Source organism: Micromys minutus (genome assembly GCF_963924665.1).
Source record: "Micromys minutus genome assembly, chromosome: 24".
In the NCBI taxonomy this organism is placed as follows: domain Eukaryota; kingdom Metazoa; phylum Chordata; class Mammalia; order Rodentia; family Muridae; genus Micromys; species Micromys minutus.
In genome coordinates, this window is record NC_137959.1 from 48,091,059 (window position 1) to 48,162,924 (window position 71,866).

General features: G+C 47.1%; 2 protein-coding genes across 3 annotated transcripts; one reads left to right on the forward strand and one right to left on the reverse strand.

The window, feature by feature from the left end:
• The first annotated feature begins 5,829 nt into the window (after window positions 1-5,829).
• Window positions 5,830-7,732, forward strand: COA6 (cytochrome c oxidase assembly factor 6). The gene is made up of 2 exons (XM_080936980.1): window positions 5,830-6,144; window positions 7,380-7,732. Exons 1-2 carry the CDS (start codon window positions 6,001-6,003, stop codon window positions 7,473-7,475), a joined length of 240 nt encoding a protein of 79 aa, XP_080793106.1. The 5' UTR covers window positions 5,830-6,000; the 3' UTR covers window positions 7,476-7,732.
• A 191-nt stretch (window positions 7,733-7,923) lies between these two features.
• Window positions 7,924-56,032, reverse strand: TARBP1 (tRNA guanosine 2 -O-methyltransferase TARBP1; the record flags this gene model as incomplete). Of its 2 annotated transcripts, XM_080936978.1 has the most annotated exons (30): window positions 7,924-9,501; window positions 9,794-9,930; window positions 10,235-10,359; window positions 10,482-10,673; window positions 12,032-12,203; window positions 13,929-14,010; window positions 17,538-17,734; window positions 18,505-18,591; window positions 19,998-20,147; window positions 21,767-21,877; window positions 23,569-23,689; window positions 26,580-26,651; window positions 26,784-26,974; window positions 29,480-29,668; window positions 29,755-30,016; window positions 30,590-30,804; window positions 32,747-32,908; window positions 34,297-34,394; window positions 34,823-34,995; window positions 35,821-35,917; window positions 38,232-38,367; window positions 38,653-38,742; window positions 40,190-40,286; window positions 41,113-41,248; window positions 43,641-43,738; window positions 45,315-45,367; window positions 47,527-47,675; window positions 50,064-50,133; window positions 51,216-51,313; window positions 55,222-56,032. In XM_080936978.1, 30 exons carry the CDS (start codon window positions 56,030-56,032, stop codon window positions 9,333-9,335), a joined length of 4,740 nt encoding a protein of 1,579 aa, XP_080793104.1. In that variant the 3' UTR covers window positions 7,924-9,332. The 2 variants fall into 2 exon arrangements, with proteins under 2 accessions (XP_080793104.1, XP_080793105.1); XM_080936979.1 differs by lacking the exons at window positions 7,924-9,501; window positions 9,794-9,930; window positions 10,235-10,359; window positions 10,482-10,673; window positions 12,032-12,203 and adding an exon at window positions 13,645-13,739.
• Between the last annotated feature and the right edge of the window lie 15,834 nt (window positions 56,033-71,866).

Consider the following 71,866-nt stretch of genomic DNA (forward strand, 5'->3'; position numbering starts at 1 on the left):
TTGTCAAAATAGAAGACAGGATACACTGTGTCTCAGCATGACTCCTAACTTCTACATATAAGCTGTAAGCAACATGAACTCTTAGAACTCCTGCTGGAAACCTACCAGAACCAGCTAGATGCTGGGATAATTCTAAACATTTCCAGACTCAATGAAAACAAGATAGGTCACAGTCACCACAAAGAACAGGGACCCAGGCTGAATATGCACAGGCACATCTGTGATCCTCACACTTAGAAAGTGGAGGCAGGAGAATCAGGGGTTTGAGACCAGCCTGCTACATACGCCAGTGTGGGCTGTACACAAGACTGTCAAAAAATAAGATCAAACAAAAAAGGTCAGGAACCCTCATGTAAGAGTTTTGAAGGCACTGAACTCTCTTTAAGAGCTAAAACTAAAACCGAATGACCCAAACTGAGGAAAATAAAGGGCTGAGGAAGAAGTCAGCAAGGAAATGCTCCAGAAGGTGGTTGAGTGGATGCCAAGAGCTTCCAAGTTAGTGAGATTCAAGCCCAGGAATATGCATGAGGAAGGAAGCTACCCGCTAAAACACAACACTGTTTAAACGCCCAATGAGCTAGATGTGAGCTGTTAGGACTGCACCTGTCTATTTTCCATTGTTGTAACAAAATACAGTGTGATTCGTAAAGATAGCCATTTATTTAGCTGACAGTGTGAGAGACGGAAAGTCCGGTGTGTCAGATGTGTGCCCTGCACCATGGCAGAGAGAAAGGAAAGATCACAGGTGAGAAATGGTGCCAGGCAGGGAGGGGTCCGGCTTTCTCTCTTACAGTAGTTCACTCATGAGAGCTACCTTCATCTCTCAAGAGAACAATGTACCTACCAAGTGACCTGATGGCATTCTGTCTGTCTGTCTGTCTGTCTGTTGAGTCTGTCAAGGCTCCAGGGAATTGGACCTGACTGGGGCAGTGAGAGAATGAAGAAATGACAGAAATACAGACACACAGACAGGGTGCTGGACTGGGTTCTCAAAAGGAGAAAACTCAGTGTGTTTGTTATTGTGGCTTACAGAGAGGCAAGGTCATCACTCAGCGAGCAACTGGACCAAATGAAGAGGTTTAGAGAGGAAGAGTCTCTGAGGGTTTCAGTCTTTTAAACTGTAAATACATGGGTGAGGAGCTGTGGTGAACATTTCCTACACACACTGTCCACACTTGCACAGAGATCAAGAGGGAATGTTTTGACATTCCTTCATGGGTCGGAGGCTCTGTCGTCCTTGACTTGGTCACGCCCCCAACAGCACACATTGACTTCACCTGCTCAGGGATTCCTCCCCTGCCCCCCAGCATTCCACCAGGCTCCACATCTTAATTGTTACACCACCTCCTAACACCACCATACAAGAGAGCAATCAATCAACACATGGACCTTAAAGGGGCACATTCATACCGTATCCAAACCATAGCAGCAAGTGCTAGAAATAAATATGAAAAATAGTAAAGCACAGGCAGGTGGTCTGCTGCAATCAGCTGTAATGGTTTGTATATGCTTGGCCTGGGGAGTGGCACTGTTTGGAGGTGTGGCCTTGTTGGAGTAGGTGTGCCACTGTGGGTGTGGGCTATAGGACACTCATCCTAGCTGCCTGGGAGTCAGTATTCTTCTAGCAGCCTTCAGATGAAGATGTAGAACTCTCAGCTCCTCCTGCACCATGCCTGCCTGGATGCTGCCATGTTCCCACCTTGATGATAATGGACTGAACCTCTGAACCTGTAAGCCAGTCCTAATTAAATGTTGTCCTTATAAGAGTTGCCTTGGTCATGGTGTCTCTTCACAGCAGTAAAACCCTGACTAAGACATTTGTTCCTCTCAGTATCAACAGAGAATGTCAGCCCGCCAACATTTGTGGGGTTGAGTAAACAGCACAATGTAAGCTATACATATGACTAGATGAATGAATGGGTAAAAACTTACACATAATAAAATGTACCTGCATGCATAATTAATACCCAGCTAGATACACAGAGACAAAAGTAGCAACAGCAACAACAGATGCTAGATATACACAAATAATAGGGAGGGAGAGAGAGTCAATGGACGATTTAATAATAGGGGATAAATGATAGATGAAGACAGGAGATGAATAGACAGGCCCAGCATGGACATTTCAAAAACAATCAGTGGAGGTGTCCCCTGGGGACCTGAAAAAGGAATGTTTATTTTAAGGCCCAAACCTGGTCTTGCCTTGCCTTTCTAACAGAAATAGTATCCAAAGCTGTGAGGCTAGATCAACTCACCAAGGAAAATAAGAGGGGGAGAGGGGAAAGAGGGGTGAGGGGGAATCTTGCAGCACATCTCCAGTCAACAAGAGGAAAACAGCAGGACAGATGGACCCAGCGTTCAGAAGGGTGTGTAGCAACACTGGAGCAAAGGAATCTGCCCCATTTGTGTTCTGAGTAGGTGTCTCTGATAACTGCTTTGAAAAACAGAGTATAAATAAAAGTCTGTGGGCAGCAACAGAAAGACAACACCCTTGTTTTCAGTACGACTGAGTCTGCCCTGCCCTGCCCACCAGGAGTTTGGGGATCCACTCAGTTCTCACTGGGTGACTTGCACAATTTCTTGTGGCTGAAGCTGCCAGCACAGCCTGCCTTCCACCTTCCCCTGACCTCTCTTCACTGGCTCTCCATTTCACACCAGGCTGGGAGACAGCACACCTGACACTTGCTTGTGTCCCTTTTTACCAGTCCTGTTGTCTGCAACATTTTGGTAATGTAAACATGGACTTTGCCACTGTCCACTCGGATCACTAGATTCCTGTCTGGTAGCCAAGTCTCCTGGGGGAAAGGGCAGGAACCTGACTGAGTTCCCTCACTTTGGCAGTATGTCTCTCTCAGCCTCAGCCCTACCACAGAAGAACAAGGAAGAACTGTGTGGCTGCTTGAGTGATATTTAGCACCAGTTACTAGACTTTTGGCCAGAAAGAACAGATAAGATGATAAACACATTAAAATTCAATTATCAGATTTTATATGATGGTTGTAATTATCTTCCTGTAGATTGAGCCAAACAATGATAATAACCCCTCTTGGGCCTATAGTTTCAGCCAGGACTCTCCTGGGCTGACTTTTGGGTAGAAAGAACAGATAAGAAGGTAAACGCGTTAATATTTAGTAATTTTGCTCTCTATAACAGCTGTTATTATCTTTCTGTAACTCAGTTCCAACAATGATCACCTCTCTTGGGACAATTATTCGTTCTGTTAAAAACTGGGCATACACCCCCCACCCCCAAAAACACCAAACAAACAAAACATGCACATGGTTAAAAGAGTGCCTAGAAAGCTAATGTCCAGGTCCAGGAGCAGAACCCAAAGGCTTGCATTCAGTCTCTGTGCATCCTTCCTGATCAAATCTCTCCTTGCCCTAGAAATAGTCATGATCATCTTTGCTGTCCTTTATGGTATTACTACTTATATATTTATCCTTAATACTGTAGTTTACAGAAAGTCCAAGAACTCACAAAATCACCCAGCACTCATGAGGCAGAAGCAGGTGGATGTCTGTGAGTTCACAGCCAGCTGGGTCAACATAGTGAGTTCCATCTCTTCAGCACTAAGATTAAAGACATATTCCCACCACCACCATGCCTTGAGTGTGTGTGTGTGTGTGTGTGTGTGTGTGTGTGTGTGTGTGTGTAGTTCTGGATACTGAACTCAAGTCATTGTTGTCAGACTTTTAAAGTGGTGCTTGTTCTGTCTGGTGCCTAATGGTGCTGCACTGTGATCCTCAGATTCAGGATCAGTGAGGACATTGGTATCTGCATCTATTGCTGTGATTACAGTGAGAATGTATTTGCATATATTGCTATGGTTACAATGAGGACATCAGTATCTGCATATGTTGCTGTGGTTACAGTGAAGATGTGAATATCTGCATATATTGCTATGGTTACAGTGAGGATATCGGTATCTGCATATATTGCTATGGTTACTGTGAAGATGTATCCACATATATTGCTATGTTTACTGTGAAGATGTATCCACATATATTGCTGTGGTTATAGTGAGGATGTATCTGCATGTATTGCTATGGTTACAGTGAGGATATCAGTATCTGCATATATTGGTATGGTTACAGTGAGGATATCAGTATCTGAATATATTGCTATGTTTACAGTGAGGATGTATCCACATATATTGCTGTGGTTATAGTGAGGATGTATCTGCATGTATTGCTATGGTTACAGTGAGGATGTATCTGCATGTATTGCTATGGTTACAGTGAGGATGTATCCACATATATTGCTATGGTTACAGTGAGGATGTATCTGCATGTATTGCTATGGTTACTGTGAAGATGTATCCACATATATTGCTATGGTTACAGTGAGAATGTATCTGTATGTACTGCCCATTTTCTCAGCAGTGCTGCATCTGTCTTCTGCACCTTAAAAAGGGACAAGTTTTCTATTTCATATGGTTTGTAGGTATATTAAATATCTGCATTATAACTTGTCTTTTCTATCCATTTTATGATGCTGTTTGGTTTTGCATAGATAAATTTGTGTCTAAAAACATCTTCTCAAGGCTGCATGTATGTTGTACACCCATGTGTACAAAATAATACATTTTTAAAAATTACTTTTCAACCCTAAAAACATACTTTCTTATACAGGTCCACTTTTTTTTTTTTTTTTTTTGGATATTGTGAAGGCACTGAGGAACATACAATGTATAATGTATAGCATCCTCAACAAAGACTCAAATGGCACCCATAATCATGTACATAAATCCTCCTACAGCAAAACCTTTTAGTTAAGTGATAATATAGTTATCACACTATTTAGCTCTCTTTCTCCCCTCCCTTCTCCCCCACCTCTTTTAAATCAATGAATTCCAAAGAGTTTGATATTTCAGAGTTTGAGAGATCCTGTAACTAGTACAAATTAACAAAAGCAAGAACACACATAGAATTGAATTAGTAGGAGTCCAGAGAAACGTCCTGACAGAACTATCTGGAATTTGTCCGTAGAAAGACTTTCAGTGCAGATTTAATGTCTTACTAGCACCACTGTTCATCTCTCTGGAAATCTGTGCACTGTGCTAACCTGTACCTGCGCTCAGTCGTTTAGAAGATCCTCCGACTTTATCATCTACAGAGCTAAGCTTCACTACTGAAACTGCTACTGCTATTAATTTCTCTTACCAGATGTCTGTTGGTTTTATTTATTTATTTAAAAAAACGTAACTTGGCTTTCCTGTCCTCGTGCTCGATTCAGTTGTGTGTTAGTAAACTGGCTCCAGACTTGACTGGCCTGCTTTTTGCACAGTGAGTGTTGCATGGTGGTCAGTTTCCAGCTACCAATGAAGTCTTGATCATGGAGTCAGGAAGGGATATGCAGACAGCTGTGACTGGTTGTGAACAACACTGCTTTTATTTCCCATTTTATTCATGCCTGCTTTTGATGAGCCTATATGTGGTACACATTCATAATTGCAGCCATATCGATAAAATAAATCTTTAAAATGCATTTGCATTCTCAACTTAGCTCATCTAAGGCTCTTTCATCCCTTTTTATAGCCATCAGCCATATTGACGTAATGCTCTACCTTTTTATAAACTGACATTGATAAAGTAAAGCCATCCCTGTTAGTCTTTAGACCTCTGAGTTATGTGTCCCATATATGGGTGTGCTATCTCCTCACCACACTCTGAGCAAGAAGTGCCAGCTCGGTCCCGCCCACTCCAGGTCCCTCCTCAGCCAATCTGGTCCGCTGCAGTTACAAATCATTCTTCCTCCCTAGGACCGGAAATTACCCGCCAGGGAAAGGGCCCAGTCGGAAGTCCCGCCCTCCCACTTGCAGACGGTGGCCGGGACAGGTCCAGCCGCAGTGGACACTTTTGCAGTGAGTTTCCCTGTGCGGTGAGTGGACCCGCAGGGCGACTCTGCAGCTCGGGACCCGCAGTCCGCACCGCGCTCCCACGTGGGCTGTTACCCTGGGTCGCATGTCACGTGGTTCCCCGCGTGACCCCTGCAGGAATGGCAGCACCGTCCATGAAGGAAAGGCAGGCGTGCTGGGGCGCGCGCGACCTGTACTGGCGCTGCCTTGACGACAACGCGGAGGACGCCGCCCGGTGCCAGAAGCTGAGGAGCTCGTTTGAGGCCAGCTGTCCCCAGCAGTGGGTAAGTCCCGCGGGGCTGCAACACGTCCCTGCGTGCACCCTCACCTCAGGGTAGGTTTGGAGGGACAAGGTCACGCGCTGGAAGTCGCCAGTTAGTTGGTATTACTGGAGAAAAATAACAGCGCACTACCAGACTCTGGAGGAGGACGTGGTAGGACAGTGCTGTGACTTCTGCAGGTGCCCATAGTCTCACAGCCCCACCCCTCAAGCCCCTGCATATTAAGCAGTCTGGCTCATTCGGTATCAGTTTGCTCTTTTCACCTTGTCTTTCAACTCCAAGGAAGACGAGAGGTGTTCTGACTTCAAGAGTTAGTCTGTTTTGTAGCCAAATGTGAGTGACTGGCTCAGGAACAGACTGAGGTTTTCCCCAAATACCTTATGGCAGAAGTTTCATGCAGTCTTAAAGAACCTAACAGAGGGTGGATATATCAGGTTTGTTTGTTACAGCAAAGGAAGAAAGTCTCTGCTGTGTGGTGATATTCTTAGCCTTCTGGCTGATGAAAGCTAGTGGTCTGTTTAAAACATTACAAAAGTTTCACCTGTTACCCCGGGGCATTGCCAACCACAGAGGAGGGCAAGAGATTAAGAGGGATAAAAACAGACCTGGCAGCTATGCCGGAGAGTAGGGTTTCTCGGTGAACAAGGAAGTAGTATCAGGCAGGGGGTCCATCAAGACATGCACTGGAAGCTTTAACAAGAGCAGCATTTTCTATTCTGACAATGCACATGTGAGGTGTCCTGCATTTGTCCCGTCTGCAGGAATGAGGTAGTTTCGTGCCCCATGAAGAGGAGGCTGTGAATAAACCAAGTCTTCATATGTGTGACTAGTCAGTCATTTGTCTTTCTCCCCAGATGTGTGAGATTCTAGATAAAACAGAGTTGACAAAAATGCCAGGGCTGACAGCTTATCCAATACACTGAACCTATCATCTGTAAAACTGAAAGGTTCCTGGGCCAAAGGCTGCCACTACGCTCCAGTGTGCATTAAAGTGTTCATAAAATTCCCAGGGTGTCTGGACACTAACCAGGGACACTAGCCATGAGGGATACACTCACGGTTCTTCAGGCTTTTCAGAAGCTCACTAGATCCCTGACTCAGGATTCCAGAATCCAAACTACAATTCTGCTGACCAGCCATTGATACTGGGTAACATGTTACATTTAAACCTGTGCTTTTGCTTGCCGAAGCTGTGTAATTTGCTCTAATGTCAGGCCTTTTTTTTTTTATCTCAATAGATAAAGTATTTTGACAAAAGAAGAGATTACTTAAAATTCAAGGAAAAATTTGAAACAGGAGGATTCCAGTCTTCACAGTCAACTGAAAATTCCTAACAAGTGGAATTTTTTTCCTCTGGACTTTCAGAAATGATTCCAGGACAAACAAAGCTTGAATCACAGTGCACATCAGCTCTTGTTCTCTGGTCAGATAACAGAAGATCTCATCATTCAAACTATGAAGGACTGCTTTTATTTAGTGAGGGGTCTATTTTCAGAAAAAAACAAGATTATTATATAAAAAGTTTATTACAAAAATACATTGTTTATCTTCCTTCCCCCCTTTGGAATAGAAGCTGAACAGTAGGCAAATATAGTTGTACATAAAATAAATTTTTAAAACTACGGTTATTTTACGTGTGCTTCTGGCAGTTAGCATTTAAATACAGAAACTACACAGTAAAGTTGGGAGAAGTCTTAACTTAATCGATGGGTTACATTAAAACATTTGTCCAAATGTCCCTGGTGATCAGACAATACCTGGGTTGCTACCGAGTTCAGTAAGAACAAGAAGAAATAAACATGTAGCTCAGGAAGGGAAAACTGGGTCTGTTCCAAGATGAATAAGAAAATGCCTAAGGATGGGCTCCCAAAAGTGCAACAGTAACTCACAAATTTAGAGACAACACTCACAAATCACTTATTTCTTAAAGAACTTGAATCCATAATTTTAAAAAAATCTTATGATTCTTAATAAGAATCCTGTATAAGAAGTGGGCAAATTGTGATATGTATTTCTCAAAAGAAAATTCGACAGAAGACAAATACCTAAAACGAGCCTCCTTGTCACTGAGTGATGGAAATTAATGCCATACTGATAGGTCACTAGATACCTGTTGGAAAGCTCTCTGCAGAGGTTTTCAGTCAAACGTCCTGACCTTTGACCCACCAGCCCCACTCCTAGGTACCTCACCAAATGCACTGGAAGCAAAACCTGCAGCATCACTCAGCCACTTAAAACCTGCGTGGCAGGAGATGAAGAATACCCCCAACACAGGCAAACACCTGCACAAGCTGGGAACGCACTAGGCTACCTGACAGAAGCCAGTCTGATGATGTGGGTTATCTCAGATCACAGGAGCGGCATCTGGATGAAGTGGGGTGGAGATGTGGTGGTCTGTGTTTGAAACACTGTTGCTGATCAAAACTTCAGGAGAAAATGAACAGGCAGTGGGCTCTGGAATCTGAGTATTACTTGAAGGGTTCCAGGGAGAGCAGGTTCCTTGCTGGATGACGATGATTACCATTAAATAATGCAGTTATCTGAACAGGAAGCACTCCTGGGTTTTGTTCTTGGTTTTGGTAGGGATTCACAAGAGTGGCTCAAAGGCACAGGGGTGATGATTATAGTCCTCGGAGACAGATTTCCAACCACCATCAGAGCAGAGTCTTACAAGGCAAATCTCATTTAAGCCTGACATGAGCAATGAGGGCTCAACTCGTGGCTTTGGAAACGAAGCCTAGGACCTGAGGATAAAGAACTTCATTGGAACTGATTCACATCTTGCCACCTGCAGTCCTTAGCAGGAATACACAGGTGGCTAAGAACAGGGAGAGGCTGCTGCCTCTTAAAACCTTCCCTCTGCCTCAGCTGCTGCTTCAAAACAGAAGGGCACAGGTGCTCATAAATAACTTTAGTTCTGCCAGCCTGACAATACCGGGTTCTAGGAAGAACATATCTTAAAAATTTATTTTAGAAAATTTCATAAATGCTTAAAATATTTAAGAAGGTTAGCTAAAAAGGGGACAATATATAGTGATATATTTTAAGGCACATGAAAAGTTTTTGGCATTGAGGTGCAAGGCTAAGAGACATGAAGATAATCCCAGGACATCTCAGGATTTTTTGTTTGTCCGGAAGATTATAAGTCACCATCCACAGCACCATGAGAGGTGGCAAGTAAGGCCCAGCCTTCAGGATGGTGGCCCTGCACACCCAAGCAACTGCTGTCTGGTGTACTCCCAGATCAGCAGAGCCCCGCTCACATGCACGTTTAGTGAGCGGATGATGCCCTGCTGAGGAATCTCCACACACACATCCAGTTGTTGGATCAGGTTGACTGGGATTCCTTCCCGCTCATTTCTGCAGAAGAAAAATAGAGCAAGACATGTTAGTTTCCCTGAGATACAGGGGAGTACCTTTTACTATTATTTTTTAGGAGTCCTGAATGTTACTATTGGAGACAGATAAACAAATGAAGCCAACCTGGGTTCCAGTAAAGGCATTACAAAGACAGACCAACTTCCTGTTTACTAGTAAACAGCCAGGTGAGAAAAGGAAAACCAGGGGGTCCCATAAATGCTATAAGCTCACAGAAGCTGTGTAAGTCATAAAAGAGCCTAGAGAAGAGACATGGGCCAGGGAATTGGCTCACCCCAACAGCAGCAGCGACTTCTCAGGGAAGCGGTACTGGGCCAGGTCTGAGCTTTGCGCTGTCTGCTCCACGCCAATGACAGTGTAGCCTTCCGCCTTTTTCTGCTGCAGATAATCCATCAGCTGGGATGGCCTCACCTTAGTGGAAGTTTTAAAAGAGCGGACGATGAAATCACTCCATTGTGAAGTGAGAAAGCACTGAAACTCAAACTGTCAAAAGGACTTTGAAGGGAACACAGGACACCAGACAGCATCAGGAAGATTCCTTCCCACCTCACGGACTGCTGAGTGGTGGCCTAGGAGACTGCCACAGGACTGCAGGTCACAGACTAAACCTCATGGAACTCAGTACTGAAGGATCACACTGAGAAACTGACAAAGACACCATGCCAAACACCTTCACAAATACAGAATCTAATAAGCAGCCTCACCTCACACCTACCTCCACCAGAGGAAGCCACTGCTCTGCAGAGACACTGAGGTGCTGGAACTGCCTGTCGCTGACACACTGAAGACTGCCAACAGCAAGCACTGCAGCCCCGAACACCTCACAGGTCCTGCACAGCCCTGCAGAGAATGGCCGGTTACCAAGACTGTCTCTAGCGTGTCACAGGGTTCACGGCAGCCCAGCCTTCCCTCTGAAGCCTGCCTGTGTGGAACAGACGGCCACAAAGGGTAGACAACTTTACCTCCCAGGTTGGTTGGCTTGTCGATGAGTGAGGCCACAACGATCAGCCTGCTAATGGACTTTCCGAGCTTGGCGGCCCGGTCCTGCAATGCAAGCTCCAGGTCTGGCTCCAGAGCACTGTGTCCCCATGGGATGATTTTTTTCTGGACATCAGCCCACTCTGATTGGCTGTCTGCTTCACCCAGAGTAGAACCTGAGAAGAAATAATAGTGCCTGTGTGTAACAGCCCAAGTCAATTCTCTTTGCATCTTCAGATGTATTTTAAAATACTCTTTTCTTGTTGCTAACACATGTACACAGCCTGATTGTATGTCTATGCACCATAAGCACACAGGTGCCCAGGAAGGCCAGAAGAGGGCACTGAATACCCTGGAGCTGGGGTTACAGGTGGTTGTGAGTCACCTCGTGAGTGCTGAGAATGCGACCAGCAGTGTGGTCTGTACTCAGCATCACGCTCTCACAGTGTCTCTCAGCCCTTGGCTCACTCTCCACTGGGCTGCACTTCCTGGGGTTTTGCTGCCACGGTATGGCCTGTCTGTGTGCAGCTGTCTGCTGTTGCACACAGGAAACCAGTGGGAATCCCCGTGGGATGGGTGAGAAGATACAAGGTGCTCTGTTTAAACCCTAACACTGAACCATTTCCGCCTTTCACAGGACTCTATCCCGACACAAAACCATGAGGTGGGACTGGAGTCTGCAGCTTTAAATAAATTACACATACTGTTTAGGAGGTGAGGGGACGTGCTTATCATGGTGTGCATATGGAAATCAAGTGACATGTGGAAATTAGTTGTCTTCCCTACCATGTGGGTCAAACTCAGGTAGTCAGGCTGGGCAGCAAGTATCCACTGAGCCATCTCACCAGCACTGGAGGCTGCGTTTTTACTAAGCTAAGAGCTGCCTGGAGGGCCTAGGCAGCAATCGTAGGGGCTGGCAGGGAGAGGCTGGAGGGCTGGGAAGAAAAACAGCAGCAGGAGAGCAGCAGAGGAAACTTATAGACAGGGCAGGGGTGGATAGGGGGAAGCCCCGACTTATACTTTAGGAACTCTGGCTTTGGGGAAGCAGTCAGGGTAGTGGGTACAGTTAGGGAGAATGGGGGGTGGGCAACCTGAGGGAGGAGCCAGCAGAATGAGGCTGCCCTGAACACATCAAGCCAGTGTCTTTTCAGGGAAGGCTTTGGAAAAAGTGCAGAAAGCTAACCAGACCTAGAAGGAGCAGGATCCAGAGCTCTGCTCTGTCGTAAGGAGGCAAGAAGGTAACCTCACGTCTAGCTGGATGGACTGATAGAATGCTTACCTTTCTAGAGGAAACCAGACAATGAATTCTAAAATTCCTACTTAAAAAGGAAGCCACCATTGTTACAGAAGGATGACCCATTTGGAAAGCGAGCATCCAGCTAAAAGTCCTGGTCAGAGCTGAGCCACACACGCGCCTGTCTTCTCTAAATAGAGGCAGAGGCCCAGGTCAATGAAACAAAATCATCAAGATCTGTTTTAGAACAGCAGTCAGGAACCCTCACCAATGAACCATGGTAAAATGAAGCTCCCTTACCTTGGTCCTGCTGGGACCAGTCTCCTGGACTCAGCTCACCAAGTGCAGTCCCAGACAGGTACCACTGCGACCCTGCACTGGAAGGGATGTCTGTGAAGTTAGCAAATTTATCCAGGGCGATCCACTCTTCTTCAGTGACACCTGAGAGCCGTGGGAGCGTGTAAAATATGGTCTGAAAAAACAGTTGTAAATTCTATTATTTTCCTTAAAAAACGGAGGGAGAATAAAAGCAAAACCAAACCAGGTGTCATTAATGCTTTTCTCAAGCCACCCTCGCTCGACTTGCAGGCTCTCAGCCTGCGGTACCTCTGTACATATGCCTCACTCTGCCCTAGGAAGTTCAGAGAGTCACTGAGGGGCCTCTCCTCCAGCACTAACTACATGTGACTACTATGTTCTTATCAAGAGCACAGCGTGACTCAAAGGATTATCACTAAAGAGAAACATACGTAAAGGCAGCGTCCCGGCCACCGTTCATCCCACACTCAGTTCCAGTGCAGACATCCAAAACCTGCATCCTGGCTCATCAGCATAACTCACAGTGTGACGTGGGGTGAGCCGTGAGGGCTTCGTCAGCTTCAGTGCCTCATATGTAAGGAGGTGGGTAAATAAATGGAGCCTATGAGGCCACCTTTCTGTTCCTCCTCTTGAAGAACTCTCAACCACAGAAAGGCATGTAAGGAAGAAAACCCCCAAGTAACAGGCAACTTAAAAGCAAGATGACACCCAGTATACACGTCTTCAAGTGTTGTTTTAAGGTTTGCTTCAGGGTAGTTCTAAGGAAAATATGGTTTGCTCCACGCTACCTACATCTGTGCATATTTAAACTGGTGTCATGGCGGAGTTGGGCCCCCTAAGCCCAGCTCCACACACCAAGGCCCAGTGACAGAGTCAGGCGGACCATGAGCTCCCCACCACAAGGTCTACACACACAACTCCCACTGTTCTCACAGCTCTGCCTGGTATTGCTGAGAACAAGATAACAGCAGAAAGCAAGGCTGGCAGGGGGTGGAAAAAGGAGAAAAGACTCAGAGCTTGGGGGCTGCCTGGGAAAAGGTAGATGCTAGAGAACCCTTAGGGAGGTGTCAGCAGAGGGCTGTGGAGCTGAGGGGCACTGACAAAGTGTGCAATAGTGAAAAATCCTGGTATGCCTTCTCATGAGAGGAACAATATGGTAGTGTGACAGAAAACATTCATTCATGTGTGTGTGTGTGTGTGTGTGTATGCATGCATGTGTGTATGTGTGTGTGTATGTGTGTGGGTGTATGTTGCTAGGCTCCCAATATAGACCTCCAGAGGAAAAGTCGCCAGGGTCCGTGCTGTTACTTCAGAGCAGGGTAGTCAGCACAGCGCTGTATCTGAAGTTGAAAAGGGTTTAACAATGCCCGGAGTTCTATGCAAACGTTACGAATTTACACTCTGGTGTCATTCTGTTTAACTGCAATATGTATCCTGACAGTTTTATAGTTATATAAGCACTCTGCTACTTTCAACAAAGCGGAGCACCATTTGCCATACCTTTCATCACCTAGAACCTAAAAGGATTAACTGCCATTAACAAGAGATCTTTTGTTCTTGCATTGGTAACAGGCTTCAGTACAAGAGAGTCTCACCTGCACACATGTTCTCTCACTCACTTCCTTTCAGAAATCTGCTCTGATTCCTGCTTAGAGTTAAATATTCCCTTCCAAGGTTTACAAGCCAGACACTGCCAGAGAAATAGAAAGTGAGAATGACTAGCCAGTTGTCACTGCTGAGGGACGAACCGCGAGCACATTCACAACTTCACAGGACCAAGGGGACAGAGGATGAACCTCACAGCCTCCAGCAGCGGGGGCAGGAAAGAGCATCAGGACTACGGACAGCAGACAGCTGACAGGCTGCACTCTCAGCTTACCTCCAGACAGTAGTCCTTCAGGGGGTGAAAGGTGGAGAAGAAGAAATGGTCCTGGATGCGCTGCCAGTTCTTGCTGGCGTTCCTGGGGGAGAGGATGGGGAGGAAACAGCTCTGGAGGGGAAGCCAGGATGGTACCTTAAAGACTTCTCTATCCCAGGCTCATATTCCAGACTCTCCAACAGTAATGTTTATATGCTCTAGTTCTGTCTCTGAGGTTGTGTTTGAATGAGAAATGTCCCCCTCGTTCATGTATTTGAACACTTGGTCCCCAGTAGGTGCTGCTGTTTGGGGAGGTTTAAGAGGTTTATGTATCACTGAGGGGCGGGCTTTGAAAGTTCACAACCCCACCCTACTTCCAGCTCTGTTCCCTCTTGTGAACTTTCAGCTTCCTGCTCTTGCTGACAGGTGTCTTCAGCATAGTGAACACATCCTCCCAGAGCCACAAGCCAAGACAAAGGTTTCCTTCTGTAACTGTGTATGGCTGTATTAATCAGTCACTAACAAGGGGCTACTGGGGACTCATCCTTGAGACCTCCTGTATGTCCCTGAGCTCTGTCCCCAGCATGCAGTGTGCATTTTAAACTGCCACAGAGAAATGTTCTCACTTTGGTTGTGGTTTATAAGATAGAGTCTCAGGCTCACGAGGGCAGCCCTGAACTTAGATATCTGAAGACAATCCTGAGCGTCTCTACCTCCAAGTGCTGGGATCACAAATATGCGCAACCATGCCTAGATTTTTTTCTCTTCTGCCTTTGAACTGGGCACCATAGTGCTCACCTACAGTTCCGACACGCAGCAGACAGGCAGGACGGTTGCCAGGAGAGTAAAGCCAAAGAAAAACACAAAGTTTTGTCTTGTTCTTTGCAGAACTGCGGCTTGAACCCAGGACTCATGCCCTCTAGAACCTGCTCTACCACTCAGCTAGCCCAAGAGTTTGATATTTTAAAATGGAACTCAAGGATCAACAGAGAAACTGAGTAATGCTTTCAAAATCATAAACAAACAAACAAAAAACAAAACAAGGAAGGGAATAAAACCCAGGTCTCTGAGTGTCAAACACAGGCATTGTCCAGTAGAACATAAAGAATGTGGAGAACACACATCCACTGTGTAGCCCAGGTTAGCCTCAAACTCAGTCACATAACAGACCCAAAACACCAATCACCTCTGGGGCTGGGGTTCCCTGTGTCTCTGCCTGGCAGTGGACCCTTCTGTCCTAGAATTTTACATAGGCTGTAGTTTTCACTCTGAAGGCACACAACACAGCTAAACAAGTATTCATCCACAAAACCCAAATGCACCAACCATGAGCAAGGCAAACCCAGCTACCAGGTTTGAAAGGCAAAAGAAGCAAGCAAAAGTCATGTGACAGGACAAGACTGGGACCATCAGCGGGAACTGTGCAGCACTTTCAGGCTATAAGACTTTCTATAATTTGTTCTTTAAAGAATTCTCTGGGGCTGGAGAGAATGGCCCAGCTGTTAAAGGCTAGGCTCACAACCAAAAATGTAAAGATTCTCTGCGTAAGTTTGTTGTACCTCACCTTCCTCACTGCCTATGTTTTCGGGGGGAAAAAAAAGAATGATAAGAGGTACTTTAAACATTCCAAGCATCTAACCACAGACACAGGGAAGTCCAGACAACCTGCTGCAGAGAGGTAACAGGTGTCTGCTAAACCCATTGCTATCCAGGTTCCCTTCCCATCCACACCACAGTGCTCAGCACACTGCCTCAGGTTCCAGCCAAGCTCACACTGCCACTGCAACCGCAGCTGTGCTGGTACACTGAGCCCGTCTCCTCTCACTCTCCTCCCCATGTTCGTTTATCCCCTCACCAGCCTCAGATCTGAGTAAGCAGCTTCTCTCACTATGCCGGCTGCCTTGGAGATGCTTCTCACCCAAAGCCAAGGCCTACAGGTATTGTTCACTGTAAGCCTAACTCTAACTCTTTTCAGTTCTCTGAATACCTAGATACTTGCCCCATGTCCCCAGGACTGGCTTCCTCCAGTGTCCCACCTACCACCAATTTCCAATTTCCAAAGCCGCTTCTCCTGCCCAGAAGTCTCTTTTCATTTGCCAATTTCTGCTCTTTTGGAAGTCACAGATGACGTTGGTTAAAGGATTTCTCTAAACCACATGTATTTGCCATGGTGCCTTCTGCATTCTTTTCTCTTTTAAGATTATTTATCTATTTATTTATTATAATTACACCGTAGCTGTCTTCAAACACACCAGAAGAGGATATCCAATCTCATTACAGATCGTTTTTTGAGCCACCATATAGTTGCTGGGATTTGAACTCAGGACCTTTGGAAGAGCAGTTGTGGATTGATGTTAAGGTGATACATGATTGGACAGTGGAGAAAAAGGGAAATGGAAGGAAGCAGAGATTGGAGGAGAAGCAAGACTCGAGAAGGATGAGTTGGCTCCAAGTGGGCTTAATTGGGATTGGGTAGATGTGAATATTTTAAGGGATTCTATAGGTCTCTTATCTTATATAGAAGGGTAGTTTGTATCTTTGACTATAGAATATAATCTTATTGTGTAGAGGGTTTGTGGATTGAGAATTTATTACATAAAACAACCATGAAAAGCTATTGGGCTTCAGAGTCATGTTCGTGCCAGGCAGTAGAACAAAGAAAGTGCCCGGGCATATCCACCCGGGACAAAAGTAACAGGGCAGGCTAGAGAACCGCCTGGGAAGGGAATCTTGCGGAGTGTGGCTTGCAGACCCTGTGACAGAGTCTGTACGCTCGGCTCCACACTAGAGCTGCATCCTCGGAGTGAGACTGCGGGGCTGTTAAAGGGATAAGTTCTACAATTTAATATTTACAGCAGCAAGCAGTCAATGAGCCACTGAGACACACAGAGATAGGATCTATCTGGCCTGCTGAGGTATGTGCCTGTCACAGAGGTCTCAAAGAAGGGTGTGCACTTAGAGAACAGAGAAAGAAAACATAAAGCTCAGGATGCCTGATTCTCACTGACTGTGTCCCTATTTGGGACCAGGAATTTTAGCGATTTATAGTAATAATAAAACATGGGATCTGAGCCAACAGTTTTTAGGGACCAAGAACCTTAATCTAGGATCCACGGGCAGAGAAAAAAACTCAGTGCCCAATAGTCAGCCATGACCTCACCACAGAAAGAAATGCTCAGCTGGAAGTGGGTGGCGGAGGGGGTGAGGGGCCACTCAGAGGTCGGTCTGACATCCTCCAAGCTGCCTGCCCGCCGTGCAGGAGACAACTCAAGAATTTGCAAGGCTCAAATAAAGAATGAGCATAAAACTCCAATCTGTCTCAATGTTGGCAGCTCATGCCTTTATTTCCAGCACTTAGGAGACAGAGACAGGCAGGCTAAAGCCAACCTGAGCTACAGAGCAAATTTCAGGACAACCAAGACTACAGAGCTCTGTCTCAGAAAACAAAACAACTAAAAAACCAAAACCCCAATTCAGATTCATCATCAGTCTATAATATCTCAACATCATCTGCTGCATGGGGCTGACCCAAGCCCTTCTGTGCCCCAGCACAGAGGGACAGTGACATAAAAGAAGGCAATGAGGCTCCTCCAGGCTCTGCCGGAAAGAACAGCCATGAGGGGTCCTTACCCTGCTCCGTGCATGCTTTCTGCTTGGCTGAGGCTGCACTCGATGACCGCGGTCCAGGCACCACACTCTTCAAACTGCAGGGCTTTACACAGATGCCAGGCCTTCTTGAGGGCTACCAGAGCATAGAGCCGAACGCTGAAGTTGTGGCTCAGACACCACTGCAGGGCCACGGTGAGGGCTTGCTTCAGAACCAGCTTCTGCAAAGACAGAAGAAACAGCTTGAGGACGAGGAGGTGGCAGCATGAGCGAGGGTGGCCTAAGGAACGGAGGACTGAGAGGTGACCAGCTCTGGCAAGCCTTTCACTAGCCTGCTGTGGGGCTGCAGCTTCCTCCCAGGAGAATGAGCTCAACAGCACTCACAACAGTCTCAAGGAAAATGGTTTCAAGGACAACGATCTCAGGGAAAACAACGGTTTCAGGTGTCCCCATTCTTCTAATGGCTACAATATGTCCCCCTCTCCTACAACCTAAGTTGACATCAATCTTCATGCCCGTGTGACACGGCCATTATGTTCTAGAAGTGTGACCCTACCTTATTCCATGACCTAGGCTGGAAAGTGTCCTATAGGAGTCCCACTTTTGGAAAGCCTGAGGTACCCACCATCCTCCATCAAGTGCTGAGCACCTGAACTCCCTAACAGCCATCTTGAGCCACTCAGAGGCAAGAGTAAGAAGCAGGCGTGGGGTACTTGAGAGACGGCAGCAGAGCAGTTAGAGGTTTGGGGTCACTCTGGGCTAAACCCACAAGGACACTCGAGAGTTTAAGATCAGGTAGGGAAGAGGACGGGTCTGGGAGTTGGGGAGGGGTGGATATGATCAAGCACCGTGTAAGAAATTCTTAAATATCTAATAAAATGAGGAAGAAACACGTCTTAAAGATAACTAATCATGCAAATAGATTCTTGTTTTTTTTTTTTTTAACATCAGAATGTCAAGTTCATAAATTCTTGCAAATAATTCACCTCACCTTTTCTGGAATATTCTGAACAATGACGTCCAAATGCGATAAAACAGATAAAAATGTACAAATGCTTGTTTTAATTTTTTCTTCACCCTGATAGGAGATGAGATAGAAGAATCGTCACTTGGGGCTTAACTGTTAGAAGAGGCTGCGGGACCCTGGGCAGGCAGGGGTAGGAGGCAGCCTCTGCCCTCTTCCCTGAAGCAGCATGGGCTTGTGTAGGGCACAGACTGAAAACCAGAGAGGAGGGGCACTCCCTGCAGCCCAGTGCATTCTCACAGCACCGAGTAGCCTCACACGTACCAAGTCCCTGGGCCAGGCCTACAGGACAGGAGTGGGGACCAGGGTCACGGCACAGAGGAGCAAGATAAATAAAGACGCAGGGCAGAGGAGGTGAGAGTCTCACTGGCCCTTGGGACAGTACCCTGCTGTTACAGACAAGGTGACAGCCATGGGTAAGGAATGCCATCTGGAGCCCTAGCAGATACATATGGGTATCAAGACTCTCAGGGTGCAGAGCCACCAAGAACAGATGCTGTTTACATGGATAGGTGGGTGCTGAGCAACCTAGCAGCCCAATCCTGCGTGATCTGGGTGTCTATGCTCAAGCATAGTCACAGGGGTGGGATCCAGGAGGGCAAAGCGCCCACTATGGCCACCAACACTCATATCAAATGTGATTGTCACACAGCACGAGAACAAGGTGAGGTTAATACTGTCAACTGGTTTCAGTCATAGAAGGGACAAGCCTCTGGGCACCCCAGTGCGGGATGAGTTAGACTAGGCTAACAGAGATGGAGAGAAAGTGAGCTGAGCCTCACCATCTCTTCTGCTTCCTGACTGTAATGTGACCTCACACTCCTGCTGCCATGCCTTCCCCACCATGATGGTCTGCACCCTCAAACTGTGAGCCGGTGAACCCCTCCTTCCTCAAGTTGTCGGGAATTTTATCAGATCTATAAGAACTAGTACACGTGAGAAGGGGTAAGGTAAGGTAGTGACAGCCCACATGAGATAGAACGGTTACGAGCTGTCACTTGTCTGTATCTGGGTGGCAAGTGTTTCCCTCTATACCCTCTGTGGTCATTTGGACATGCTTGTCCCAAGGAGTGGCACTATTAGGAGGTGTGGCCTTGTTGGAGGAGGAAGTGTTACTGTGGGCATGGGCTTTAATACTCTCATCCAGGCTGGGCTGGAATTTCTGATTTCCCTGCCTTAGACTCCTGGGACTACAGGTGTGCAACCCCATGCCCAGCCTCCCTTACACCTTTATAACAAAAGCCTCTCCCATCTTTATTTTGTCAACATTAGAATAAATCACTACACACTCAGGGCAAACGTGGGGAATTTCTGTCGCCCAGTAGCACTCGGGATGCACAAATACAAACACCAGCGTCAACATTACAGTCACTGAGGGACAGAAACAGGCACTGAAGTGAGGGATACCTCCACTCACACCCTCTCCTAGTTCCGAACATAGGAAGAAAATCCTTACTTACGTAAGAAAAACATGCCCAGAACTTCGGGAGAAACTCAGGAAATTTATGAAGAATCAATATAATAAGCCACTCAATAAAATATTTTATGGACGCTTGATTGTTGGTGAAGCCAGCATGGAAAACCTTATCAATAATCCCATGTAAGAAGTTCTGAGGGAGAAAACAAACATTAAGTTGTTAACACACTATAACTTTTCAATTAAAAAAAACCCTTCCCAACTGAGGCTGGAGAGGTGACTCCGCAGTTTTCTTACCAAATTTACCAAAAAATTCTTACCAAAAGATTCTACAAAAATCTTCTTTAATTTTCCTCTTTAAAATAATAATAATAATTTTAAAAAACAGGCGTTATTTTTAAACATGCCTCCGAGGTTGGACTCAGCAGCTTCAAGTTGCTCTTGCTGAAGACCTGGGCGCACTCCCCAGAGCCCAGACTTACTACGCCAGATCCGGGGATCTGGAACCTCTTCTGGCCTCTATACATGCACAGTACACAGACATCCATGCAGGAAAACACTCATATACATGATAAAACATAAGACTGACTTTGTGCTAGAGCATTTCTAGTCAGCACCTCACTGTTCACTCAGGCATCACTTTATGATGGTTTTGACGGGGAAAGACACACAAGTCTAATACTTTCTCTAAGTTATAAACTTACTTCATTTCTGTGGGTGGTGCCTATACATGTAAATGCTCATATATGCATGGACTCATGTGCAGGTATGTGTGCACATACATATGGAGGCAGTCCAGAGGTTATCAGTGGCAGGTGTTTTCCTCAGTCACCCTCCACCTTATTTTTTGAGGCAGGGTCTCTTCAATTTGGACAGACTGGCTGACCAGCAAGCCATAAGGCTCCTCCCATCTCCACTTGCTAAGCAACGGGATGCTGGTGTGCTACTAAGCTTGGATCTTTGTGTGGGTACTGGGGAATGACCTCAAGTCCTCCCACTGAGCCATCACCCTGGGGAAGCACCCATGTGCAGCTTATTTCACTCTTGGACCCAGCAGCTCAGAAACACTTGGATGAGGAGCAAAGCTCCTGACAGTAACACATGGAGAGGTCAGGACAACATTTGGGAGTCAGTGTTCTCCTTCCACAGTGTAGGTCCCAAGGACTGAACTCAAACTAGCAGACTCAGCAGCTTCTCTCTGTGTATCTGGGACAGAATGGGCACCTCAGTAGCTTCTGAGGCTGGTACACTGCTATCACCACAGCTGCTCTAGCAAACCTGGTTCCCTTAGCTGCTGCCACATTACGCAGAGCTAGTGATCGAGTGTGCATTGTGTCTGTCTCTCTCTCAATCTCCTTTCTCCTCCCCCCACTTCTCTCTGCCTCTCTCATACACAGATTTTTTTTAATGAAAAGGATTTTACAACTTGACGCTAGCTGGAGTCATCAGAGAGAAAGGAGCCTCAGTTGAGGAAATAGCTCCATGATATCCACTTATAGGACATTTTCTCAATTAGTGATCAATGGGGGAGCCCAGCCCATTGTGGGTGGAGCCATCCCTAGGTTGGCGGTCCTGGCTCTATAAGAAAGCAGGCTGAGCAAGCCAGGGGAAGCAAGCCAGTAAGTAGCATCCCTCCATGACCTCCATCAGTTCCTGCCTCCTGATTCCTGCCCTGTTAGAGTTTCTGTCCTGCTTTCCTTTGGTGATAAAGAGCCCGATAAGCCATTTCCTCCCCCACTTGCTTTTGGTCATGGTGTTTCTTCACAGCAATAGAACCCCTGACTAAAACATAGAACATGAGAACTATCACACCTGGTCAAATGCAGGGAAGAGGACAAGAAGAGTCTGCCACACACGGTTCTTCACCCGGTGCTGGAGGGAGTTCTCATGGTATCGGGTTCTAGACCTGGCTGCTGACTCATCCTGGAGAGACAGGGTGGGGGTCAGTCAGGGTAAACCTCCAACCACACCTGGGACTGAGAGCAGTATCAGAGACAACTTCAGACCTGAAAGGTGTTACAGAGCAACCCTCCACACACCTTTGTTTCTGCCCCTTCGTCCTAGTTCAATTTGAATCTACAGTTCATTTCCAGTGTCACTGAGGGTAACCACCTCCAGACACAAGGTGGCAGCACTGTGTCCTGCAACACAGAGCTTTTCTTTCTGGCTTTCAGCAAAATCAGCCAAGCAGCCCACCTTTGCAGGGTGTGAGCCCAGGAACTCCTCTACCAACAAGCTATGGCCTCAACTCCTCGAGGGTGACTTTAGTCATCACCAAGTCACTGCTGAGCTAAGAAGCCATTGAAGAATGTTATACACACTGTCAGATTCCTTTAAGATGAAAAGGCAGTCAAGCATCTCTAGGCCCATTTTCAAAGGTGGGTGTGTCTACACTTCAAGTCTCAGAGACCTTTCTAGATAACATTCTCCTCTACTTTCAAGTCTACTGAGCCTTGAGGTAGCCAATGAAACACCATTTCCTTTGAGACAGAACCCACATCAGCTCCCACAAGGTAGGACCGGACATTTTATTTATTTATTTTGTGAAAAATACTTCCTAGGTCTTATACACCAGAGCTGACCTTCTCCGTTCAGAGAATGAAGTTTGTTAACATAAGTAAGACACGGGACTAAGTGGGTTCCATAGTCACTCGGGCATTAGCAAGGTCAGAGTGCAGGGCAGAGCTCTGTCCATTTAAGGAATAAAAGAACCAGGACACAGCTCAGTGGTAGAACAATCGCCTACTACACTCAAGGCCCCAGGTTCGACTACACTCAATACCATCCTTTCTATTTCCTCCCAGGTTTAGGAAACCATCCTTCAGACACGGTACAGGTGACTGGGCAGGTGATATGGCAAGCTCAGAAAAGCTGGTCATTTTTATCCTCTGAGTAAGAAATTTCCATCAGTCCTAGAGATATCAGGAGCCAAGTCTGAACCTGACAGCAGTGAGTCTTAAGACAGGTAACTGTTGGCTAACACTGCAGCTGGACACCACGTAGAGTCACTGAAAAGAGAAGATGCTGAGCAGGTCTGTGAGAGGCTTTAGGTTAGGTTGAGGTGGGAAGAACGGCTCTAAATGCGGGCTGTGTGATCTGATGAACAGAGGAGCCAGTGAGCAGAACTCCAACGTTCACCTCTCTCTGCCTCCCTGACCGAGGACTCATTACGGCTGCCTCAGCATTCCTGGAAATGGTGGACTGTACTTTGCAAACCAGGAGCCAGCATAAACCCTTTCCTTCCTTAAGGTGTGTTTGTCCTGTCTTTTTTCATGACAAAAAGTAAACAAAAGGACACAGCAGTGTTTGAGGGACTCTGGGGTCCTCTCGGGGTGCCCCTTCCTGAAGAGCTGCTGGTTTTATACAGACAGTGTGTGCGTGCAGCACAGGAAACACAAGTCTGGACAGGCTACGGGGCCAAGGGAACGGAGCCTGAGCTCAGGTAGACAGGTACTAATGAAAACCACAGGGCGTCATCTCCAGGGGTTTCTCGGTAAAAAGTGTTTAGAGATACTCCATGTCTCCACATGTGCCGGTCAAATAAAGGGCAAGTTCCAGATCACGGCCTGCTGAAAGCGGAGTTCATTTGACACAGGATAAAGGCTCCGCCTTACCTTTTCCAAGAGCTTGATGGCAAGATCTTCTAAAAACAATTTGTGGGACACATCGGAGCAATCTAGCAGACACAAAAATTTGATGGCACAGATTCTCGAGTAATAATCTTCTCTCCTGGTGCTTAAAATATAAAATGATAAACTATGTTAATGTGTTTGAGAAATGAAAAAAATACATCCACATTTTGAACCAAATGTCATCATAAGTACCAACCGTCCCCTGAAACATGCTTGGCATTATGTAAGTCTATGTTTAGTGAATATCCTTTTGAATTGGGAGTCAGCAGACAAGTACTCCACAGAAAAGAACCGGCACAGATCCACCCAGAACTCAAGGATCTACACACACACACGTACACACACACACACACACACACACACATACACACACACATACACACACACATACACGAGCACACATACAAACACACATGCATGCACACACACACACACACATACACACACACACACACACACACACACACACGCACGCACACACATATATACACACACCTGTCCCCAGACCCTGCCTCCTACTATACAGTAGTTCCCTTGTGCTTTAAATGTCTGGTTGGTATTTCCGAATCTCAGGTAAACTATTCCAGAGTTAATAGGTATCACTTTATTGTAACAATAAGCACTTGGCAAGACCCACTTGAAAGTGACACTGACTACTATGTTAAACCAGCCCAGCAAATAAACAAACAAAATAATACATTAAAAACAATGAACTGGGCTGGAGAGATGTACTAGCATCTACAGGACTGAGTTCAGTTCCCAGCACCTACATCAAGAAGCTCACAACCTCCTAGAACTCAACCCCAGGGATTCTACACCCCCTTCTAGGCTCTTTAGGTGTCTGTACTCACATGCACATACACAAATGCACACAGATACACATAAGTAAAAGTCTCTGAAAATAATTATAACTGCTCACATTTAAGGAATCATGGCAGATAACTTAAAATATAGCTAGTCTTGGAGTGAACACTTGTTATAAATATTCACAGCAATCACCTGTTGGTCCTGACTCTAAAATCACAATAAATGATTTCACAATCTTTTCATATTTCAAACACACATGTGGGCTTATGAAAGAAGATGAGAAAATAAGGCTTGAATAAAAGGCATTTGATGAGCTCCAAAAATTTCAATTTAGGGCTGGTAAGACAGCTCATGGGGAAAAGGCTTTTGACAAGCAAGCCGGGCCGCCCAAGTTCCACACTCAAAACTCACATAAAGGTGGGGGAGAGAGCTGTACAGAGTCATCCTCTGACCTCTCTATGTGCGCCATGGCACAAGCCCTACCCCCTTCAACACATAATAATAAATCCATTTAAGCTCAATTAGATAAAAACCATCATCCTAGAAATACACCTTCATGGTTATCCCACACTCATCAGCTACACACATTGACTAGGTATGAACTTTTCTATGTTAATTATTCAATGAAAGGGCTTCAGTACAGCCCCAAAAACAAAGCAAAACAAAACACCTCAGAGCCTTTCATTTGCTCTATTTTTATATATAGTGTATTTACTTGTTAAAATGGTAATAATGAATTCTATAAATTTTACAACCAAGTAAAGGCTTAAAGAATAAAGTGTACATGGTTACCTCTTCCCCTTCACCCGAGCCCTCCCGTGCGGAGCGGCCTGTACGATCTGAAGGTCGGCCTTACTTGAACTAATCTACATTTTTGAACACTTATTAACTTAGTGAGTAGTGAAGATATAAATAAAATATATGAGCAAAAAATTTTATTTTTAACTTGGTTTTAATTTTTTAATTTTTATTTCCTGTGCATTGGTATTTTGCCTGCATACATGTCTGTGTGAGGTTGTCGGAGCCCCTGGAACTGGAGTGACAGGCAGCTGTGAGCTGCCATGTGGGTTCTGGGAACTGGACCCCGGATCCTCTGGAAGAATGGCCGTGCTCTTAACCACTAAACTCTCTCTCCAGCACCAACTTTTATATTTTAAAGATTTATTTATTTATGTATATAAGTGCTCTATCTGCATGTACACCCACATGCCTGAAAAGGGCATCAGATCCCATTACAGATGGTTGTGAGCCACCATGTAGTTGCTGGGAATTGAACTCGGGACCTCTGGAAGAGCAGACAGTGCTTCTAACCACTGAGCTATCTTTTCTCTTAACACATTTTTGAAGGCCTGTGTTATGGTTTGGATGGGAAATTCCCTCTCAGGTTCATATGTTGAAGCTATGTTTGCAAGGGGTGGCCCGTTATGACAGTTTTTTGGAACCTTGGGAGGTGGGGCCTAGCTGGAGGAAAGGAGTCACTGGGAGTCACTGGGACTGGGGAAGGGCCAGAAGGCTGACAGCCCTGCTTCTCTTCCCATTTCTGTTTGCTACCCAGCTCTGGATGCCAGGGCCATAAGCCAATCCTGAAGTCCTGATGGGCTGCATTTCCCCAAACTCGAGGTGCTTGTCAAACATTTAGCCAAAGTATAGTAGTAATAGTTAGTAGTAGTAGTAGGTAGTAGTAGCTGGTAGTAGTTAGTAGTAGTAGTTGGTAGAAGTAATGGTAATAGTAGTTGGTAGTAGTAGTAGTCATCGTAGTAGTTAGTAGAAATAGTAGTAGTAGTAGTTAGTAGTAGTAGTAGTAGTAGTAAATAGTAATACAGCTAATTTATTAAACAAGATATAATGAGAGAACTTTCATAACCCTTATGAATAAGAGAACTACAGAGATGGCTCAGCAGTTAAGAGCACTAGCTACACTTGCAGAGGACCCAGGTTCTATTTCCAGGAATCACATGGTGGGCCACAACCTTCTTTAACTCCACTTCCAGGGATCTGACACCCTCTTCCAAGCTCTGAGGGCACCAGGTATGTATGCGGTGCCCTGATATCCATGCAGGCAAAACACACGTGTAAATTCAAAATAAATGAGTCTTTTTTAAACTTTATGAGTAAAGACCGCCACAGATGTAAAGTCAAGTGGAAAGTCTGGCTTGCATCAAGACACAAAAACAAGCTGTACTTACTTCTCTATGACCATGTTTGCTGCACAGTCTTGTCCTAGGTTTCCTATGAAGGTTTGGACATCCTGAATGAGTCTTAAAAATGTGGGGAGAAAAAGAAAACAAGCTCAGCAAATTAAATAGCCTAAGTTAATACTACAGCCTGGTTGAATGCTCAACACGGATGTAACCCACCCATATGTGACGAGCTGACCGTGGGATTTTTACCTCTGATCACGCCTAAACACTGTTCCAAACACACAAGCCTCCAGGACAAGTTCACTGTAGTCCTTAGCACTGGAGAATGACCCCCGGGACACACCGGAAGCAGCTGCTAGCCAAGACTGGCAGCAGTGACGTATCAGAATATTGAAGACACCTGATTTTATGGAGGACATTTCAATTATCCTGGACACAATCTGAAAGGAGACACAGCACTCAGGTTCACCATTGGCCAGGTCAGTTGTGAAGGAAATTAGCAATATGATAATCATTAAAATCAGCAGCATAACAGTTTTGGTAAAAGGTATGACGAGCTTTCAGATGAGGTTCCTAGAGAAAGGAACCTTCCCAAGCCTGGGATGATCAATCTATAGTCAGCTTGAGTAATGAGAAAGGTGTCTCTAAGTGTCTAAGTGCCTTCAGGGTGTTTCCCGACATCCGCTCTGCATGTGGTGGCGCATGCTTCAGCCCGGGGCCTGCAGTGAATGAGGTAAGCTGAGCACCAGCGTCCAACCCCGTTTCTGGACTGTGGATGTGCTGTGACAGCTGCTTCGTGCTCCTGTTGTTGTGTCTTCCCCACCATGGACTGTGTCCCCACACCATGAGCCCCAAACCCCTTTCCTTCCGTCTCATAGGAATGAGAAGAGTAACTCACAGCCTGGCCCCGAACCCTATATATCAAATTCAAACTACAGACAGCTTTTGATGCCAACTTACAAAGGGTCTTTATGAAAAGCACAACCCGCAGGGCCTGCTAAAATTTACTTTCTTCCTTTGTGTAGCATATGCTTTTGCTGAACTGGGGAACGTAAGGTGTGTGATAAAATTATCAAAACAAAAAACAAAGAAACAAAAAAACCAATGAAGCTCCCCTAGAATGTTTTCAGATGAACCAGGGTCACAGAATGCTAATTCCTTGTGTTTCCAGAGTGTGTGCCCGGTCCAGTATCATGGTCGAGTCACCCATCCAGAACTTCCCAGGAGAGACATCTGCCAAAGATGCAGGAGGAGGAGGTAAGTCCTCCCTGCCAAATAGGACTTGAGTGCTCTGGAGGTCAAAACCAGTGTCCTGATGTCCCCCACAGTGGGCAGAAGGGTGAGAGGAGCAGCATCAACCATGAACAGGAACCGGCAGGAACCGGAAACTGCAGGAGGACAGAAGCCATTGGGCCATCCTCCCTGCTGAGGAAAGGGCTACAGATATACGAGTGGCCATCTCTCATAGCCCTGGGGACATCTCTAGAATGTCCCTGGAGAGCAATATCTACAGAGGCTTCAAGCCCTGTTCATGTAAGACAATGTGGAGGCTGCATCGCACCTCCATACAGGAACATCATGGCTACTTTAGATCAGATGTGCAACCTGGGCTCACGGCTACAGCTGACCCAGGACAGCCGCAAATGTCCCATGTCTATAGACAATGATATCATGTTGCAGTACCCAAGGGCTGACAGCCTGCCCCTCATAACCTCTGGATTGCTGACAATATCTAATACAGTAAAAATACTTGTTATTTTTTTTTTATAAGTAAAGAGGCTGTATTTGTTCAGCACTGATACAAACTTTTTAAAAAATGTTATCTAAAAACCTTCACATCCATTTGTTTGGTGAGGAACATACAAATGGCACAGCACACACGGGCACAGAGGGTAACGCTTGGGAGTTGCTCTAGACGTCACCACGTGAGCAGAATCCAACTCTGGTTTTTCAGGCTTTGTGGCAAGTGTCTTTACCCACTAAACCATCTCTCTGGCCATCAAATATTCCTGCTTATTGGCTGAGTCTGTAAATGATAAAGTGTGAAGCCTCAAATTCAGAGGGCTGTCCATATGCCAGAAAACAGAGCGTTTAAAATCCTGTGTGTCTCCACAGAAGATTTGAAAAAATGATAGTTCAAGGACAAAAGGTGCCTGCCATGTGCCTTCCGTCTCTGTCAGTGTCAAAGCAAATCTTCTCAGCTCAGCAAAAACTCATGCCACCATGCAGGAGGGACAGGATTTCCAGGCCACCCAACGGTTAGAGAGGGAAGAGCGAGGCCTCCTTGATGAACATGAGTCAGGGGTTTTGTTTTGATTTGACTGTTGTTTTGAGACAAGGTCTCACTATGTGGCTCTGACTGGCCTCGAACTATGTGGACAAGGCTGACCTTGAACTCAATGATGGTGGACTGTGTCTCAAATTCAGAGATCACAGCTTCTGTCTGAGTGTTAAGATTAAAGGCGTGCCCCTTCACACCTGTCTGTGCCTAAAGATCTTAAATGCTGTTTGAACATGACAGTAAGCTGTGGTCTGAGTGTTAAGTGTCCCCATGACTCAGGCATTCTGATTCCTTTGGCCATCTGGTGGTGGTATTTCGAGGTGGCACCTCTGAGATCAGACTGGCCCTGTGTCTGCTCTCTTCCGCCTCATACACCAACATGTCAAGAGCCACTGTTTCCCTCTCCTTCCTCTACAGATGGGGCAGCCACATTCATGACAGACTGTAACCCCTGAAACTGTGAGCCAAAGTCGACCACTGCTCTGGTCCTGTCAGCCATCTGGTCACAGCAGCAGGGCAGGTGGCCTCGTCTCTGCCTCCTGTCCCTGTGACCAAATTTCCTCATCTCATGCAGGAACACGTTCTGAGAACAAAGGCACTTGGCCACAGGTACACCTCTTCTCTTGTCCTACTGACCACACAAACCACAAAGAAAAAAAGTCACCTCTTTTATTTTGAAATACGCCTGGCCCTTGAGTTTCGCAGCAATGGTGAGAATCTCATTATCAAAAACGAAGTGAACGAAAGCTTTTAAATTCGGCCAGAACGTCAGCTGTGTGCTGCTCAAGGAAGACATAATTTTCCAAGCCACGTCAAAGGATTCTATGCAGAGTGTCTCCTCGGAGGTCAGGAGCTGGCAGGAGGGGGTGAAAGGACACAGTCAATCTCCAAAGCGCTGTTGCTTCTTCATTACCGGGCTCACCCCTCCCCCCATCTCACCTTGGGAACCAGAACCTTCATGCAGCAGAACACAGGTAAGATGAGGCTGGCAGGGAGGATGCTGAGGACATCCAGCGCTGACCGCAGGGTCTGCACAGGCATCTCGACAGCAGGGAGAAAGCACTCCAGCGTGTCGCTTTCCGTGGCTAAAGTAAGGGGGCGGTGTTTTCTCAGAAGGAAGGCAAGGCAGACCCACTGAGCATGTAGATACTGTGCAACTACTTTCCCCCATCCTTGGGAAGACGACGATTCTTCAAAGACACTGAAAATATCAAAAGACAAGATACTAAAGACTTTGCTTCTTTGACATATTATGCTGTTCCTTATAAGGCAAATGGACAGATGGTTTGAAAGTGGTCAGGCTCTTGCAAATCCATGGACAGAGCTTGGGAGGAGCTCGGGAGGCAGAGGCTCTCCCAACTTCTCAGTCAGATATAAAGTGCCTCGAAGCCTCTCCAGGACCCAGGTAGATACTGGCACCACACACATCAGCTTTTCGGTTTCCAAAACTGTTAAGTGTCTCTTTATGAGCTACCTGGCCTCGGATAAACTGTTACAGCAACAGAAAACCGACAAGGGATCTACCCAGTCACCACCAAGCCGACCAGCCACTAAATACTGAAGCAACCCCACAGAATTAAATTTTGCAAGGTATTTCCACAACCTTGAAAGGCTGACAAGGGAGATGGAGAACCTTCATGACACACTTTCCTCCAAAATGGGGCCTCATCTCCCTACTCTGCTGATCCAGGAGCACCACCAAGCATCACCAACGGCCACAGTGTAACAAAAACTGGACTGTTGTTAGCTCTTAACAAAGACACGCCTCACTCACCTGCCATTCTCCAGGGGACACACACCGATGTTCTTCACCTCTGAATGCGGCTTCTGCAGCATCTGGTTGAGTGGGAGGGCGGACAGGAAGCTGTCCACAGGATCAGCATTGGGACAGTCGGGCTGCAGCACTGGGTGCCGGTCCACAGCCTCACACAGAGCTGCCAGGGTGGCCATGCTGACTACTCTCTGCACCTGATGACTCAGGGTCGGCTCCTGCAGAGGACAAGATGACCCTGAAGCAAGTCTCAGTCTGAGGCTATGACACCTCAGCGACACCTCACGTCCTGCTTCCCTTCCCGTTGAGCCGAGTATCAGTGTGACAAAAGATGAAGTGTGTGCTCTCTGCAGAGTTTAAAATGACAGCAGGTACTCAGCACATAAGAGGAAACCTCGACCTCTACAATGAGAGCTGCCTAGACCTTCTCATAGGACAGATCAGCCACTTGTGAATAGCAATTGTCCTGGCTTTGTTAGGGTCCAAACCAAGGGACCAGCCTTTAACTACTCTGCCTTTCTACAGTTGCTAAAGCCCAGTACCAACATATGTGCATAGACAACCCCACTGTGAAGAAGGGGATAACTGCCACTGTGTGGACACAGAGGCTGTAGAGAAATGAAGGAAGGGGGGAGAGCTTGATCCAACAGAGGCTACTGCCATTCCCTCTCCTGGAAGGCCAGGCCATGTAGGAGGTGCTAATGGTTGGAGTCATCACCAGGCTCACATGAGGACAAACCCAGCTGGCTGTACTGTCTGCGTGGTTGTAAAATCTTAGTGAACAGGTCACTAGGAAGTAGACCCAAAAGGGGGTTCTGGTATGTGCTCTTTACTTCCTGGTTTGCTGTGATGTCAAGGGCTCCACCCATACACCAACGACACTGAGGCACCGCACCACTCCCCCGCCCTAACAGTGTTCCCTCTTAAACCCTAAGCAAGAGGTGACTTCCCTTGAGTCATCTCTGTCAGGGAAGTAAAGAGCACATACTTGTGACAGAGAAGCCGTAGGTGGTTCCCGGGGCAGCTGCAACACAGGACACAATGGGAACAGAGGGGAAGGGTGGACAGCTAGCCTGGAAGCCAAGGAAGGAAGCCAGCCATGGAGTTTAAGGCTTATAAAAGGGTTTTGTACTGGGCCAGGGTGATCAAAAGACCCAGGGGTCTCCCATATCTGCACCGGGGTGATTTTAAGACTGGAGAATTGCTGGGTATAAAGTCACACATCTATAAATTCAGCTGCTCGGGAGGCTGAAGCAGGAGGATGAGTTCAAGGTTAGCCTGGGTAACCTAGGAAGAGTCTGTCTCCTAGTGTAGGTAAGATGAGATGGGAGCCCTTTGTAACACAAAAGCACTCGAAAGGTCATGACCCCACGAGTGTGACATAACTAAGGGTGGGATCATGAGAAGTCTGACAAAAGTCAGGTTTTTTTAATATACAGTGACCCAAAATTACCTGAAAAGTCAAATGTGTGCTGGCTCTGCTTGTCCATACTCATTGTGGGACCTCATGGCAGCCTTGGTCCTGAACACAACCACTTGTCACCTTGACTTCTCCAGAGAGCCAATGAATGTACCAGACACCCAGACCCAGGCCGAGGCTGTTGTATCTTATAAACAGCATTGTGTGTACAGTTCAGCTCTTACAGAAACATAGGCTCAATTTCAGAAAACAGAGACTTTATGTTCCCACAATGGTTCCTCAGCATGAGAGGATATCTTTGGATTGTACTGTTAGACAAACAATTATATCTACCTCCCATATTTATAGACCTATATGCCAAAGTTTATGAAAAATATTTCCATGAAAAGGAATCACAAGTGAAAACAGATTTAGACCTGGCATAGGGAGTGAGAGGTCCTATGTTCAATACCTAGGAGAAGAAGGAAGGGAGGGAGGAGGGATGGGAGGAGGAAAAGAGCTAAGAAGGAGGGACGGTGGAGGGAGGGAGGTAAAAAAGAGGGGAGGGGCAGAGAAAGAGAAAGATCCCATGACGTCAAAGCTCTGGTGTGTTCCAGCTATATTCTCACAGTATTAGCACCCACAGGCCGAATCTTAACAACCAGATTTAGGAAATCCTTATAATCACAAAATATTGTAAAACAATCAAATAGGTATCCCTTCCTGGACATAAGCACACACCTTCAGCCCAGGAGGATTACCTGTCTGTCCTCAGCCTCCTGCAGATGGCGAACGCATGCGTTTTTCAAAGGAGAAATGACTCTGCTAACAGGGCTGCCTGCCTTCCAGCCCAGCTTAACCTGAAGACTCACGAGCTCGGCCAATACCGTCAGGTACAGCTGGCAGTGGTCCAGATCTGCCACCTACAACAAAAGTTAGGCCATGTCAGGATGACAGGGTCTGTGACTCCACCCAAGCAGGATTCAGGCAGGAAGCCATCCCAGCTCTGGGGGGACACTGAAGAGAAGGAGCCATCCCGTCATGCGGTGCCCAGCATGTCCTTGTGCAAGCGGATGCCCTTCTTTACAGTCTGGACTCTCCAAGAAGGACGCTGTCATAGCACAGCCCTGAGACCACAGCGGTGAGGAAGCCTTGGGAGGCAGAAACTGCTCAGTGAATTCTTTTTTTTTTTAAAGCAAATATCAATATTCCTCTCAATGGGTACCTTTGTATTTTCATCCCTCTGCAATGCTTTTGTGCAGTCACCACCATCTCTCCGTAGTCTCTGGCCACTCCCAATGGCCCTTCTCTTCCCAATAACCCCTTCTCCTGCGAGAGCATGGCTGAGGGATTGCTTACATCAGGGCAGGCACCTTCCCAGGGGCGACTCCCCTGAAGAAAATATCTCCTTCTCCTGGCAACTGTTTACTGCACAGAACTCCCCAGGAAGGGACGGGGCCATGAGAACCCTTCCTGTCTCAATAGCTGATGTTGATGGGGCCCAAGCTCATACAGGTCTTGTGCACTTACCCAGTCTCTCCACACACACACACACACACACACACACACACACACACACACACACACACACGCCTAGTCCTACCCTTAATCTAGCATCCAGAATATCTGGATCCAGGTCCCAGTCACACACAAATGTGTCAAGGACCTCAAATCCATGACAGTCAAACTTACTAATCGTGGTAAAAGGACAGACAGACATATATCATATGGGGAAACTGAGGCACGGAAGGGCCGCATCCCCTGCACAGGCCTCAGTCACTAACACAGATGAAATGGGAGCTAAGGGCTATGGTTTGTGTGCAGAACGCCTTTGGGAGGCTCCTGTGTATAAACACTTGTCCCCAGGCGGGGGCGCTGTTCGGGAGGTTGAGAGACCTTGGGAGTTGCTACCTCTGGGAGAGTGGCTACCACTGGGGGAGTGGCTAGCTAGAGGGCGGGCCTTCCGGTAGGGCTCTGGCTGCTTTGGTTTACCACCAGAAGTAGCTATTTGCCTGACTCTCCCACTGTCCTGCCGCAGCCCGTTCCTGTCACCGGATCTTCCTGCCGTGGTAGATCCACGTCTTTCAGACGACGAGCCACATTAAGCCTTCTTGATTTAAGCTGCTGCTGCTGGGCATTTTACCCCAGGACACTGGGCTGCAGTATGGTGGCTCTGCTTCCCAGAGTGGCTTCTGGAGAAATCATCATACCAAAGAAACACCCTTCTCCGGTTGGTCCGGTGAGTGTGGACAAAGGCAAGCAACAGCCGTGACGGCTGCAGGAGAAGCTCCTGAAGCCTGAAGTTACTCACGTCCTGCAGCTCCTTCATGGTGAGTCTCCTGAGCAGGAACTGAGACACGCTCTCCGCAGCAGACATGACGGAGGCCTGGAGGGCAGTGGATACCTCATCTGTGGGGGAAAAACGCTTTATTAGCACGACAGAGGTGGGGTCTTGGGTACAGAACATGCCAGAAGCTCTTGTACAACTGCTTGAGAGAAAGGTAATCACTAGAGTCCAGAACTTTCTATCTCAGACCCAGCATGAGGAGTCCGGGCTGTGGTGTCAGCACATGGTGGAACATGCCCGTAGATGGATTTCAGAGCTCTGAATGTGGGAAAGACACACGGACTTCTCACACACACTGTTTCTGTGGCACCATGTTTCTAGGACCATGTTCTCAGCCAACTAATCTTCAACCACCGTGCCAAGAGAGCACATGGGCAAAGGTGAGTCTTTCCTACATGGAAGCTCTGGAGTTCCTACAGAATAGACGGGACCCCCATTCTGAACACCAGCAACACCCCCAGAAGCTACTGCAGAATCCACTCGTCCTCACCATCCTGGACACCGGAACCTCTTGGCACACTAGAATGCAGCAACCTCACCAGCAGCTGGAGGCACCGGTCAGCCCTCAGCAAGGGCATGTAGGCATTGGTGCCAAGCTTCCCAAGGGCATCCAGCAGGGGGTCTAAGAAGATCCTCAACACGTTCTGAGTCCTCTGCTTTTCCCTAGAGGGTAAAAGGACACCCACATCAGCATCTCAAAAGCATGACAATTCCCCACTTAGCACTTGGAGAGCAAAACAGCTCAGGGGTCATACGGTTTACTTCATGGATGGTGCACATGCCCAGGACCTGTCAGGGCCTTGCGACCTCACAGTGTGGGACACAAAGCCCGAGCCCACGCTCTATGTTAAACTGCTGAGGTCTGGACCGATGATTTTTCAGCAAAGCAAAACAGGTGAAAACAACCCAAATCCATCTACCTGTCTAACTATCAACAAATAAATTGCAAAAAGAAAAGCATAAAGTAGTAAAAGACATGTAACATAAACGTTTTAGAAATACAAAAGGAACATAAGCATGTAAACACCCTAAGCATGTAAAACTATTACGAAGGTCGCCTCTCACACTACAACTGTCTAGAAGGGATGTGGCGTGTCGAGGTCTCGGTTCCTCTCGCTAAGTCCCACCTAACCCTGGTACTTCTTCCCGATGCCAGTGCATCCTAACTGCTACTTCTGCTGCCATGGAGTACTTTACAATTTACACCATCTATTTTTCCGGTGCCAGTATAAAACAGTAAGCACCATATACTGTCTAATTTAGCACTAAATTGTAGATCAGACATTCAGCTTACCAACCTGCAAGCCCTACTACTCCTATTAATCTGAGGTTCAATTAAACGTTTCTTTAGAATGTGGCCAGTGTTCTGGTTCTGGCCTCTGTCAGTGACTCCACCCATCCCTGAAAAGTCTAAATGCCCCTGATAAACCTAACTAGCCTTTCTCTTCCCCACGTGCCCCGTACTCCCAGCAATGAAGAAACCCTGACCTGAATTTGGTCTTCACTCCTTCCACGTCCACAGCCAGCAGGACCATCAGCGCTGTCAGCCTGGCTTCGAGCCAGTCGGGCACAAAGCCGCTTTCTTCTGTAAGATAACAAAAGGTACTGCTTAAGACACGTTCTCAGGGCCCGAGAAATGGTTCAACAGGTAAAGGGGCTGCAGTCTAGCCTGATAATCTCGTTTGGTTTCCAGGACCCACACAGTGGGGGAGAAGGGGGGCTCACTCCCATAAGTTGTCTTCTGACCTGGCATGCACACACGCATGCACACACGCATGCACACACGCACACACACGGTTTTTAATTTTTAAAATATTTTTATAAAAGAATTAACTCTTTCAAAACTGAGGCACTGAAACGAAAACAGCGCCATGATTATTCCTGATCCATGTTACATCAGTAGAGAAACGTTATGTCCAACGTTTAAAGACAATGAATTCAAAGCCTTGTTCCTGCTTCATGCAGCAAGCCTGCTTGAACACTACAGTCACAGGGTTCCTCAGACCACAGAAAGTGTTCATCCAAGAATACCAGAAGTGCAGTTACAGCAAGGGCCACACTGGAGTACACACTAGGGCAGTGCCCTAATCTGGGGACAACTAAGCTGAGATGCACAAGAACCTTCCACATACAAGAATATGTGTTCCAGGTAGGACAGGGCTGGTCAACAGAAGGACGAACACACAGGAGGGAATGGCAGAAAATGAGGTGACTGACACACCCACTTGGCAGGACATTCAGGGAGTTTTGTGTTTGTCTAGTGACTGCTGGAAGCCTCTGAGAATAGATGCACATGGGTGGAGGGAGTTCCCCGTGGAAACTGTGGAAGCAGGAGACGAACAAAGGAAGCAGGCAGAATAAGCCCAGCCGAGCCTAGACTCCCGGAAGATGCCTGACCCTGGATAGGAGGGTGAGGCTCCGGGGCTGACTGACCCTGGATAGGAGGGTGAGGCTCGGGGCTGACTGACCCTGGATAGGAGGGTGAGGCTCCGGGGCTGACTGACCCTGGATAGGAGGGTGAGGCTCCGGGGCTGACTGACCCTGGATAGGAGGGTGAGGCTCGGGGCTGACTGACCCTGGATAGGAGGGTGAGGCTCCGGGGCTGACTGACCCTGGATAGGAGGGGTGAGGCTCGGGGCTGACTGACCCTGGATAGGAGGGGTGAGGCTCGGGGCTGGCCAGACCCATAGGAGCCACTGTACCTGATTATGTAGCAGCAATGGAGGTTTGTCACAGGCCTAACCCAAGAAGCTCCCAAGCAAAGGGAGAGACAGACTAGCTCTACAAGGACAATTACCTGGTTGGTTAAGAAACTCTGATGAAATGTGCTGATCTGAGACATGGGCAGGGGGTCTCAGGTATGTTAGATTCAAAGGCACTTAACCCCCCCCCACACACACATTATTGCTAATGACCTTAAGTGACGAGGAAGCATTAGAAACATAAAAGGAACACTGATGATTGAGTCTCTGAATTCTTCCCTCCAGCAGACTGACATGTTTCTTGCAAAGGGTCTTTGCCTAGTCTCCACCAGGTGTGAACTCAGTGGTAGAACACCTCCCAAGCTTGCCCAAGGCTGTGACTTTAAATCTCAGAGCCACATAAAAAGCAAAAGAATAAAGGGAAGGAGAAGAAAGGGCTTTACAAGTGAGCGATGGAAATAACCCTTCCAAAAGTGCGCTCTCTGAAACTGGTTGGGGGCGGCTGGAGAGATGGCTCAGGGGGTAAAGCCCCAGCTGTGAAGGATGAGGAGTTTGGAGTCCAGATTTCAAACAGCCATGAACGCTGGCAGAGGTAGTGATCTACCTACAATCTCAGTACTCAGGCAGACAGCAGATCGGATCGGATCAGATGGACAGCATATCTCCAGAAGTCTAGACTAGCCAGCCAATCAGCAGCTAGACTAACCAGCCAATCAGAACCAGCCTCAGAAAACAAAGCGGAGGGCAGCTGAGGCATCGCCCAATAACAAGCCCCAAGCTCCTTACACACAAGTGCCCACATACATGCACACACACACACACACACACACACACACACACACACACACACACACACACGCATCAATCAAATAAACACGTTCATCAGTTCACAATAAATACGGTGCTTCTAAAACATAAAAATAAACCTCTTTGCATTACGTGCGCTCAGCAGAGTTTCCATCCTAGAGACCCACACACACCTGCCCTGTGGGTCCTCTCCCTACTCTAGTAATTGAGCGGTACCTCAAAACACGGACACTGGTTCAACACACCCCCAGGTCCCAGAACCCACAGGGCTAGAAAGGAGCGGCTCTGCTCATGTGGCTGACCCACACAGCACAACGGCTTATGCCTACACATCAATCTGAACATTCCTTCAAAACACATTCTGTCGTTCCCTAAGGAGTTCAGACTTACTTTCCCAACCAGGAGACTTCACGAACTCCTCAACTAGGTTCTTCACATAAGCATTTAACGATGCCTCCTGTCCATCGGAACCACCGACTGAGGAATGCTTAAAGTTTCTTTCATTGACACGTAGCCAGTCACAGAGCTACACAGGAAAACCATGGCAAAATTATTTTATTCTCAAAATGTTAACAGAACAAAGCATTTCTAATTTACCTGAGCAAATCTACTGGCTTCCATATAAACTGAATTTAAATCCTTAGACTCAACAGCTTGATACAATCTCATGGAGCCATCTTTCATTGAAGTGCCAAGTGGCACCAAAGAATATAATTTTTACTGCAACTGTTGCATTTCCTAGTGGTTAGTAATGACTCCATGGGGAAAGAGAACCGTTGTGGAGCGTTCAAACAGCTGATTTGCAGCTCACCTCTGTCCACAGCTGGGTCCCACGTCCCAAAGACTCCTCTTGTCTCAGAGACATGAGAAAAGCTGAGATGTCAGAAAGAGACACTTTCTCCTAGACAGAAAAAGCTCAGTTTAAACTTTTGGGGTAGCATCACAGCTCTTCAAACAGCTAGTCAACTAAAGTAGAATGTTTTCAGTTAAGATACAAGAAATTACGTTGTTTCAAACGAAGTACAGGAGCTGGGAAGCCGGCTCACTGTATAAAGTTCCTGCTGGCTCTGTGTGAGGACTGATTCCCAGAACCCAGGTAAAATCTGAACAACACTTGTGAAACAGAGACAAGGAATGAATCCCTGGGTCAGACTGGCCAGCAAACTGCTAGAATTGGCAAGAGATGCTATCTCAGTAAATGAAAAGCAGTAGAAAGCATTTGCCTACACACAAACACACAAATATGCATTCACATGCACACAGAGACACATGCCTAAATAAATAAATAAATAAATAAATGGGACTACTCAGTGGCAATCTATTATTACAGCAAGAGTCAATTCTCTCTCTTTTCTTTAAGTGTACACATATGTTCTTTGGGTTTTTTGTATTTGTTGGTTTGTTTTCTGTGGGGTTGGAGAGTGTTTGAAGAAGGATCTCACTCTGGAGTGTTGACTAGCCTGGACTAAACAACCTGTCCCCAGTTTATATCAAACTCAGGGCAATCCTTCTGCCTATAGACTGGGTAACATTTTTTAAATACACTTTTTCTTTTAAAAAATGGCTACTATCTTTGAGGGGGGAAAATGAGATTTTTTTTTTAAATGCTGTCAATAAAAATTATTTACTACTAATAAAAATGATTCTTTGGCAACAACAAGAACCTCCAACTGAAGGAATGCAGTGTTCCTTAGCCCCAGGTCCCAGATTCTGAATTTAGACTCTGCTCCGGGCCTGGTCGGCCACCAACACACACAGCCCCGGGCTAAGTGAAGTCCATTTGCAACATGGCATGTGTGTTTATTTGTACTGTCTGATGTGATGAAAAATAAAGAATCCAAGGTTAAACAGGGCCACATAAGCTGTAAAGACGCCCCATGCTCACCTCTCTGCCCTACGCAGCCATTTGCTGACTCTGCTCTAGACCTTATCTTCCTTGGGGCTCTACGTCCATGAGCTCCTTTCCTGTCACCCAGGACAGCCTGGTCCCTCTGCCAGGCTGTGAGATGTTTGTGAAAGACTCCCAGGAACGTAGACTAAGGCCCTGGGGCCAGGTTTGTCCTGAGACATGGTTCTGCATCAGCCCAGGCCTCACAAACGCTATCATTCCCAAGCCTCAGAGAGCAAGCCACTGTTCGACACAACACAACACAACCATGTTACAAGTGCCAACACAACCTGCACACTACATCACTTCTGCCACCGGGGGTGGCGTCAATCACTCCCCACGTTCAAATTCCATCTGGACACCGAAGGCCAACCCTGTCAGGAGGCCTTTTGACAGCACCACCACAGGCTGCACTCGTGTGCACAGACACTTCTAAGTCTGCATGGACAGGCACACTTACCACATCCACCAGATGCATGGCTGTCTGAAGAAGGTAACACTGCGCGGCTCCCCTCAAGAGGACCTGGTGTGTGATCATGGTGCACTGGAGAACATCCCTGGTTCAAAACAAAGATACCAGTAGGTGCCAAGTGAAGTCTGATCACTATCACTGACTTGCACACCCTATAACTTATTACATACAAAATGACCATCACCAGGAGTGGCTGTCACAAGAACTACAGAGCCATTTACCCACCAAGGTCTTACATAGAATACAATTTTTGTTTTCCTTTGTAATTTGAGACAAAATATCACCTTGTGATTCAGACTGATGGTAACTTCTAGCCCAGACTGGTCTCAGGCTTGTGTCCTCCCCTCTGCCCCCATCAGTTTCTTAAGCACTGGATTATAAGTGTGAGCTACTACTCACAGACACTGATCAATTCTAATATTAAATTTCTTTTAAAAATAAGGATAGACTGGACAGGGCACCTCATGCCTGTAATCTCAGCACACGAGGAAGTGAGGCTGGAGGATTGTGTGAATCAAAAGCCAGCCTGGGTTCTACAGTGAGAATCTGTTTCAAAGGAAAAAAGGAAGAAAGATGGAAAGAGAGGGAGGAAGAAAGGAGAAAACAAAACAAAAGGACTTAAAGGACTTGCTTTAAAATATTTTTAAAGTAGGAATTTTATGTATATTTAAATATTTTCTAATCAATATCATGATTTAATATTTGTCCTTAAATTCTCCTACTTTTATCAATGCAATTAGGAAAAAAACAGCCTTAAATGGTCAAAACCCAAGTTCATGTTATAGAATATACTTAAGTTTGTAATTCATCAAACAAATACGTTCAATTAATTCAATTATGCGAATAAAACATGTCAGGTTTTCTCACACGAACTACCCAGCAAACAAATGAGCAGACTGTGAATAAGTTACCTAAGGGCGAGGAGCCCTTCTCCACCCAGGGCCTTACAGCTGGGCATGCTTGCCAAAGCCTTGGACAGGAACAAAACCGGCACAGCACACCAGTGTCTGTCTGCCATCCTCTGAATAAACTTCAACAGGAAATGACCTGAAAGGAATTGTTTGAAAAATGTTATTACCGCTGTGAGCACCTGGAAAAGTCCTTGGCTTCCTTAGTCAACAAGGAAACAAACAAACCTCAGTGAGACAGCACCTCAGACCCACTAGGATGGCTAAAGCCAAACAAATACCACATGTTGGGAGGATCCTCACGCTGCAGGTGGGGATGTGAGAGGGTGCAGTCAGCGTGGAGAGGGAGTGTGACCCTGAAAACCCACTTCTAGCTGTGTGAACTCAGACACCTAATGAGCAACAGATGAACCGAAGGATGGACTAAAAAACAAAACTGGGAACAGCCCACATGGGGCAAGGATGGAGCTTGACTCCATGACTCGGCCATAGAAACAAAGCTCCACTCGATGAAGAGGCCAGCCCCAAGACAGAGGTGCTCAGTTCTCTTCATGAAACCCATGGAATATATACAGCAGGGAGACAGACAGACATGCAGCGGAGAGACAAACTCACAGCAGAGGCTGTGAGAAGCTGGCTTGTGAGGAGCAGCTCAGGGCATGGGGTTCCCTCTGGAGATAAGGGAAGTATTCTGGAAACAGACAGGGGGTTAGTTGTACAATTTTAAACATAACAAGCACCAATGATCTGAACGGTGTAAACAGTGTGAAGGGAGACTTGAGGGGTGTAAATTAGATTCCAATAGCAACATTTAAAAATTATTGCCATTTTGTCTGTATTTAGTATGATAGCTTCCACTGGGGCATGGAGAATCTGATAATCAGGAAATTGTGGGTTTCTTTTGGTTTTTAGTTGGAGATAAAGAGGTGTTTCCTCGGTTTGTTTTTTGAGAAAGAGTCCCTCTAAGTAGTCTAATTAGGTTGAATTCATGGCAATTCTTCTGCCTCGATCTCCCCCTCTTCCCCCAGTACTGAGATCACAAGCATAAACAACCACACCCAACTAAAGGTAAAACTTTGGCTTCTGGGGACCACTTTGCTGAGCTGCTCAAGACAGGGTCAGAATCACTGCCAGGGCAGCCCCTAGCTCCTGGGCACACTGGAAGGCCATTTCATGCCTCGCCTGAATCCCATTCCATGGCTGACATCCTTTTCTGAGATACAAGGGGTTGGTGCTTCCTCCGTCTCCTCTGCCGTCTGTTCATAGCTTTCATTAATCCTCAAAGCAGCCAGGCAGAGGCAGCAGCTAGGCATGGCAAAGCAGGCCTTTGACCCCAGTCTGCAGGAGGAGGCAGAGGCAGATGGATCTCTGAGTTCAAGGCCAGTCAGAGCTACTTAGTGAGACCGTCTGAGGGAGAGGGGGCAGAAATTCCAGAGGCTTCTTGAAACATAATCTGTCTTGTATCCTCCAAAGCAAGCAGCATAAAACTAGACATGACTTTCTCTAGAAAGTGGTGAGTGGAGGAGACACAGGAACTGTGGGTAAGCATTCTGTTCTCTTCTGGCTGCTCTAATCAAACTCTATAAACCCTGTCTCCTGTCAGGCTTTCCTTCACACTGACCCTTGTACTTCCTGGTCCCAGCCACCAACACCAAGCAGGCAGCCCCTTGAGGGCGTTCTGCTGGGCATGCCAGCCAGGCTGCCAATAGGTAGACCCGGGAGGCTGGAACCCAGGTGCCCAAAGCTGGCAATTCCATTGTCTTCCAGAAACTGCTTTTTAAAGAGTCAGCAGACGATCCACTTTAGCACCTGATACTGCGGACCTTATTTACCTCATGTGTATGGACGACACCACATCTCGTCAAACAGCTTGTAGATCAAATATAAGAGAAAAGAAAACCACACTTAGGGTGCAAAGACCAGTGTGGCAATACAGCTCCAAGAGGAGTGAGCCCTCTGCCACCTCAGTGATTTGTGTCCACTTCCAAACTTGGCTCAAAGAACAGCGACCCCGAGCCCAGGGAAGCGGGCTGATTCTAGGACACAGAATCACACAGATGTGCGCTCCTTAGCTAAGCCTTTCTGCTGAAAAGGACAACCCAGCGAGGGCTGGGTATCGTCCAACACTTTTCCTAGAACCCCGTTCTCCGTTCAACCTTGTTTGCTGATGTTTATGGAGAAGACGGTGTACACACCGCAGGGCCAGTGCACGGCTACAAGACACCGGCATGGCACTGACCATGACAGTCTTGTGTGCTGCTGCGTGGTACTTGGTGCATGTACTAAAACATACTAAAAGTTAAAACTTAATTTAAAAAAAAAAATGGGGCTGGAGAGATGGCTCAGTGGTCACTGACTGCTCTTCCAGAAGTCCAGAGTTCAATTCCCAGCAACCACAGGGTGGCTCACAGCCATCGGTAATGGGATCTGATGCCCTTTTCTGGTGTCTGAAGACAGCTACTTATATATAAGTAAAAATAAATCATTAAAACCAAACAAAACAACATAAATTCAAATCTCTACTGACATACTCTTTGTTTCTTCTGGAAGAAGAGAAATGTAAGCAACTAGAAACTTCTGCAGCTTTAATCCCAGGGGAGAGCCACTTCCCAACGGCTGCCCTGGGGACCTGCGGATAAAGAGAGAGGAAGAAAAATGTGAACTTAAAATCCATTCACAAACTCTAATTTGGGCATTGTCTAAATGCAACATGACCTTGGTTCTCAGCAGTAAAATAACTGGACAGCTCTTCTCTCCCTGGACCTGCGTTTTATTTTTCAGTGATATTTGAAGATTCTCTGAACACAGAAACAGCTGGATGTTCTAATAGAGCAAGTGGGCCTCCAGACTGTTAGAGTGAGGGCTGTGACAGCCTTTGGTGATGAGGACACTCTCCTTCCGTCCTCACTCGCATCAGTCTACAGTCATAAGAAATGCTCAACTTAAACTGCACTTAATCATTTCCAACATGTAATTCAGTGGCTTCCCATTCAGAGAGAAGACAAGATTAGAGGTGACTCATGTCTGTAGTGTTTAACCATGAACACAGACTCAGCCATGGTGGGTTTTGACTGTATGCTATCTGCTAACTGAACACAAGGGAAAACCACAAGGTGTGTCGTGATAAACGAGGCTGTGCACCAACTCCACACTGCCCGGCTGCCTCACAGATGTGGAATACCAGGCAACATGACTCACCGGTGACTCAAAACTCCACCAAATCAATCCATGGTATGTCTTCAACTCATCAGACACTGGTAATCAATATATTCCTGTAAGTTGGCCGGCTGCTAGCATTTTTAAAGGGTGTGGAATGGGATGTTTTTCTCTCTTTGGAGGCATCCTAAGTGAAATTTACTTAGAGCTATGAATTAAGTGATCAGAATCAGAAAGCTAACATAGCTCTAAAAGCAGGGGAGATCTGAAAGGGCAATTTGAGGGTATAGTAACTCTCCACATAAGGATAAGGTACAAAACTAACACATTTCAAAACGCACTCGTGTGTGTGTGTGTGTGTGTGTGTGTGTGTGTGTGTGTGTGTGTGTTTATATGAGAACTCAGGTTCTTAATATAGATGGACAGAGCAACAGAGAGGAGGGAGGGAATGAGGGAGGGGGAGGGAAGGAATGAAGGAGGGAAGAAGGGAGGGGGAAGGAAGAAATGGTGGGAGGGACAGAGAGGAGGAAGAGGGGGAGGGAACCAGTGAGGGAATAAAGGAGAGAGGAAAAGAATAAGGGAGAGAGGGAAGGTGGAAGAGATGAAGAAAGAAAGGGAGGGAGGAAAGGAGAGGTAGAGAAAGAAGGGAGGGAAGAAGAGAGGGAGGGAGGGAGGAGGAGGGAGAAACAGATGGACAAATGAAAAGTACAGGAGGGTAAGTCATTTTAGCAGACAGAACCACCACACACACACACACACACACACACACGAGGGGACAACTAAGAAAATTCTGCTGGACATTAGCATGTGCTGACTATACAGTATTAGAAAACTGTGAAACTATGTCAAAATCAAAAAGCTAAAACAAGAAGGGGAGTAAAGCCTGGTTCACAGCATGAAGTGTGAGCTTAGGTGTGCAACAGGGCTGCTAGGGAAGGCAGTGATCATTGGGCTGGGACCGTCATCCACGGTGTGTGATGGCTTGGCATGTGCAAAGCACTGGGCTTGCTCCCAAGACCCACAGCAACAACAGACAGCATGGTGCTTACCTGCTGTACAGACTGCTCTCTGACAGGGCATCCATCAGCGGGCCAGTGATAAACTAAAAGGGAAAAAGTCAGGAAACTGTCGTGAATTTCCAGCTGCAGCATTTGCTCTGTGCAGGGATTCAGGAGATCTGGGGAGCAGAACAGGTTAATTTGAGGAGGGCCCTGTGAGCACAGACAGAATGCAGCTACCTGGAAACGACCTCCAGGGCCCTGGGGTGGGTTGGGGACAAGGAAGCTCGAGGGAGTGCAAGAGTGATAAGGAAACAAAGATTCCTCAAGAGAAGACTGACAGGCGGACTATGCTGAGAAGTGGGGGTATAAGTAGTCCCCAAAATACTCCTAGACACTGGTCAAGAAGCCCCAGCTTACCTGAAGCGCAGGGGCCAGAACGCATCTCAGGTGCTGAACCACGGAGTTCAGACAGAACAAGTGGGTTGGTGAAGACAACCCTACTGCAAGGCGAGCTATTGGCTCTAAGGGGAGGGAGCCACAGGGGCCAGCTGCGTAGACCCTAACGTGCATGGTCTCCTCACAGTGTGGGGCTGCTGATGGGCAGAGGCCAACAGATCTCAGACAAAAGACAGCAAAGAGCACACAGACAACTGTGCCCTGTAGTGTGGGTCTCCGCACCCTGTACAATCCACGTGGAACTGTATGTACGGTGAATGACCACACACTGGGAACAGCTGTCAGGAGGCAGATCAACTTTGCTTAGGGTGATTGAAAGTTTATAAAGTTTGGGGGACTGTGGATAGGAACACCGGGATGGGTGAGGTCAGTTGCTAGGGGCTTGGGGTACTTGGAATGCCTCATTAGCATGGACAAGCATTCCCAGGAATCTCAGGTGCTGGCTCAACAGGTTTTGTCAGGAGAAATAAATTGATCCTATAAACTAATTGAGACTACCTGACATTCCTTGGGAACTGGCAAGTGTGGGGGCTTAAAGTTCCCCAGACAAGGTCAGAAGGGAGAAGCCCCTCTAATGAAGGGAATCTCTCATATTTCGGCAAGTTCAGAGGAACATGGTGGACGTCATCCTTAATTAGCAGGGTTTTCCCACGCAGAGTTCCAGGATAGCCTCACCAAGAGCTTCCAGATTGTAAACTCTGCAAGACTACAGCTGAGAAATAAGTCATATAAGCACAGTTCTGACTGGATGACCCAGGAACAGAGAGGACACCAAGTTTGCCTGCCTGTCTTCACCTCTCGCGTGTGAGTTCATCTACTCTGCAGTTGCCACTGTGGTTGCTGCTGCTGCCGCTGCCATTCTTTGCTCCACCAAAACCCAGCTTCTTTGGGCTTCCAGCATGGAGTGCCGTGCTCAGTGGCTCCTCAAAAACCACCGGGGCCTTCCACGCTAGATTAAACAGCTGAGGCATACAGCCTCGCTTCTGAACAGCTACTGGTTTTCCCCTCCCCAGTCAGCAGAATCTAATACATTTCCTTTCAGTATTTATCCAATCTATCATTCTGTCCTTCTGAAGAACCCTAATATGCCCGCTATTCAGCTTTCCCCAGACAGAAAAGCTACATCTGAGGAGATAGGAAGACAGAGCCTGGGGAATTCACCTAGCATGCTGGAGCTCTGGGTCAATCCCTAGACAGTATAAACTGGGTGCAGTGGTGTGCATCTAATCCCAGCACTCAGGAGGTGGAGGCAAAGGGAACCAAGTTCAGAACCATCCTCAACCACATACAGCATTTTAAAGGACAGACACCGTCTCAGAAAGCAGAACTTGGCACGTGCTCACCTTGCTGCAGCTGCCTGCCCACTCCTTCGAGTCCTAACTCAGAAAAGCGTAGTGTTCCTGCTTCCTTCCTTTGTATGTCTTCTCACTGACAGGCATACTTTCCCTGCCTGTCTCACACTCTCTCTGAAGCACCTCCACCACACGCCACAGTCCTGCCTTCCAACCTCCATGCAAGGGAGTATGTTTTCTCCACCCTTCCTCCAGCTCCTCTTCCCCACTGTGTTCTGACACTTGTGACAAATGTGTCTTTACCTCCTATGTTCTGATGCATGTGACAGAGGCATGTGTTTACCTCCTATGTTCTGATGTATGTGACAGAGGCATGTGTTTACTTCCCATGTTCTGATGCATGTGACAGAGGCATGTGTGTTACCTCCTATGTTGATATGTGACAGAGGCATGTGTGTTACCTCCTATGTTCTGATGAAGGTAAGCATTGGAAGGGGCTGAGAAGCCATTACCTCTGAGAGTTCTGGAGAATAAGGAAGCGATTTCACTTCATACAGCTCCAAGAAGTGGATGACGCCTTCTCTGGCCAGAATTTTATTCTCGCCTTCAAACATTCTTTTATAGACGCACGTGAACCAGGAGGGGTGAAAGAGCCAGCAGCCTGTGGGAACAAGTACCCGATGCTGACATATGATTCCAGCTTTAGATCTCTGCACGAAGACTGTAGGCTGATGAGCAAAGATGTGTGCCAGACGGTCGTACTAACAACGTGAGGACACAGAGGCAGTGGGCTTGCAGAACTCAGTCACCTCGCAGCAGTACAGAACTCAAGAAAGCACTGCCCTGTGTGCAGTGGCACTTCGGATCGGGGTGGCTCAGTACACCCCCCCTCACCCCACCTGAGGACATTTCATACATGAATGTAAAACTGCCACCCTCTACTTAAAACCCTTGAATAGCTTCCCACCGTCCGGAAACTCAGAACAAGACACTGGTCACGCTGGCCTCCCTACCTCTGCAGACTTGCTTTCCTCAGACCCCCCACCATCCTCACAGAGCTCCCAGCACAGAGCTGACCAGCTCCTAGCTCTGGGGTCATATGTTACCCCCATGTCAGGCCTAACCTCCCCCTTCACTTTTGAACTCCTTTTGACCCCTTCTCTTTTCTCTCCATAGGACCTAGAGCCAAAACTAGTTCTTGAAAGAATAAATAAATAAAACTCAAGTGGAAAATACTGTCTCCCTCCCCACCCCCATGCTGGCACACACTGACTATTGGATATAAGTGAGCCCATAGTAAAAGACAGAATGAGGAACTGGAGAGAAGGCTCAGTGGTTAGGCGCACATGCCACTCTTCCGGAGCACTGGGGTTCGATTCTCAGCTCACACCTACTTGTAACTCCAGTTCCACCAAAACTAATGCCTTGTTCCAGCCTCTGAGGGCACAGCAGGCATGTCATGCATCACACGGGAACACGCACACGGTCACATAAATAAAAATAAATCTAAAGGGGAAAAGGAGCGGAATAAATGTGTACCTCTATCCACTGTTTCTGATTCTTAAAAAAGCTTTTATTCAACTATGTTAGAAAGGCCATTGTGTTTTAACCACCCGGTATCCTACAACTACTTCGGCCCACGGTTTGCTGGTAATCTACCCTAACACACCTTTGTGCTCCCTGGCAATGCTAAATTCCAAAACCAGTCAATGCTACCTGGTTGGGTTTGCCAAGAGCCATGGGCAAAGCACGGAATGAGGGCATCACTTTAACAGCAAGCGTTCAAGAAAGACAGTGGGATTCCTGTCGAGAGAGGCTTACGGTCTGTGAAAACTCTGAGTCAGAAAACAGCCTTCAGCAGAATAAAAACCCAATTCCTGAGGGGTCAGCTAAGAGTGAGATGTTACCCAGGGAGGCACCAGCCACCCAGCTTCGTCCTTGCACGTAACACGTGACATAGCACCTTCCCGCTCCTATGGGCAGAAAGCCCCCAGCCTGTGTCTAGCTGCATCATTGGCCTCAGCTTAATCTCACAAAGCCACAAAGGAGGCTCCGGGCTTGTTGTCATCTTCTCAAACAACCCCCTGACCCCCCTGACTCAGGGGTGGCCAAGGGTCCAAGACACATTTAAAGTCATAGCCTTGAATGCCCTCTTCCTAGAAACTTCAAGATACTTAACAAAAACTACCCCCACCAGTCTAATAAACTAAAGATAGATGTATGTCTGGATATTTAAAAGATATATTAAGACAATAAGGCTGGGAAGCAGTTAAAAGCATACATTGATATCTAAGGGTTATTATTAAAAGCACAGCTCTACCACAAAAGCATTAGCAATTTCTCATCTATGTGTGTGTGTGTAGGGTACATATACATGTGTGCAGGTAACACAGTTCCAATATTGGCACCATGTGTAGAGAGGCCAGAGGTTGACATCAAATGTCTTTCTTGATCCCATCTTCTATATGGACGCAAGTTCTCTTACTGAGGCCAGAGCTTGCTGATTTGGCTAACCTACGCTAGCCGGCTCACCCAGGGTCTGCCTCAGGGATGTTGGGATTACGGGTTGGTAACCAGACCACAGGGTGCTGACGATCTAACCTCTGTTCCTCACACTTACACTGCCCTTCACCTCCTGGGCTGATGAGGACAGTTAAAGACAGACCCTGAGATTTACAGAGGACCCAGGAGACAAGGCTGCCTACTGTGTGCATCTGCTTTGACAGAGGCAGCCTCTGGGTTCATCAAAAGGAATTTTTTTGAAATTTTATAATAAGCTGCTAAAAAACTAATTGCACTTAAATAACTAGAATCTCTCCAGCCATTTAAAGCTATGTTCTAATGAGACAGGCTGAGGGTGCAGTGAACACAAGGCGAACCCACAACACCAAAGGCCACTGCTACTTGCTGGTACCATGACAAGATGATCCTGTTCCCTCTTTACTGCTCAACGGTTTTCCTAAATTACTATAAGCAATGGTTAGTTATAAGATCAGAGAACTAGTGATGTTATTAAAACAAATAAACAGAACCAAAAAGTAATCGTTACCATTCTCCTCTGATATTGCACATCCAAACAGACTGTTTAGCTTTGGTAAGACTGGCTTTATGACATGTATCTAAAAATAAAAGCAAAGAATCTCATGAAAAAAAAAATCACATATAACGCCTTTAAAACCTCAGGGGACGATTCCTGTTCACATCACTGCTGTCCTGCTCTCGTAACTGTGTCAAAGATGGTGTTAGGAGCCTGCTTCTCCCAGGTCTGAATCAAAATCACATCTATGAGACTGAGCAGGCTAAGCTGAGAAACACAGTCCAGTCCCCAATTATGGTGCTGTGAAGATTTCCACAGGGAATATCCTGACAGGTTCTGTGATCCTCAACTGACCCAGGAGACAGGCAGGGCTGGAAGGCTGGAACAGGGAAATGCACAGAAGCTAGCCCTTACCTCCCGATGTTGTCCGAGGCACATATGGGGAACAGATCAGAACCAGAGCCCGGTGCTCCTGTGCCTCTTAGTCTGTGCTGTGTGACAACTCAGCTGGAGTTTGACTCACATATTTCAAAGTAACTTTAAATCTAAGTTTCTAAAACAAATACGGAAAGTCTCATAGGTCAACTGAAGCAACCTAGAAGTATATTTGAATTTAGAAAAAATTCCATTTCCCATCCTGAATCTCTATACACTTAGCACAGAAGGGGTATGGTGCTGTGAATTCACACCGCACACTGACTTCTGGGCTAGCTGACTCATGGTCTGCAGCTTACGAACAGAGAACCACACACAGAAACTCTTACACATGGGAACCCCTAGAGTCGAGGGCCCTAACATATGGAGATTCTCACCGGGAGGGGCCTTTACATACAACTCTCTACACCAGGACGGCTGCAAGGTTGTCACCTAGAAATGTGCCCAAAGTTCACACCCTCGGGCCTTACTCCAGATGAACTAAATCCAAAAGTCCAGGGATGGGCCACCTTCACCACAGTTGGAGAATGCCAAGGGACATTAAATGAGACTGAATTTTGAGCAATTACATAAATCCAACAGAAAGCATTCTTTCCTGAAATAACTTAACATGCTATCTTAAATTGTATTTATGCCAGAAAACAAAGGATTTGGCCATGCTTACAAAAGCCAGCCTTACTGGAAAAGGCCCATGGGCTATAAAATTCACAAAGACGGGAGAGCACGCACCTGGTTTCCTTCTAAAACTTCCATGATCAAAATATAGTTTTCCCAAAACGTTAGAAGCTCGTCTTTTTTCTTCTCAGACCACCAGAATAGGCTCGGACCTGACAGAATTTTAAAAGAAAAAGAAAATCAGTTCTTCTTTTAGTTACTTGGTTAAGTCCTTCACAACAACAGTTCTTAACTTAATTCTAGTATTACCAGACAGTGCAATCACAGCCACGAAGGGCAAACTCAGAAGGAAATTCTAAACTCAATTTTGCTTTGTTTTTGTTTGCTTTTTTGGCTACCTCTGAGCTTAAATTTTTGTTTTTGCGTATTTGGGCTGAGAGTTTGTTAAGACAGTCTCTGAGGATAGCCTAGAACCTGCTATATAATCGAAGATGACTCTGAACTCCAGAGCCCCCTGCCTCTCCTGGATGATAAGCATGTGCCACCATGACTATCTAACCTTGTTTTGTTTCTGTATTGCTTTGTTTCCTTAAGATTACTGTTGTGGACGCACAAATACTCCTTCTCCAAGGATTTTGTAGAGGCTAATCCCAACAAAACTGAAATAACAGAAACAAAAATAACGTAGGAACAAACCAAGCAATAAAATTTGAAATTTGAAATTTTGAGCTGACTTTGAGGGGGAACAAAGAAGTTTAGTTGTCAGGGAAAGCCAAGAAATAATTTGATTTACCTTGAAACCCACCCCTTCCAAAAAACAAAAAACAAACAAACAAACAAACAAACAAACAAAAAAAAACCCTGAAATCCTGGGCAGCAAGTCTCTGCTGTGACTAGAGATTGCAAGCTGGGCTGAGCCATGGAGGGGTTGGCCCACTGACATCTTAACGAGATGCTGTGTAAAACTAAAGGGGTCATCCCAAACAGTCTGAAAACTAAAATCTGGTCATAGAAACAAGAAACACGGAGAAAAGACTGGAAACCAAAGAAATTAGCCATCGAGTAAAAGAAACTTCAAAATTCTAGAAAATATACTGAAGGAGTTTCAAAGGTATGTTGGCTGGGTTCTGTCAACTCAATACAAGCCAAAGTCACCCAGGAAGAGGAAGCCTCAGCTGAGAAACTGCCTCTATCAGACCGGCCTGTAGGCAGGGGGGCATTTTTCTGACTCCTGATTAATGGGCGAGGGCCCAGATCTCTGTGGGTGGCGCCAACCCTGGGCAGGTGGCCCTAGATTTTCTAAGAAAGCAGACGAGCAAGCATACAATCAGCATCTATCCAGCATCTCTGCTTCAGTTCCTGTCTCCAGGTTCCTGCTGACTTCTCTCAGTGGTGGAGTCTGACCTGAGAGTTGTTAACTGAAGTACATCCTTTTCTCCGTAAGCTGCTTTGGTCATGGTGTCTGTACCAGCCAATAGAAAAGTAAGTAAGTCCAGGAGATTCCAAGTCAAGACGAGAAGAAGAAGAAAAAAAAAAAAAGCAAGGGAGGAAAAAACCATCTAACCACTCAAGAAATCTCAGAACCAAAGTTCATTGACTTCCAGACTGTGTAGGTGCACCAAATGCTCAGCACATGGATAAAAGGGAGGCCAGGGCCCTGTAGAAAAGTCACGGACCATCCTTGAACAGGATCCAGAATTATCTCAAAAACCTCAAAAGATCAACAGTAGGATCTCCAGCTTCTCAAAGTGTTTCTGGATGGATGGATGTCTTTAAAATGTGGGTAGAAATATCTCTCCCAGGACTAAATCAAGGTGTTTACAGTCAAAGCTCTGCTTTGAAAGCAGGAAGCCACCAGAGAGCATTTCTGCCGAAAAAGGAAAGATGGATCACCCATAAAACCGTGATTGTACGGGTACCATGAGAGAGCACAATTCCAAAGTTCAAAAAGAAAGTGTCTCCAAGAGAAAGGACACACAGGCTGCTCCCCAGATTTGGTGGAGCATGGAGGATAACATGTTCCCCACCCACAGGAAGAGTTCTTAAAATACGGCATTTTTAGTGAGCAGGCAAAGGCTCAGAGTTGGTAGAGAGAACAGCTTAGAATCCTGGGAACCTTAAGAAGTCACCAGCTCTTCTTCAGGCTTGTTGAGTGCTGATCTTAAAGATGGGGACAGATGTTAGACCCTGGAGGCTCAGGCTATAGCTCTGTCTCGTTCTGAGGGGCAGAAGGACTTATTCTAACCCTGTACTAAGAACACTAACTAGTAAACAACTATCTACCTCTGTCTGTCCCTGGAACCACCTCCGAAAAGGGGCCAAAGCAGATGCCCTGGTAGCAAGCAAAGGTTGACCTCTGGGAAGGGACAGAAAATCTCTCCTGAAGATGTTAGTACCTGCTGCTTGGGAAAGGCAAGAAGCCAACTAATCCCTGCTGGATCCACCCGGGACAAAGCTGGTGTGGGCTTTAGGTTGAGGGTTGGGTGTCTGCTTAAGACCTCTCTCCAACCAGTGAGTGCAACAGGCACTGAAACCCTTTCTCTAGGAACAAACAGAAGCTACATGTTCCTGGACAGAACACAGAGCCACCAGGAAAAGTTTCAGCCCTCAGTTCTAGGACATCACTGGAGAACAGCCACCAGAAGCTAAGCAACAAACACACACTGCCAAGGCTCAGCAGCCCCAAACGCGTAATGGTGGCGGTGGTGGGGGGGAGGGGTAGTGGTGTTCAGGCTCTTCAGGCTTCTCGCTCTTCCGGGAGGTAACTTAAAGCTCACCAGGACCAAATACCAGAGTAAGACACAGCAACTCACACCCAACTCAACCACAAACCAGGCCACTCAACTCAAAGCCCCAAGCTAAGAACATAACAGAAGATAAGGGCCCATCCCTAGGCAGAACTATTTACTAAGTCTCCACTTGTAATGAGAAACAAGAAACTGACTGCGGGACCCAAAGATGAAACAGAAAACAAAGCCAAGGCTCAATCTGTAACTGGACATGTGGACAAGTCGTATGTCAAATATGTAACAGGAAGTGTAAACAGCTTAGGACAGACGATCAGCTGGGGAAACCTCAAAAGATGAGAGGTGCTTTGTTTAAAGTTCAAATGGTTCTTGCTGACAGACCTGACAATCTGGTTCCATCCCTGCTGCCTATACGGTAGAAAAAGCAATCCCATGAGGGTGCTACAGCACACACACACACAAGTGTAATAAAAAGTGCAAATGGAGACCACAGACATGAAAACACATCACACGTGAAAGAGCAGCCATGTAAAAGACCTAGCACAGTGCCATGTGCTTGTAATCCCAGGTGACTCAGCAGAGGCCGGAGAATGGGGAGTGGGGTAAAGAAAGAGGATCCCTGGCCAGCGAGTCCAGCTGAATCCTGAGTCCAGATCCTGACTCAAAAACTAAAATGGAGAATGATCAAGGGAAACACCTGTTGACACACAAACACACACACACACCATACAACACACACACACACACACACACACACACACACACACACACACACACGATGACTTAGTGTTATGTTTAGAAAACACTAACACACCCTGCTCCTAATACTCCGAAAGGGAATGTCAAAAGAGTAATATTTAATTCTGTACCTCAAGTTTCAAACACCAACTTGGGTTACAGCACCTTTCTTTCAGTTTGTACGAATGCCAACCTTTTATCTATAAGGATATAAAGGCGTGGAGCAGGCTTGCTCTTACATAGCGTGTGCAGTATCTTAACCTGCACTGGGACCACTCTCCCAAAGTGCAGGAGGCCACCATAGGGGTACCACGTGCAGGGGCCAAATCCACTCAAGGTGACTTGGACAGTCTGAAGGTTGGGCTGGGGAAGCAGAGTGGGGCTGGGGCAAAGAGATAATAAGTACCAGTCTGAAGAGATGGTTCAGTGGTTAGAGCACTTGAGGACTGGAGTTTGGTTCCCAGCACACACACACATCAGGTTCACAATTGCCTTTAACTCCAACTCAAGGAGATTCGATGCTTCCCCCCCCCCCCAATTACACGCACGTGGTGCACATAAATTTACTCAGGCACAGGCGCACGTACTCGCACATACACACATTTTTTTTCTTTAGAAAGAGAGACAAGTGGTACCCGTTGTGTCCTGGGGGCCGCAGGAGCAGTCCAACGCCAGCTCTGCAGACACCTGCACAGCCCTCTGCAGCAGGTAGCGCGCGCGTTTGCGCGTGAGCGCGTCCTGCGCGCGGCCCAGCCCCGCCTGTACGGTTCTCCAGAAGCGGCGGCAGAGCCGGGCGTCGAGATCCCCGCGGCGCGCAGGGTTGGGCAGCAGCTTGTCCGCCAGTGCGCTCAGCACCAGCAGCTCGGGCGCAGCGCCGCCCTCAGCTCCGGGCTCAGCAGAGCCCAGCGCGTCCCACGCTGCCCGCAGAGCCGGTTCCGCGCTCTGTGCCAGCGCGGGCAGCAGGCGCGCTCCCACGGCCGGCGGCGCGTCCCCGGCCAGCGCCAGCTCCACAGACGCGCGCGCCAGGCGACGCAGCAGCGGGGCATCCTCCGGCGCGCGGAGACACGGCGCCACGGCCGCCAGCAGCTCCACGGCCGGCGCGCCCGGCAGCTCGCGCAGCGCTTCTTCGGCCAAAGTCACCGCCAGCTCGGGACCCGCCAGGCGCGCGCAGGAGCGCAGGGCCGCACTGGCCGCTCGCAGCACGCGGGGCCTCGCAGGCCCTCCGCCCTGGGACGCGTGCAGCAAAGGCACCAGGTGGCCCGTGGCCACCTCGTGTGCCGCCTTGGCCAACGCGCCGGCGCCCGCGCCGCGCTCCTCCAGCCGCTGCAGCACCAGGCGCAGGGTCTCCGCCCGCTCCTCACTCGCCTCCCCTCCGCACAGCGCGCCCAGCAGCGCGCAGGGCTCCCGACTCTGCGTTAGAAGCGCGTCCACCAACACCCGCTCCATTTCGCGGGGAGTAGATCCTGTGCGCGTGCGCCGGCCACCCTAAGCGCTAGTGCGCGTGCGCGGCGAGAGGTCCCCACCCACACATAGCCTGCCCTGCATAGGACCGCGTCAGGTTCCTTCCACTTCGTTGGAGTGTGGTGTCTCCTGACACTCTTACAGTTTTTAGTAAAAAGACGTTCACTGTAGTATTCCACTAGTTCCGAAGTCCCTAATTGGAAACAGGCCTAAGGCCTAAAGGAGCTAGCAGGCCTTAAATTCACCTATGTGTCCTGCAATCCCCCAGATGGCTGCTTTAAAAAAAAAAAGTGCGTGCTAAGAGCTACCACTAAGTCTCTAATGGATCGCCAATGCAATCTGGATTTCTGTTTTGAAAATAAGTTATGAGGGCTGAGAAGACGGCTCAGTAGGAAAAGGGCATGCTATGAAAGTGTGAGCATCCGAGTTAGGATCCCGGGGAGGGGTAACTGCCAACCCGCGTGGTGGAGACAGAATCCCGGAGCTGCTGATCAGGCATATGGCTGAGATCATTTCCAGGTTCAGTGAGCAGACCCTATCTCTTAAGACCAAGGTGGAAAACAGGGCGTGGGTGACACACCTCTCATCCCAGCCCTGTTGAGGCTGAGGCAGGAGGATCACTGGGAAATCGAGGCAAGCCTGATCTACCGGACAGACAAAAATACAAAGGAGTTCTCCTCTCAAAGAAAAAACAAGCAAATATAAAGTAGAGGGTGATAGTAGAAGACACCATACATCAACCCCTAACACACACACACACACACACACACACACACACACACACGCGCGCGCGCGCGCGCGCGCGCGCGCAAGGTGAGTAGCCCTGATGTCACAAGCCAATACAAGGATATTCTCCACATACTGACAAGTCAGGAAGTCAGGTGTACATGATTGTCATTATAAGCAAGTATCAGAAGTCTGAGGCAGGAGGGTCACAAGTTCAAACCTGCCTGGGCTACAAATCAAGGTCAGTCTGGGCCGGGAGAGACATTCCCTGGCGTGAAGGTCTGGTGATAAAGAAAGAATGGCTTGGGGTGGGGGTGGGGACATCAGAGGCAGCACACTCAGCAGAGCAGGCTGCAGCTGAAAGCAAGTTCTCCTCAGCCCTCTGAACCCAGGGCCCTGGTTCAAGAATACAGGTTGATCCTCCCACACGGTGCTGGCTGCTGGTTCCCAGGAGTGAATTCAAAATCAGGCTTCCCCGTGGGTCTATATTTCTGATCGTCTCCACTGCAAGATTCAGAACTAGACAAAGAAGATCCTATCTTGGCATGCACATTGCTGGTCTCACTCCTTCTGGAGTCCCAGGTTTAACTGAAGGAGTGACATGAATTTTCTTTCTAAACATGAATTCTGTCCTTAGTCAACAAGGGCGACACAGCCCCATCTTTAAAACCTTTGACATAAAATAACATGGATATGGTCTTAAAGTTAACTAGTCCACAGGAAAGATCTGGGACTCTCCTGTCCCCCACCCTGACCCCTGTGTTCAGTCATTCTATCTTCCTTTGGCAAAATACATAAAAGATTCCATTTTAAACCCATTCAGAATGTTAGTAAATATCTGTTGCTTAGTTCATGAAAGGTGGTTATAAATATCATTTCTCTCAACATAAGAAGATACCAAGCATAAAAAGCTAAATGTTTGGAGCAGACACAACAAATGAAGATATAAAATGATACACACTTGCAAAGGTGTCTGACAGTTTTAGTCATGTAAGAAATGCACATTAAATCCAGGAGGACACACCCTTTCCTGCTCCTAAGAAAGATCCAAAACACCAAATAGAGGCTGGCAGGATGGTGCAGGTGGTGGAGGTGCCTGGTGCCAAACCCAGACAATCTGAGTTGGATCTCAAATGGTTGAAGAAGAGAACCAGCTCCTGAAAGTTGTTTTCCGACCTCTCTGCTGGGCCCATTGTAGCACCCCCCTCCCGTGTGCACACACTCAAATAAACAAATGCAGTAAACTCGTAAATAGGATTTTAAAACACCAAATGACAAGGACCAAGGATGCAGAACTAAGAAACTTGCATGACTGGAGAGCAAGGAAATGTTAGGATTGATTTGAAATACTGTTTTCCATAAAGATATAATATTCCTATCTTACAATGTTGCAAGCACACTCCCCATCCCCCATCCTCTCAACCTCTCCACCCCAGGAATCTGATCTAAATAATCTCTAGACTAATAACTCTGTAGGAAACTGCTTTTCATGTTAGTCTTTGCATCTAAAACTTTGTAACAAGTTAAGCACCTATCAGTATCGGGATACTTAAGTAGCCATTTATAAGATAAGGCCATGGGCAAGTACTGAGAAACTGTTTATCTCTGCAACAATGTTTTACATCTTCCTCAATTGCTCATCTTTGCAACAATGTTTTACATCTTCAGTGAATGCTCATCTTTGCAACAGTGTTTTACACCCCCAGTGATTGCTCATCTCTGCAACAATGTTTTTCATCCCCAGGGCTCTACTTGCTGACTTTCAGGGGTCAGCACAGGGAGCTTGTTGACATAGAGATGATGGCCTAGGAGCAGGCTGCAAGGGTGAGTCTAGGGCAATATCTAGGTATTGATTACAGAGCTTAGCCCTTGTCAAAATGCCTTGAACCCCTGAAAGCTGAGCACTTCAATCTTTGTAAATTTTATATTGGTTTGAAAAATGACTTCTACAAAAAGGAAAAAAGACTTAAATTGGAGAGGGTGCTTGAACGTTTTCACCCAGACTTAAGCTCAGTAATAAGCATGACTTCCAGGCTTCCAGCTGATACTGGCAGCCAGTCTGATAACCTGACCCCCCCCCTTCTTGGTACTTCCAAAACACACAGGAACCTACCCCCTCCCCAAGCCCTCCCCCAACCCTACCCCATCCTACCCTTCACCACTGACCCCTGGCTTGTAGTCTGTCTTCTGCATTGGTGGAATAATTGCTAGCTGACTTCTCTGTCCTCACCTAACTTGCTTCGTCGAATCCATTAAACTCTAGGGCACCTCTCCCCCTTCTCAGGTGTGCACATACATGCGCATGTGCTCTCTTGCCCACTTACATGGATGCATGTTTATGTATGCTTTCTTTCCTTAACTCTATTGAATCTATTGAACTCTAGTGGTCCCTCCCCACTCTAGTGTGTGCCTATGCATGTAGGGATATGTGTAGGTAGACATAGGGTAAATGTAAGTTAATCTCACGTGCTGTTCTTTAGACCCCATCCACTTTGCTTGTTGAGACAGGGTCTCTCACAAGACTAGAGCTTGCCAAGTAGGCTAGGCTGGCTGACCAGGAAGCCCCAGAGTTCTGCTTCTATCTTTATCGTGAAAGCTGGGATTACATTTTCAAGTTGATTACCTCTTTTATTATTATTATTATTATTATTACTATATTATTTACACATATATGCATGTGTGTGCTCAAATATATAAATGCAATGCCCTGAGTATGTTTTTGTCATTTGCATGTATATGGTTTCAGGGATGACCACTTTGTAATGAATAAACAATTGGGGGGTTCTTGCCTAGGAGATTCCCCATCTCCACAGCCATTTGTTTGCCTGTAGTTCTTTGTCTAGGAGTGAGAGTTTCCCTCTGCCAGCCCTGTCTTTCTTAAACTGCTGTCTTCTTCTGGGGTTCTCTGTTTGGTCCCTGGTGCCTATGTGAATCATATTCTGGTCTAGTCAAAGAATTTTGGTGTATTCACAATCAAATGGCATTATTGTGTGGTGGTGAAAATTGTCAGACTGGAGAGAGGAGTCACTAGAGTTGTGTCTTGAAAGGCTTGTCTCTGTCCCTTCTTCTGACCCCCCCCCCTCCACAAAATAAATGACCACCATTGTTCCATTAACACCCTTCTATCATGATTCCTCTCTACAGACTTGGAAACAAGAGTCAAATTAAATAAGCCCTTAACCTCCTCCCCCTCCTCCCCTTGTTCCCCATTCCCACCCTCCACCTTCCCTTCCTCTACATTTATAATGCAGGTATTTTGTTACATCCAAGTAAAGCCCTATAAAATGCCATCACTCAAGTCCAAAAGTCTGAGAACTGCAGACTTCTCACTCTCCATCTTGTCTTCAATCTATTCATCCAAGCAGCCTTACAAATGTCTGTCCTCAATAGAAACCTAGTTACCTTCAACCTCTCTGGCCATCTGAATAGGAACGGCCCCCATAGATTCCTGTGTTTGAATGCTTGGCCATAGGGAGTGGCACCATGAGGAGGTGTGTCCTTGTTAGAGGAGGTGTGTCGCTGTGGAGGTGGGACTTTGAGACCTTAAATGCCTTTTCTTTGATGTGACAAAAATACCTGAGTTATCAACATTAACTCAGGAACTGAGGAAGAGGAGCCAGGAGAGAGGAAGGAGGTGAGGGGCTTCTTTAGTCTCAGAGGTTTGACTCCAGGTTTAGTGTGAAACAAATCTGGTCTTCCTCTGGCTGCCTTTGTATCAAGATGTAGAACTCTCAGCCCCTCCAGCACCATGCCTACCTGGATGCTGCTATGTTGCCTGCCATGATGATAATGGGCTGGACCTCTGAAAATGTAAGCCAGCCCCAACTAAACATTTTCCTTTATAAGAGTCATTGTGGTCATGGTGCCTGTTCACAGCAATGGAAACTCTAAGATACTCTTCTTTCTTACTGAGCTATTAGTGATTGCTGTCTATCTGACTGACACCCTAATGCTGAGTCACTGCTGCTGCCAAGAATGAGAAATGACAAACATGAGATGCCTAGTGTATTGTAGGGACTTTAAAGTACAATATGTGGGTCTTCTTAGTAGAGTGAGGCTGGGGATTACCCAGAGCTCCCAACAGCAGGCATTTTGTCTCTTGCCCCCCCCCCCGCCAAATTCAAACATTTTCGGTAGTTTGATTTTATGAATATCACTATGCCTGAGTGTCTATGTGTACAGTCTCTGTAACCCAGATAGATGTCTATCTGTCATCCAGCACACAATAGTGACAGTAAGTTATTTTTGGATGAAGGCGTAAAAGGTTGAAACACAGCCTATGTGTTTCTTAAGAGCTAGGCTATGAGACAGCTCAGCAGATAAAAGCTGCAGTTTCACAAACTTGAGCTGTGTTCATCTTCAAAACCCAAAGGCAGCCAGGCCAGGTTTCGTTAGAGCATTCAGGGAGGGGAGGATGGAGTGGCGGAGTCAAACAAGAGTGTTGTGGCCTTACATTATTCCACGGGGAGGTCTGGGTCTGATCTAGTGGATCGATGGTGAGTGGTCCATCTCAGCTGCTTCTGATGAAGATGATGATGTCCAGGCACAGCCTGGACTAAGTTGGTCTTAGAGTCACATGGAACTGAAAGGCCTCTGGAAAATGCTTTTTAAATGTGTGCATCGAAGGCACAGTTGTGTTCTGGAAGGCTGGGCAGTGGTAAAATCTAAAACAAGATCAGAAAGAAAAATCTGTCTAGAAGCTGGAGTTTCATTGGACAGAAGGTGGCGCTGTTGACAACCAAGTCCTGTACCAAACTTTCCCCCTAAATGCTCAGTCACAGTCGGAGGAAAGATTGACAGTAGCAATCACACCCAACATCTGAAGCTGGAGGCTGCAACTGCTCCCTTCTAGAATCTAAGAAGGGGGTGGAAAGCTTTGGGACTGATTTTTCCAGACCTCCTCAGAAAGTCACAAGGGCAGCATATGTAGACATTGGGATGTGCCTGAGGATGCAGGAATGTGTGTACATTCAAGTGTCCACACACACACACACACACACACACACACACACACACACACACACAGCACATACACCACACCACTCACACACCACACAACATGCACACACCACACACATACACCAACACTACTCACACATATCACACACACACATGCACACGCCACACACACACACCACACATACACCACATATCTCACACATGACACACCAAACACACACACACCACACACCACACACCACACAAACACCACACTATTCACACATAACACACACACACACACACCACACATACACCACACATCTCACACATGACACACCACACACACACACACACACACACACACACACACACCACATCATACACACACTCACATAGGACCCATTTCTCCGGAGAACCCTGGTAAACATACAACAAATTCTTCAGTGCTGAAGTCTATTCACTAGATGCCATGAAATAAAGAAAAATGTCTTTGTCAAAAATGACAAGAAGTTCAGTTTAAAAGCACTGGGTATGATGTTTGTAAATCCTTAGTCCAGGGCGTGGCACTATTAGGAGGTGTGGCTCTGATGGAGTAGGTGTGTCACTAGGGTGTGGGCTTTAATACCCTCACCCTGGCTGGCTGGAAACCAGTCTTCCACTAGCTGTCTCTAGATAAAGATGGAGAACTCTCAGCTCCTCCTGCACCATGCCTGCCTGGATGATGCCATGTTCCCACCTTGATGATACTGGACTGAACCTCTGAACCTGTAAGTCAGCCCTAATTAAATGTTGTCCTTATAAGAGTCACCTTGGTCATGATGTCTGCTCATAGCTGTAAAACCTTAACTAAGACACTGGGTTTTTCAATTAGTTATCTGTGAAACTTCTAACTATGGTCAGTTTTCTTTTTCAAATTTAATGTTATTCTTACCAGCTAATAACTGCTTTCCTTTTTCTTTCTTTTCTCTTCCTTCCCTTCTCCTCCCCTCCTCTCTCATTTTTCTCCTTCCTTCTTTTCCCTCCCCTCCCTTCTCCTCCTACCCCCTTCCTCCTCATCCTCTTCTTCCCCTGCCCTGCCATCTTCTGTGGCAGGGTTCCATGCAGCCCAGGCTGTCCTCAAACTCACTCTGAAGCTGAGGATGACCTTCCTCCAGCTCCCGTGTGCTGGGGTTACAGGTGTTCACCACCAGGTGCCACATTTGGAAAAGGTGTATCTGAAGACGAAGGGGAAACTCATTTTGCAAACCTATTTTGTTAGCTAAATGGGCCAGTTAGATAGTTAACTGTTCTATATGAAGCACCTTGACTGTGACAGACAGGCAGCTCCACACCCAATCCCTAGCCTCCCCTTCCCCTGTGCCAGCACCAGCCCAGCCTGGGGGGGGGGAAGGGAGGAGGCAGAGGGGAAGCTAGATACCTTTGTCAATCAATAGGCAGGAATGGGAGAGAGGTAGGTGGCAGTAGCTCAAGCCCAAGTAGGGTGTGTGTGCCTCTGCAGTGCAAAGATGTGATTGAGCAGCGCCACCTAGAGGCTGCATTGGAAATGACCGCTTCCCCACCGGCCTGATTTATGAAGACCACAGCACTAGAGAGAGGACCTAAGGGGTCCTGAGGACAGGAGTTCCTAAGGTATCATAAACATCACAAAATGAAGCATGGCGATGCCCACTTGTAACCTCGTTGCTCTATGGGTAGAGACAGGAGGATCACTGGAGCTTGCTGGCTTTGGCTGCCAGCCTAACAACTCCAGGAAGAAGGTAGCGTCAGAGCGCGACACCTGACGCCCTCCTGCGACCTCTGTGCGCATGTGTGAGCATGTATTCCCCACCCCCACCCCCACGGTACAAACATACACAAACCACACAAATAGAGACACAGTGAAGACCACTCTCCCCCATGCCTCCCTGATACACACAAAGCTCCACCTCCTTAATGGCATCCAAAAAGGTCTGAACATCTCCTCCACTGAGAGACCCGGTCACAGCAGGGGTCTCTAGGAGTGCTTAGAAGTGAAGAGGGTGGTCTGAATAAAAGCTTTAATGGGCAGAGGGCAGGAAGAGAATCCTAAGCGCCCATTCAGGTTGTTTTGCAAGGAAGAGCAACCTGGATGGAAATGCAGAGGTACAGGCATGCTTGATCTTGTTTGCTCTCTGTGAAACTCTGTAATCAGCAAACCGCATGAATACTCTCTGGGTAATTCATTTTCATTACTTGAGCAGACAGCTTGGGAAATACTAATCCTGGTGAATGAACGGGACCAGGCTGTTTAGCACCTGCACACACCTCTCCGTCTCTGTCTGTCTGTCTATCTGTCTGTCTCTCTTTCTCTCCCTCTCTCTCCCCCCCCCCCTCCTCTCTCTCAGGCTGCTTGTGTAGGACTAACTGGTGGTTTCATCTTTACCACCTTCAGCCGCATGGTGTCTGAGGGTCTTAGCACTTTTTAGACTCACAATTGGGAAGGGTATGGATGTCAGAAAAGATGAAGTAATGTGAGCCTTGGTCCCCTACTGTGGTGGTTTGGATGAGAATGGCTCTCATAGGCTCATGTTTGACTGCCTTAGGAATGGCAGTATTGGGAGGCGTGGTCTTGTTGGAGAAAGTATGCTTTGGAGTTTCATATGTCCAAACCAGGTCCATTGCTGTTGCTCTTTGTATGGCCTGCAGATCCAGGGGTCCCGCACCGTGTGCTGCCATGCTTCCCGCCATGATGATAATGGACTAAACCAACCCGTATGCCACCCCCAATTACATGTTTTCCTTTATAAGAGTTGCTGTGGTCATGGTGTCTCTTCACAGCCATAGCAACCCTCACTAAGACACCTGGCAAATGTCTGGATGCTCTGTGACATTCTAGGCACTATGTTGAAGCAGCTGCTGTTCCAGACACTGTCCTCTCTCTGTAAGCCTACTCTGTAAGCTTTGACTACAAAAGTCTGCCTTAACCTATAGACAAGAGCAACCCATTCATCATCAGTCTAGAGTCTTGAGTCAAAGCAGAAACAAACCCTTTGGAGACTGGAGAGAAGGGTCAGTTAGTAAAGAAGCCAGAGTTGCACACCTGGTAGTCTACAGGCCTTTGAAAGAACCTGTATGTATATATACATATATTTCATATATATGGAGTATCATACATATATTCCATATATATGGAGTATCATAGAGCCATCAAAAAGAATGGAATCATACCATTTTCCAGGAAATGGGTGGGGCTAGAAGTCATATTGGGATATGAAATAGGCCAGACTCAGAAAGACTCACTTTCCTCCTCTCACGGGGAGATCTAGAAAGACAGAGAGAGAGAGAGAGAGAGAGAAATAAAAGGCAGGAACCTAGAAGCTGGGCTATTGGAGGAAAGAAAGGAAATTGGATGGGGCAGAATAAATGAGGAATTTAGTGAGTTGAATAGGACCAACCACATCACACACATGCATAGAGAGGTCACAGCCAAACCCAGTTCACTTCTGCTGTGTGTCTTCACCACTGCCTAGTGCTGTGATGAGACACCATGACCACAGCAACCCTTATAACGGAAGGAAACGTTAAACTGGAACTTGTTTACAGTTCACAGGTTTAGTCTGTTGTCACAGTGCGAAGCATGGCAGCACACAGGCACACATGGTGCTGGAGGAGTAGCTGAAAGGTCTGCCTTTAAATCTGCAGGCAGCTGGAAGAGACACAGGCCTGGCTTGAGCATTTGAAACCTCAAAGCCCACTCCCAGAGATACCCTTGTTCCAACTAGCCACACTTCCTGATCCTTTCAAGTATGGCCACTCTCCCAGATAACCAAGCACTCAAATCTATGGGCCAGTGGAAGCCACTCGTAATCAAACCACCTCACAACACTAATAAAAAACTAAATAAGTCTGGGCATAGTGGTGGATGCTTATGATCCCTGAATTTTTGAGACTAGGACAGGAGGATCTTGAGTGTAAGGCCAGCCCTGACTACACAGCAAGACCCCAGGCCACAAAAATAAATAAACACCGAGAAAAGCAATGTTTATTTCTGGGACAGGGTTTCTGTGTTGCCCTGACTGTCCTAGAACTCATTCTGTAGACCAGGCTGGCCTCAAACTCAGAGATCCTCCTGCCTCAGCCTCCTGAGTGCTGGGATTTAAAGGTGTGCATCCTGGCTGTTTGTGAGGGAAGGTTGGTGGCGTTGTTCACATTGTTTTAACTGGTTTTCATGACAGTAGCAGAACAACTTAAATCGAGAGAACAGTTTAAAAGGAAAGGTTGATTTGGGCTCAGGATTTAGTCCATGGTCAGCTCAATCCCTTGTATAGATGGCTGTCAGGCAGAATATCATGGTAGCTGCAACACTGCTCACTTCCTAACAGCCAGGAGGCACAGAGAGAAGAGAGAGGGAGGGAAGGAGTAATGGAGGGAAAGAGAGAGAGGGAGGGAGGGAGGGAGGGAAAGTCGAAGGACAAAACATACCTTTCAGTGGCTTACCTACTTCCTCCTGGGCCGCCTCTCATGTTTCCATCTACCATTTCTGTGGGAGTGGTGAGATTAGATTCTTGCTGCCACATCTAGCTTTTAACCTAGCTTCTGGGGGAGTCAATTCAGGTTGTCAGACTTGCTCTGTAAACACTTTTGCTTGCTGAACCATCTCCCAAGCCTTCAGAGGCTGTTTCTTGGATGTGTTTAAGACTGGCACTTGGGGTTACAGAGCGGAGAGTGAGGAGTGCGTCTGGCTCCCGCTCTCACATCCACTGCAGTCCATTGAGCTCCACAGAGACAGCACCAGGGCCAGCGAGAGCCGACGGGCACTGGAGGAAAATCAACTAAACACGGGCAAAAGAAGCTGTGAGGCAAAATGTCCTCATATGCATTCTTTGTGCAAACCTGCCGGGAGGAGCACAAGAGGATGCTTCTGTCAACTTCTCAGAGTTCTCCAAGAAGTGCTCAGAGAGGTGGAAGACCGTGTCTGCTAAAGAAAAGGGGAAATTTGAAGATATGGCAAAGGCTGACAAGGCTCGTTATGAAAGAGAAATGAAAACCTACATCCCCACAAAAGGGGAGACCAAAAAGAAGTTCAAGGACCCCAATGCACCCAAGAGGCCTCCTTGTGAGCCCATGCAACGTGAGCACCCACACTTTAGAAACCTCTTCTTGAAAAAGTCATGAACTCCATCTTCCTCTGCCTGCTGGGTTATCTCCGGCTGCTTTTCTGTAGGAAGTGTTCGATTCCCTTCACTTGTAAGTGGGTTTGTGTGCGAGTTCTATCCTACAGAAGACCAAGGGCTCACCTAGCCAGTGCCACTTGGCTATCTTATTTGTAAAAGTGTACTAAAAGTGGAATGAGCTGAACTTCACTGGGCTACAGGAAAATTAGACTCAAGTCCAAACCAGAGTGAGAACATGGAGGTCCAGGGCTTGGCTGTGGGGACAGCCCAGGTGATCAAAACCCCGTCTCCCATGGGCATTCCTGGGGAACGGAGAAGGGCCTGCTCTGCCCTTCCTCCTTTTCTTCCCTCCCTTCCACCTTATTCCCTTCCTTCTTTTGTGTGTGTATGTTTGCGGGTGCATGGGTAACAAATGTAATTGGGTGCAAGTGTGTGTGTGTGTGTGTGTGTGTGTGTGTGTGTGTGTGTGTGAGTGAGTGTGTGTGTGTGAGTGTGTGTATGTGAGTGTGTGTGTGCATGATTGAGTGAATGTGTGTGTGACTGTGTGTGAGTGTGTGTGTGTGAGTATGTATATGTATGTGTGAGTGTGTATGTAAATGTGTGTGAGTGTGTTTGTGAGTGTGTGTGTGTGTGTGTGTGTGAGAGAGAGAGAGAGAGAGAGAGAGAGAGAGAGAGGTCCAGAGGACAGGCTTAGTGTCATTCCTTAAGTGCTACCCACTGTGTGCTTTGAGACAGTCTCTCATTGTTCTGTAGCTTGACAGTTAGGTTGGCTGGCCAGAGAGCTCCAGGTACATCTCTGACTACCTCTTCCTCCCCAGCACTGGGATTATGAGTACAAACCAACACACCTATTTTTGGGGGTGGCTCACATGTATTGTGACAAGAGTGTTGAGGTCAGAGGGCAACTTTCAGGAGTTAGTTCTCTTCTTCCAACTTCACATGGGTTCCAGGCATTGAATTTGGGTAACCAGGTAGGTGACAGGAGCCTTTGGACACTGAGCCATCTCTCCTACCCAAAGCCCAGCTTTGTGTGTGTGTGTGAAGAGTCTGGAGATTAAGCTCTAGTCTTCCTGCTTGCATGGCCTTAGTCCCTGCTCCCTTTTGAGACAAGATCTCATGTAGCCCAGGCTGGCCCAAGACAAGCTATGTAGTTGAGGGTGACCTTGATTCCAGATCCTCCCGCCTTTACCTCCCAAGTGGGATTACAGAAACCCACCATGCCCAGAAGGATGCTTTACATAGAGCCAGTGGCAGCTGTGACTAAAGACTTTCGCTTTTGCTGACTTAAGGATGGTCTGATCACTGAGTGAATACTGCATCTAGCCTCCAGGATGCTCAGCCTCTATGGTATATCTCTTTCTCTGTGGGATCCTTTGGGGACATACTAACCTGTTCCCGGTCTACCTTCTTTTGAGCAATGGGGGGCTCTACATGACCCCTGAGATCTGAGCTATTGACAGTCTCCTGGGCTGACAGATTCTCCACTCAGCAGCTCCTATGGGGCAACCTAGGGGCCCTTGACAGTAGCTGGGCCCCTTCAGTTATTTTTAGCATGTCTTTTATATATATAGCAGGCAGCTTCCTGCAAAACCTCTTTTTTTCCCCTGCTTGCCTCAGGCAGAAAGTTTCCATCTTTGACCTTTATGTTAGAGGACGCCACGCTTGAGAATGAAGCTCCCTCTCCTCCCGAGTGGCCTGTGCTACTGCTGAGCTCAGGGTGCAACAGAAGCAGATCCCACAGCCAGAGTTCAGTCAGCAGCCTCCCTGACTATGGGAGCCCGAGATGCCCAGCTAGAGGGAGGGCAAGCAAAGCCGAATGGTAACCCCAGGATCTCAGTCCCAGCTCCCAGCCCTGGGGAGCACAAATGAGTGGCTGACAAGCCCATCTCAGGTTTGTCTAGGAAAATATGCTCCTTAAATAAAAGAAGGCTCATTTTGTTTGTGTGTCCCTGTGTGTGTATGGGGGGGGTTGTACTGTAAGTTTTAGTTCCCAACAGAAGCCTCAGATCAGACTGCCTCATGTGGGTTCTGGGAAGCAAACTCAGGCCCTTCATAAGAGCAGTAGGAGGAATCTGCTGAGCTACCCCACTAGCTCCAAGGCTTACTTAGGAGACCTGGGAGAGGCTGGAGAGATGTTGTGTGGTTAAGAGCATACAGTGTTCTTTCAGAGGACCTGAGTTCAATTCCTAGCACCCATGTCAAGTGGCTCATAATTTCCTACAATTCCAGCATCAGGGGAACTTGTTGTAGAGCAGGAGTCGAGAACTAATATGTCAATACGCCAGGCTTTCCAAACCACTTGACTATTGTTACTACAGCCTCCTAAATGTGCCACTGAACATAAAAGCCACCACAGGCAGCGTATGAAGGAATAAAGAAGGCTGTGTGCTGATAAAGTTTTATTTATAAACACAGGTGGTGACAGCCCTGCCCATTGGTTGTAGTTTGTCCTTTCCTATACAGTGTGTACTATTCCATCGAAGCATGAAAATTCACTGGGCAGTTAGAGATGGGGTCTGGTAGGTAGACTGATTGCCTAGCATGTGTGAAGCCAGAGGTTCAAACCCCAGAATTATATAAACCAGACATGGCACACACCTAGAATCCTAGCACTTGGGAGGTAGAGGCAGAAGGGCCAGAACTCTGAGGTCATCCGAGGTTGCCTGGTGATGCACAGGAGTCTCTGTTCATCACCCTGCCCCCCCAAAAAAGAACCACCTAAAATAGCTCAGGGTTGTGGTCCCCTAAATTCATATGAAGTATTTTCAAACATATCTTAATTAATCTCTTGAGAATCTCATGCATGTTTACGATACATTTTGATTATATTCACCCCGTGGTTCTGCCCCAGCCCCTCCCAGATCTACCCCGTACTTCATGCTCTTGATTTTATTTCCTTGCCTCTTTTTTTAAAACAAACAAATTTGCGCTGCCTGTTTATACTCGTGAGTTTGGGGCTAGCCACTGGAGCATAATTAATCAACCAGGGGCTGTATACTTAATGAAAACAGATAATTCCTCACCTAGAAGATATCAACTGTCAGTAGTTCCTAGGCCTTACACCTTTTATGCCCCATCATTCGCATGCCCCGCCCCTTCCAGTCATGCCCCGCCCCTTCCAGTCATGCCCCGCCCCTTCCACGTCCCACCCGCCTATGCTACGCCCTTCCATGCTAGAACGCTGTTGACTTGCTCATACACAGGTAACCACAATGGCTGTTCGTTCGTGGTGCCGCAGTCCAATCACATCCAGAAGACACTCTCTTGGCTTCTCCCTGACCTCTGATTCTTACAGTCTTTCATCCCTCTTCCGTGATGGTTGCCAAGCCTTGGGGAAGGAGAATAACACAGATGCTCTGTTTGCTGCGCCCTCCAACATTTACTCTCTGCCCTCTAGCTGGTGTGCGTTTCTGTGTTAACCGCCCACGGCTGCACAAAGGCACTTTTCTGATGAGGGCTGGGAGCTGCACCAATCTATGGTTATACACTTAATAAATGTAAAAGGCAGTTTGGAGGCTGGAGAGATGGCTCAGTGGTTAGAAGCACTGTCTGCTCTTCCAGAGGTCCTGAGTTCAATTCCCAGCAACCACGTGGTGGCTCACAACAGTCTGTAATGAGATCTGATGCCCTCTTCTGGTGAGTTTGAAGACAGCTACAGTGTACTCACATACAAAATAAATAAATCTTAGGGGTCAATTTGGTTATTTAGTATAATAATAAGCAATATGTTCACTCTGGGACCTGTGGGGCTCCCCAACCACAGCACCTTGGGCAGATTTGCTCCCCAACCATGGCGCCTCGGACAGATCTGCAGTACCAGACATCTGTCTGCCTGTGGAGTGGGCCTTAAGTCCAACCTGAAAGCATAACAGTTACTGCCGTTCACTGGGCTCTCAGCTCGTAAAGACCATTGAAAGACTTACCCCTGAGTGTCACATTGCTCCTTTCAGTACTGAGAGCTAGCCAGTGGGGTTAAAGCCCCCTGGTCCCTAATAACTTGATTTCTCTATTTCCAGTAGCCTGGGTGTGTGGTGTCTTCAGCGACAGGAGCCTGCCATCGAGTCTGTTGGGCAACCAGGGGCACCAAAATGCTCAAGTCTTAACCCCCCGGAAGGGAGTGTTTCCTCAGAAGGTGGATGCATTTGGGGACAAGGCCTTCAAAGAGGTGACTAAGGTAAAAAGACGTCAGAACATGACCAATGTCCTTATAAGAGGTAGAGTAGGCTACAGTCAGCTGTAGTGGAAAGACCTTTGAGAACACAGGGGGATGTCAGCTGTGCCCTTGGGAGGCCTCAAAGAGGACCTGGACCTCAGACTTCTAGACCCAGAGCTGAGGAAATGCTAATTAAGCCACTCATTGTGCTGGACGTTACTACCGCAGCCAGAGCCAGCTTCCCGTTTTGAAAAGACAGCTACACGGTCACATGTCAAACGAGTTGGATGTTCCTGGTCTTTATCAAGTCCAGTGTCTTCAAGGCTTAGACACCCACGGCCTCCTCAGGGTGTCGGAGACTCTTGAAATGCCCTGTGATCTGGTCTATCAGCATAAACACCCATGAGGCTGGTTTTCGGAGGGTGTAAACATGTCCGCAGATGGAGCTTGGAAAGTGTGGCATTTGGCAGGCTAGAGAAGTATCATGTTTCAGGCAGGGGTGAGACAGGGACTCCTTTGCTCAAGTGTTGGGAGGTCATGACACATAGAATAAGGTCTGGGGGCCTAAGGGAAGGCAGAGTTCTTGGAGCTCCAAGCTCACAGGAGTGCTGGTCCTGGGGCTGGGGTGCAGCTGAGTTGCTAGACGCTTACCTCTCACCCATGAAGTCCTGAGTTCTATCCCCAGCCTCATGGTGTGATGGCGAACTTCTATAATCCAAGCACTCAGGAGTTGGAAACGGGAGAGCCAAAAACTCAAGGTCATTCTTGCATACATAGCAAGTTTAAAACCCTAAACATGTCTGGCCTTGAAGCCATTAAAGTCATTTTCTGGTCCAAGGATGTGAGACAGTGAGTATCCAGAAGTAG

Coding starts and splice junctions, on each gene's coding strand:
- COA6 (XM_080936980.1), top strand. CDS start 6,001: ATGGCAGCACCGTCCATGAAGGAAAGGCAGGCGTGCTGGGGCGCGCGC. Junction 6,145..7,379: donor CCAGCTGTCCCCAGCAGTGG/GTAAGTCCCGCG, acceptor TTATCTCAATAG/ATAAAGTATTTTGACAAAAG.